The sequence below is a fragment of the Vipera berus genome (assembly GCF_964194415.1).
Source record: "Vipera berus genome assembly, chromosome: 4".
In the NCBI taxonomy this organism is placed as follows: Eukaryota; Metazoa; Chordata; class Lepidosauria; order Squamata; family Viperidae; genus Vipera; species Vipera berus.
Window position 1 is genome coordinate 120,995,352 of NC_138206.1, and position 72,089 is coordinate 121,067,440.

A 72,089-nucleotide genomic window follows, 5' to 3' on the forward strand; every position below is an offset into this window, starting at 1 on the left:
TTCAAATGTAGGTCTTAGCAAAGCCATAAAAAAACCTGCTGCCATATTCAGCTGACTTTAATCCTGTTGCCATTATCGCAAGAGGTGCCTCTGGAGAGCCCTAAATTTTTGAATTCTCCTTGTTTTCAAAAGGGGTAGTTGAAAAATAATAATTCAGAATCGGCCAAGTAGATTCATGACATCATTAGTGGCTTAATAATGAGGTCTGAAGTCTTATCCAAGTGTATTACCGAGAATTATCCAGAGCAGAGATTAAAAATCTTAAAAGTTATGTGGAAAGGCCCGAAGCCCACAGTTCTACGTCTTTGCCTGCAATGCATGTAGTCCCCGACTTACGACTGCAGCTGAGCCCAAATTTCCATTGCCAAGCAAGGCAGTTGTTAAGCAGCTTTTTCGCCTTCTTCTGACCTTCCTTGCCACAGCTGTTAAGTGAATCACTGCAGTTTATTAAGTGAATCATGCTGTCGTTAAGCAAAACTGGCTTCCCCCTTTGCTTGTCAGAAAATGGCTATGATGACTGATCACGTGACCGCGGGGAATGCTGCAACCGTCACAAGTACATGTCAGTTGCCAAGTGTCTGAATTTTGATCCCGTGACCGCGGGGATGCTGCAGGGCTCGTAAGTGTGAAAAACGGTCCTAAGTCGCTTTTTTTTTCAGGGCCCTTACAACTTTGAATGGTCGCTAAATGAACTGATGTAAGTCGAGGTGCGTAAGCACCTGACTGAATTGCAGTAGCGCTATAAAAAAACATGCCTTGATTTACAAGTCCTAATCATCACCTCTAGGGAATCATAACTGAGCAGGAAGGGACCTTGGAGGTCTTCTAGTCCAGCCCCCTGCTCAAGAAGGAGACCCTCTGCCATTTCAGACAGGTGAATGTCCAGTCTCTTCTTAAAAACCTCCAGGGATGGAGCACCCAGGGTTTCTGGTGGCAGGCTGTTCCAAAGTAGAAAGGAATTAGTTCCTTGAGGAGAACAGAAGGACTTGAAGAAGGGAGGTCCTCTTAAAAAGACCTCCAGTGACGGAGTGCCCACAACTGTTGGAGGGTCTTGTTAAAAAAAAAAAAGCAATAACACAAGTTCAGAAGAGACTGCAAAAAGAAAAAAAAAGAAAAACCAAAGGCGGCACATTTTAACTGTTTGAGAATCTATCCATTTTTTGTTGCTTTGTTTTTGGAGTTCTGTTGATTGACTTGACTGCGCCTGCTGCGGTGATGTTGTGCCTGCTGAAACTCAAGTCAAGAGCGAAATTCTTGATGGATAAACAGGCACCCAGTGAGCCTTTCAGAGTGAGAGAGAGAGAAAAAACAATATAGCAGGCCATCTGGTATGAAAGTCCAGTGTCGCGTAAACACCAAGCCGGGAAGAAAAACAACACGCAGTTCCTCCATTTTCTGGGCTCTGAAGTAGCAGCTGCTGATTATATCAATGAGAACAAAGCTGGAAGGGACCATGGAGATCTTCTAGTCCAACCCTCTGCTCAAACAGAAGATCCTAGACCACAGCTCTGCAACCCGCGGCTCTTGGAGCCGCATGTGGCTCTTTCAGCCGTCTCCTGCGGCTCCCAGTCCTCTGCCATGTGCAGTCCAAAAAAGAAAAAAAAGTGGGACTAAAAAAGTTCAACCAATCAATTCAAATATGTAGGTGCATATCTTGCCTTGGCTCCACTCTTCAGTCAAACCCTGTTCTGCGCATGCGCACATGTACGCGCATGCGCACACATTTTTTGCGGCTCCCAGTTTTTCCTTTTGTGAGGGAACTGGTTCCGAGTGGCTCTTTCACTGTTTCAGGTTGCTGACCCCTGTCCTAGACCATTACAGACAAGTCCAGTCTCTCCTTAAAAGTCTCCAGTCATGAAGCATTTAAAACTGCTGGAGAGGAAGCTGTTTCACGGGTTCATTGTTCTTACCGTTTCTCCTTAATTATTGCTCGCTTCGCCCCTTGCTTAGTTTCCAACCATTCCTTCTTGTGCTGCCTTCAGGGGCTTTGGGAAATAAATTGACCCCCTCTTCTTTGTGGCAGCCCCTCAAATACTGCAGTGCTTCTACCATGGCCCTCTAGCCCTTCTTTTCTCTAGACTAGCCAGACCCGGTTCCTGCAACTGTTCTTCATGTTTCAGTCTCCCGACCTAACAGACAGACAGACAGACAGACAGATGATATAGATGGATGATATAGAATAGAAATAGATGATAGATGATAAATGATAGATGACATACTGTAGATCAGACATGTCAAACACAAGGCCCGGGGGCCGGATCCGGCCCACGAAGTGGTTTCATGCGGCCCACGAAGCCATCCTGGAAACAGGGAGGGAACGGCCCCCACTGCCTTGGCCCTGGCCCAGAGACCCTCCTCCTGCCAGAGACCCTCAGATCTGTCCCACTCCTGCCCAGGCCCCCATAGGCGCCCTTGATGCCAACGATGTAAAGCTGGCCACGCCCACCCAGTAGGCCATGTGCACTCTAGCCACGCCCACCCAGTAGGCCACGCCCACCCTGGCCACACCCACCCGGTCCCTTGAGGGCAACCGCAATGCTGATGCGGCCCTCCATGAAATTGAGTCTGACACCCCTGCTGTAGATCAGTAATGGCGAACCTTTTAGAGACCGAGTGCCCAAACCGCAACCCAAAACCCGCTTATGTATCGTCGGGGGCCAGGTGGGCGTGGCCAATTTGGTGGGTGTGGCCAATTGGGTGGGCTCTGCGTGCCACCTGTGGCACGTGTGCCATAGGTTCGCCACCACGGATATAGATGGATGATAGATATAGATGATAGATGAATGAGAGATAATAGATAAATGATGGATGATATAGATGGATGATATGGATGATATAGATGATAGGGTAGACAAGGGGTAGGCAACCTTGGCTCTTTTATGACTGGTGGACTTCAACTCCCAGAATTCCTGAGCAGGAATTCTGGGAGCTGAAGTCCACCAGTCATAAAAGAGCCAAGGTTGCCTACCCCTGGGATAGATAGATGGAAGATGATATAGATGGATGATATAGATGATATAGGGGTGTGTGTGTGAGATGGTTGATAGATAGACAAATAGAGATATCATATTGAAGTCAGTGTTGGCTCTGATTCTGCAGTTGTCTTGGCAAGGTTTTTCTGAAATGTTTCGCCATTGCCTCTTTCCCAGGGCTGAGAGAACAGGACTGGCCCAAGGTCACCCAGTGGGCTTTGTGCCTAAGGCAGGACTAGCACTCACAGACTCCCAGTTTCTCGTCTGGCACCTTAACCACTACACCAACTGGCTCTTTACATACTCTGCACAGTCATGGGCATATCATATTTACGGACCTGTTGCAACAATCAGGAGTGTGCACAAGTTAATGACAGCCCTTATTGGACCGGTGTGTTAAATAATTGGAATATTGTGGGCTCCTTGTGGAGGTGCAGAAGGAAAACCTAATCATGCAATTCTTATTTCACTATTACCTGAGATTAATTTTAGAGCGGCTGTAACGGGATCCAGTTTAAGACATGTATTTTGGATAGGACCCCCCAAAAAAGAGAAGAACTGAGCTTTGTACTAATTTCACAAAACGTTAAATCTGTCATCCCGAGGGGGGAAAAATGGCGAGAATTGTATTTTAAGGGGTGCATGTTACATAATGCTAAATCGCACGACGACACGTTGTAATTGAATTTTCAAGTTTACATAGTATTTCTCTTAGAGGTACTGTAGGTGTTACTCTGCACCCAGGCCTGTTTGCAAATTTATTGTGTTGGTTGCTAAGGGTTTCTCAGAATAGGAGACACAGCTTGTGTGAGTGAAAACAATCTTGGAAATGGACCAACTTTCTTGATAAACTTACTACTGTTACTAATTTTACAGAAGCTTGGATCACCACAAACTTTGCTCTTCTTATCTGATTATAACAACTCATATCTATTGCAGTGCAAATCTAGAAAAGATTCTTAAGTGGTTCAACAAATCTAAACCTCGGTTAGGTTTGCCCCTCTCCAGAAACTAAGTGGTAGGAAAATCAAAGATTGACGCAACTACAGAAATCTCCACCAAGCTTTACACGTGAGTAGTAACACGTTATGTAGTAACAAATGGAAGATCATTCAAGATAGAAGCAACCTAGAACAAAGGACGTGGTGGCTCAGTGGGTTAGGACGCTGAGCTTGTCGATCAGAAGGTTGGCAGTTTGGCGGGTCGAATCCCGAGTGCCGCGTAACAGAGTGAGCGCCTGTTACTCGTCCCAGCTTCTGCCAACCTAGCAGTTCGAAAGCATGTAAAAATGCAAGTAGAAAAATAGGGACCACTCCGGTGGGAAGGTAACAGCGCTCCGTGCGCCTTTGGCGTCCAGTCATGCCGGCCACATGACCACGGAGACGTCCTCGGACAAGCGCTGGCTCTTCGGCTTTGAAACGGAGGTGAGCACCGGCCCCTAGAGTCGGAAACGACTAGCACGCATGTGCGGGGGAACCTTTACCTTTACCTTAGAACAAAGGAGAAATTTGCTGACAGGGAGAACAATTAATCAGTGGAACGGCTTGCCACCAGACATAGTGGGTGCTCCAACATTAGAGATTTTCAAGAAGAGATTGGTCAACCATTTATCCGGAATGGTCTGTAGTGTCTCTTTTTGAGCAGGGGGGTTTGACTAGAAGACCTCCAAGGTCCCTTCCAACTCGGCTATTCGGTTATTGTGCTATTCCTTATGGCTTTCAGGTTTCTGCTTTCCGTCCAGCTTTGTTTCTGAAAGGGACACGGATTCGATGCACGATTTCGAACTTTTATTGATGATCATTTCCCAACCCTTCCCCAATTTTAGGGGAAACACCCCCCCACCCCACCCCCGATCTCCATTAAAATCATCTACTTTACATGAGATGAAAAATATTTTCTGCTTCAGCCACACAATATTAAAACAACAGTGATGGCTTACAGGTTCATGTAGTAAAATAAGTTAACTAGTGTTCAGACAGATGAGGTTCAAACTAAGAAAAGCAAGCAAGGTTCACGGGAGAGACAAAACAGTGCAGGGGGTGGAAGGAAGGACACTAAAATACACACAACATCACTAAGTACTTAAAATACTTAAAAGAGACAATCAGAGGCATGGCCCAGTAAGGAAGTGGACCAAGTCAAGAGGGAGGAAATTTTTTTAAAAAGCTGGACTTCTGATTTTCCTTCGAGAGAAGCTTCTGTGGCTTTGGGATCCTGCAAGACAAAACCAGAATTAGCGTTACGGTAAAAGAGGGAAATCCGCAAAAACAGCATTCAAAGTAGAATAAAAAAGGATTTCCGAATGCTAAAGAAAGCACCAAGCAACCAAAACTTGTGTCTCAAAATGAGATGCCCAGCAGTGAGAGAGGACCAGTTTCAAAAACTTTATGGCCTTTGCAACAGTTAGTAAGCAGTGAGCCATCAGCCAACCTGGGAGCAAATCTAATGTGCGTTGAAGGCAATGTTCTGATTTCACTGGATTTAAGAACGCTGAGAATTTGCTAGCAAAATAATAATAATAATAATTTCTGGCTAATTCATCAGGGCTGAGACACAATGATACTTAAATGTGTACACAAATATATACCACGCACAAGAGATGCCACTCTGCTTTAATCTTGCGACGTCTTCTTGACTTCAAAATAGCTTTTCTATATACAGATCACCACTATCAGTAATATGTTGGCTGAAGAGCATAATAAAGATCAATCTGATTCGATAGTATCAACATATTCAATTTCCTCTTCCCGCCTCCCTCGTCTCCCCTCCTCCCTTCCCCGTTATATTTTGTTCTGTTTCATTCCGTTCTTCCTAACCTGTCCCGTCCCATCCCATCCTGTTCAGTTCAGTTCAGTTCTTGTTGTTCTGTTCTATTCTATATATTCCATTCTATTTCCTATTCTATTCTATTCCATTCCATTCCATTCCATTCCATTCCATTCTATATTCCATTCCATTCCTATTCCTATTCCTATTCTATTCTATTCTATTCTATTCTATTCTGTTCTGTTCTGTTCTGTTCTGTTCTGTTCTGTTCTGTTCTATTCTATTCTATTCTATTCTATTCTATTCTATTCTATTCTATTCTATTCTATTCTATTCTATTCTATATATTCTATTCTATTCTATTCCATTCCATTCCATATTTTCTATTCTATTCTATTCTATTCTATTCTATTCTATTCTATTCTATTCTATTCTATTCTATTCTATTCTATTCTATTCTACTCTATTCTATTCTGTTCTGTTCTGTTCTGTTCTGTTCTGTTCTGTTCTGTTCTGTTCTGTTCTGTTGTTCTGTTCTGTTCTGTTCCATTCTATTCTATTCTATTCTATTCTATTCTATTCTATTCTATTCTATTCTATTCTATTCTATTCTATTCTATTCTATTCTATTCTATTCTATTCCATTCCATTCCATTCCATTCCATTCCATATTTTCTATTCTATTCTATTCCATTCCATTCCATTCCATTCCATTCCATTCCATTCCATTCCATATTTTCTATTCTATTCTATTCTATTCTATTCTATTCTATTCTATTCTATTCTATTCTATTCTATTCTATTCTATTCTATTCTATTCTATTCTATTCTATTCTATTCTGAATGAAACCTCTCATTCTCATATCTGGAAATAAATCTCCATTTATTGTTAGCTATTTCAAATGTTTTTAAATTAACACGGGCACGAGTTTAATGCAAATGCAGCTCCATTTAATGGAAGACATACCTTTGCAGATTCAGTATTATTTTATTTCACTTAAAAATGCCAGGCACCTGTGGAAATAAGTATATTTATTTGTAAAATTTATTGGCCGCCCATTTTTCCACAGGGTAACTATATTCCATGTCAGCACCCTTTAAAATGTTTGCTCTGTAGGAAACAGCCCTTTTCAAGATGGCTTTTAACATTTGAGATCAATACCATTGAAAAACCGACAAACCAATCAGGTGGGGGTGAACCAACAGAAGCAATTAAACAGCACGTACAGGCAGTTCTCAACTTACAACAGTACGGTTAGTGACTGTTTGAAGCTACAGGTCATAAAATGGGGCAAAACTCAGCCACTGCCTTGCTTAACAACAGAAATGTTGGGCTGAGCTGTGGGCGTACGTTGAGGACTATCTGTATATATTTTGGGAAGCAATAAAAGGCTTGTTTCAATAATGTTTTAAAAGAACAATAGGCCTTTGGATCCCCATCAAAGGCTATAGATTTGCTGAATAAAAGTTTTGGTTCTGAAAAAAGCTCTACTTGACAAAATCTCAGCAGTTCCTAGTCATTCCTTCCTTTTATGATGGATACCAATTCGAGGCTACAATTTAGAGTAAACAATTAGAATTTGCTGTGGGTTAACCCTGCTGTTTTTGTATAAAGAGATATCATGGGTCCCTTTTCGAGAATTACCAGCCAAACGGGTGTGTGTGTGTGTGTCTCAAAATGGTACTTCCCCCACCCCAAAAAACATCTGAAGATTGCCCAAAGCGGCCGTCTTCTAAATATTTCATAAATTCATCTGAACAGACTCTGCGTGGCTTGTTGGATTTACATACAAGCCATCCTTTCTGCCTCTGCAGATAAAAAAAACAACTCATTTTTCCAAAATCCTTTTCTGCTCTAGTATAAAGGAAGGAAGATAAAATCCGCGTATTCGAGGCCGTCTAAACTCGGCAGCTGTCATTTGGCATTAAAGATAAAAATTCTGATTTCTTCACCTTCAAATGTGACTGTTGAATATATATATATATATATATGTCAGTCTGGCTAGAGGCCTGTAACAGACACTCAGCATCCCTAAAAAAGCTATTTAGATCGTGCAGCGAGTTTGTATTTCTTTCTTTCTTTCTTTAACAACAACAACAAAACAAAAACCCAAGTTGTTTTATTCTTCGGGATTTTGAGAAATGAGGTGGGTTAAAACTCTCCCAGATGTCAGGATGGGAAGGCAACGTTTTGGAAATCGGATGAGGGTCTGGTTGGCTACGCTTTTCTGAGCTCGTCCAGAAATACGTACATTATTTCCCCCCTTAGAAACAGACAAGGAGGCATCAATGTTAATAAAATCTTGCCAAAGACGGAGACTACAAAACCAGACGTAGGACTGGGGCTTCATTTTCAGAAGCCGAGCCTCAAGGCTAATTCGAAGTTTTAAGTTTTTAGGTAGCTGAATTAAAAAAAAAACAAACAAATCAAGCTTTCTCTGTGTGTGAGTGAGCCAACTTTAAGCCTATGCCAGGTTATCCAGCCGCTGCGCCGATAGCCTAAATGTCCCACCTGGGATGGCTTCCGATTCATGGTTGAGACAATCACGAAAAACAAGATATAAGTCCTTGATTTATAACAGTTCAATTAGTGACGTTAATTTGGACGGTTGACAATTGACTCGGATTAATGACGGTTGCTGGGTCATGTGATCCCAAGCAAAATCAACGGGGGGAGCCAGGTTCACTGATAAAACCGTGTTACTAATTAAATAACTGCAGTGATTCGCTTAACAAATACGGTGGAAAAAAGTCGTAAAGTGGGGTAAAACTCGCTTAACAAATTTCTCATAAATTTTGGGCTCAGTTGTGGTCATAATGTTGAGGACTTACTTGTACATAGCACACTTGGCCGTACGTCAAAAACATTTCAGGAGGAGGAGAACGCAGCTTCCGAGGTCTGCAAGTGGGCATTGTGCGCCGTCCAGAGGCTACCACACGAGGACAAATTATGCATTGCAAAGATCGCTCGGCGGTGGGAGATACTTCCAATGTAATTTACCGGATCCCCTGCATGGATTACCCGTAGGTGGGACAGAATGGGAGGAAGCTAACCGACAGACTTCAAGAACACCAGTGAGAGGCCCAAACTCGTCGGTAGCCTCGCATTGCAATGAACAAGGACGTACATTTAGTTCCACAGCTAATAAGATTGTTGGCCGAGCAGGCACAAAAACAGCCAGGGAAGGGATTGGAGTCTAGGAAGCAGGCCCCCTCCTTAGTCAACAGCAGGGCTGAAAAGCAGTTGGAACAGAACCCCTGAAATAACTTAAAACAATAACATCGTCCAGATACTGGTAGTCCCCCATGCTTTTTATGGCAAGTAAAGGATGCTGGAGATGGTGTCAGCTGTGGCGGTTCGAGCGCAGGCATTTAGTGGCAGGGTGAGCTCTCGTCACTTATCTCAGCTTCAGCAGTTTGAAAGCATGTTTTATGTGAGTAGATAGATAGGTCCCACTTCAGTGGGGAGATGAGCTGGTGCTCTGTGCAGGCAGTCAGGTTCCTGCCAGCTCTGAACCTTCCCAGCTACGGTGCCTGTTTTCGAGGCAGCTCCAAGAAGGGAAGGCCCCCCCTTGGCTGACGCTGCAGGGAGAGACCCTCGTCTTTCTCTCTGGTGCGAAAACAATGCAACACAAGGAATTCCTGGCTAGCAAAAGGCGAGTTATTCCATGTGAATGTGAATTTTTTTTCCTCCCAGATATGAAAACAGCACAGGAATATCAGTTGCCTTTTCATTACCTTTCTTCGCTGATCTTCCTTCACCTCCAGGCATGTCCTGTCTTCTTCTCGTCTTGAGGTCTGCTTGGATGGGGAGCTTCTGACCTATTGCAAAGTGGAAGAAAGCCGGTGTCAGATGTTGAATAAAGACCAGATAAGCCTTTTCAATGGTTTAAACCAAGGGTGGAGAACCTTGGTTCTTTTAAGACTTGTGGACTTCAACTCCCAGAATTCCTGAGCTGGCTCAGGAATTCTGGGAGTTGAAGTCCACAAGTCATAAAAGAGCCAAGGTTCTCCACCTCTGGCTTAAACCATGGTTACCCGCAAACGTTTGCTTAAGTAGCTTCTATCTTTCCTTTCTACGATATGGATAGTCCTCAACTTACGACCGCAATTAAGCTCAGCGCTTCTGTTGCTAAGTGAGAAATTTGTTAAGTGCGTTTTGCCCCATTTTACGACTTTTCTCGCACGCGGTTGTTAAGTGAAACGCCGCATTTGCTAAGTTGGCAACATGGTTCTTAAGTGAGTCCGGCTTCCCCCGTTGACTTTGCTTGTCAGAAGGTCGCAAAAGGGGAATCGTGTGACACACACACACACACACACACACACACACACACACACACACACACACCCTGGGATGCTGCGACCGTCATAAATATGAGTCTGAATTTTGCTCATGGCAGCCTGAGTTCGTTCAGTGAACGTTCCAAGTTACGACGGCACTGGAAAAAAGTGACTTATTGTCACTTATTGTTACGACCCTTGCAGCATCCCCATGGATGCTTAAGAAATGCAGTGATTCGCTTAACGACGGTGGCAAGAAAGGGGTCTAAGATGGGGCGAAACTCAGCTTAATAAATGCCTCGCTTAGCAACACCAACTTTGGGCTCAGCTGTACTCGTAAATTGAGGACTACTTGTGTATGTTTCCTTATTTGTTTAAACCTATTGCTAGCCTTCCTCTTGTCAGCTCAGTTGCTTTCGCTGCAAGAAAATGGGACGAGAATGACGCCTTTTGATGTTTCTGTTCTACAGTCACTCTGGGTACTCCTCAAGAAACGTACCTGGGCTGCAGTAACATGCTTGACAGGCCGTCCCGTCGGATGGACTTAAATCCCATCTGCTTAAGAATTCCGTGGTTTTCCTGCAGGATGAATACAAACAGACTCCAGAGGTGTTCCATCGGAAAAAGTCAAGCCACTTTATTTATTTGAACCAATCATCATCATCATCATCATCATCATCATCATCATCATCATCATCATCATCATGGCTTTTTTTGGTCATAGAAAGCTCAGAACGGAGTTCCGGCACCTTTTTTGGATGGAACCTTGTAGGGTAGGCAAGGCGGGTTGTATGACATGTGTGTGAGTTCCGGCACCTTTTGCTTTTACAAAAAAAAGCAATAATAATAATAATAATAATAATAATAATAATAATAATAATAATAATAATAATAATAATAATAATAATAATAATAATAATTCGCCATTAGTCAATTGCAAAAGGTGGCCTTACTAGGAACTGCTTCCATCCTGCGATGATATCTGTAATACCATCAAACAACATCAGGCTGACTGTGTGAATAATAATAATAATAATAATAATAATAATAATAATAATAATAATAATAATAATAATAATAATAATAATAATAATAATAATAAAGTTGGAAGGGACCTTGGAGGTCATCTAGTCCAAACCCCTGCTCAAGCAGGAAACCCTGATGGCTGTCCAATTCTCTTCTTAAAAACTTCCAGTGCTGGAGCATTCACAACTTCTGGAGGCAGGTCGTTGCACTGGTTAATTGTTCTCACTGTCAGGAAGTTTCTCCTTAGTTCCAGGTTGCTTCTCTCCTTGGTTAGTTTCCATCCGTTGCTTCTTGTCCTGCCTTTGGGCGCTTTGGAGAATAGCTTGACTCCCTCTACTTTGGGGCTGCCCCTGAGATACTGGAAGACTGCTATTATGTCCCCCTTCATCCTTCTCTTCATTAAACTAGACCTACCCAATTCCAGCAACCGTTCCTTATATGTTTTAGCCTCCAGTCCCCTCTTTGTTGCTCTTCTCTGCACTCTTTCTAGAGTCTCCACATCTTATTTACATCCTGGTGACCAAAACCGGATGCCGTATTCCAAGTGTGGCCTTACCCAGGCCTTGTAAAGCGGTGTATTAACTCTTCACATGATCTTGATTCTCTCCCTCTGTTCATGCAGTTAAACCTAGTTGTGCTCCAATCCACACATCATAAACATTTTAAGGAAAATCTTGAAGGAAACCTTTCCCTTGCGGGGAGAAATATTCCCAACCAAGGAGCTGACATTGCAGATAGCCCTCGACTTAACAGCCATAGCTGGGAGAGAATTTCCAATGCTAAGCCAGGCGCTTAAGTGAGACACATCCAATATTATTATGCCTTATTTTCCCCCGCAGTTGTTTTAAATGAATCCCTGCAGTTGATAAGTTGGTAACCTGGATGTTACATGAATCCAGCTTCCCCACTGACTTTGCTTGTCCGAAGGTGGCCAAAGGGGATCACGTGACCTTGGGACACGGCATCGGTCATAAATATGAACCAGTTGCCAAGTGTCTGAATTTTGATCATGTGGCCTCGGGGATGCTACCACAGTCGTAAGTGTGAAAAACAGTCTTAAGCCACTTTTTCAGAGTTGTTGTAACTTTGAACACTCAACGAACTGTTTTATGTCAAGGATGACCTGCATACACAGTGGCTTCTGCCAAAACCTCAACTGGATATATGGAAGTCGTCGTCCTTGCAACCAAATATATGATTTTGCTGCATAGAAGAACATCAGGCCCCTAATATTTTATAAAGTTACCGTACAGCTGGACAGCAGTCTATAAATGCATCTCTAGTATCCCTTTGTCTAGCAAAAAGTCAGACTTTTGCTTGACGTCTTGCGCAGGCTGTCGAAACACAAAACAGATGCTTAACGAGTCTCTAATTCTGGTTTCCAGTCACTCCAGCAGTAATGCTGGCTGCATGACTAATCCTCAATAATTTACAAACATAAGTGTGTTTAATTGTGAACCCAACCACTGCCGTGCCTTAACGTGATTTTCTTAAGGTGATTGTCACAACACCAAATGTTGTACTATATTCTATTCAGCCGAAGTCAGTTCTTGGATTACTATTTTTTTAAAAAAAGTATAGATACCGGTGTTAAAATTATAAATGCTGAACAAACCCAAAATCAATCCATAGGCTAGGAACACATGCAGGTGTTAAAACTCCGGCTTAAGGAATAAACCGCAATCTGCTAAACAAGAGCCAAATAAGCCACACTATGGTTTAAATGTGATTTGTGATTCCCGGTCCTTATGTATCGGTCTCATTATGGGCTGGCGGCATGGAAGCAAGAAAGAAAAGGATCAACGGTTGAAGGAGCTTAATAGATTATCAAGGGCAGAGGAGCAAAATTAAATACTAATTAAGAAGGGCAAAGGGAGAAAAGTCTTGGAGAAAAAGAACTCAAGTTATTATCAACCTCAACAGAGCAATTCAAAGCAGAGACGTTTTGGAGTTCTAACACAACAAGCTAAGACAAGGGCCTTACACATCAGTGCAGGAAGATTAGATGGATGGATGGATGGATGGATGGATGGATGGATATAGATAGATAGATAGATAGATAGATAGATAGATAGATAGATAGATGGATGGATGGATGGATGGATGGATGGATGGATGGATAGATAGATAGATAGATAGATAGATAGATAGATAGATAGATAGATAGATAGATAGATAGATAGATAGATAGATAGATAGATAGATGATGGATGGATGGATGGATAGATGAATAGATGGATAGATAGATAGATAGATAGATAGATAGATAAAGATGGATGGATGGATGGATGGATGGATGGATGGATAGATAGATGGATGGATAGATAGATAGATAGATAGATAGATAGATAGATAGATAGAGATAGATGGATACATAGATAGATGGATGGATGGATGGATGGATAGATAAATAGATAGATAGATAGATAGATAGATAGATAGATGGATGGATGGATGGATGGATGGATGGATGGATGGATGGATGGATGGATGGACGGACGGACGGACGGACAGACAGACAGACAGACAGACAGACAGACAGATAGATAGGTGGGTGGGTGGATGGAGAAGGAGAGGGTGATATATAGTGTCAATTGGGGAGGGACTATTTCTGATATAATAGGGTGCTCCAACACTTTTAAGAAGAGATTGGACAAACCACTGAAATGGTCTAGGGCCGTAGTGGCGAACCTATGGCACGGGTGCCACAGGTGGCACGCCAAGCCCTCTCTGTGGGCACGCACGCTGTCCCCCCAGTCCTAGGCCTTCAGCTGGGCTTTATAAAACCTTTTCGCTTTAGGCCTCTGCCGCCGTGTACAAAAAAAAAAGGTTCAATCAATCAATCAATTTCAACTTCTCGTGGGAGGAAAAAAAAAGCTCGCAAAGTTGGAATTGATTGATTGAACTTTTTAGTCCCACCCAGTCTGCCGTTACCACTGCAGCCACGCCCACCCAATGGGCCACACCCACCCAATGGGCCACGCCCACCCGGCACCCGATGATACATAAGTGGGTTTTGGGTTGCAGTTTGGGCCCTCGGTCTCTAAAAGGTTCGCCATCACTGGTCTAGGGTTTCCTGCTTGATCAGGGGGTTGGACTAGAAGACCTGCAAGGGTGGAAAACAGGGCATAGAAAGAAGGCATCGGGTTGCATAATGGTAGAAAAATGATACCGATAAAGGAGAATACCTGTAGCTCAGGGCTGAACTGTGGGGTCCTTGGTGCTCTCTGAGCTTGGTGGTTTCCTTGCAGATGGTTCATGACCCAAACTAGGTACCATCATCAGCGCTAGAAGGGAGTGGGGTTTGTGGAGAGGAGGAGGAGGAGGACTGTGGGGTCCTTGGTGCTCTTTGAGCTTGGTTGATTTCTTGCAGACGTTTCATGACCCAAACTAGGTAACGTCCTCAGTGCTGGAATGGAGAAGAGCTTGCAGAGAGGAGGAGGAGGAGGAGGAGGAGGAGGAGGAGGAGGAGGAGGAGGAGGAGGAAGGGCTGTGGAGTCCTTGGTGCCCTCTGAGCTTGGTTGTTTCCTTGCAGACGTTTCATGACCCAAACTAGGTACCATCATCAGTGCTAGAAGGGAGTGGGGTTTGTGGAGAGGAGGAGGAGGAGGACTGTGGGGTCCTTGGTGCTCTCTGAGCTGGGTGGTTTTTTTGCAGACACTTCATGACCCAAACTAGGTAACGTCCTCAGTGCTAGATGATCACCTAGCAAGGATGATGTTACCTAGTTTGGGTCATGAAACGTCTGCAAGAAAACCCCCCCAGCTCAGAGAGCACCAAGGCCCCTTCCTCTTTCTACCCTCCGTCTCAAACTCTGCATTTATTCATACCAGGTTCTGAGCTCTGCAGTGCCCGCAACCCTCTATTAAACCCAGAAAGATAAATGCAACCTAAACAGAAACAGGACCCGGTTTTTTTTTTCCCCTACGGCAAACTGGCCGGCTTTTTCAGAAGCAGGGAGGTGGATGATGTGATTGATCCCCTCCGTCTTCTCCCACCGAGCGGTTCCCAGGGTGCCTGATTTTATTAGTCACGAAGCCCAGAACGTGAATCACACAGTTGCTTAAAGAGTCAGCCGAGTTTCTCTTCTTTCCTGAAATTCTCTTTGGGGGCCTCGTAAGATGGCTCAACAAACCCTGGGCGAAATTGCTCCTGTCATGGTGATCTCAGCTTTTTCCCCCTCCCTGGCTCTTGCCGACTGGATCAACGTCAAGTCTTCGGCTAGACAACCGAAGGCTGCAAAGGTTTAAACATCCTGCCCGAGTTCAGCAATTAAGGCCGTTTGGATGCCAGGAAGGGTGCCGTCGAATGGTTTCCATTAATCTGGCTTCCAAACTGGCTGGAAATATCTAAGCAGATTGCCCAGCGCAGATGGGAAGACCCCGGGACGCCTGGGAAAAACGGGGCCTCCGCTCGGATCCTCACAGTTCATAATTTTATTTGGAGCCGGGATTTATGTGAAGCAAGTTCGAAATGAGAAGTGAAATCTCGCAGCCCGAAATGGCCTCCGGCAGGCCAGCACACGGCAGAAGCAGCCGACGTGGAAGAAGACGGCCCCCCAAAACATTCAAGTATCGGCAATAAAAAGGGCTGATTGGAAAAGTTAATGAGAACTGAAATGAAACAAAATTCCCATCGATCTTTTCTCTCCCGGCTGCTGCTGCGGTGCAAAACAGGCTTCGATCACCCTTCTAAGTGTGTGGAGAAAAAAAATACGAAAATAACTTAACTGTATGTGGGATGAAAGTTTTTAACGTCCTACACACTGTGGTCCTCGACGTACGACCTCAAGGGAGCCCACAAATCCCACTCCCTTCTAGCACTGATGATGTTACTTAGTTGGGTCATGAAACGTCAGCAAGAAAACCACGTAGCTGGGACAGCACCAAGGATCTCACAGTCCTCCTCCTCCTCCTCCTCCTCCTCCTCCTCCTCCTCCTCCTCCTCCTCCTTCTCCTCCTCCTCCTCCTCCTCCAACCCCACTGTCTTCTAGCACTGATGTTCCCTATATGGGTCATGAAATCTCTGCAAGAAAACCAACCAAGCACAGAGAGCACCAAGGACCCCACAGTCTTCCTCCTCCTCCTCCTCCTCCTCCTCCTCCTCCTCCTCCTCCTCCTCCTCCCTTTCTCCTCCTCCTCCTCCTCCTCCAACCCCACTGTCTTCTAGCACTGATGTTCCCTATATGGGTCATGAAATCTCTGCAAGAAAACCAACCAAGCACAGAGAGCACCAAGGACCCCACAGTCTTCCTCCTCCTCCTCCTCCTCCTCCTCCTCCTCCTCCTCCTCCTCCTCCTCCTCCTCCTCCTCCCTTTCTCCTCCTCCTCCTCCAACCCCACTGTCTTCTAGCACTGATGATGTTCCCTATATGGGTCATGAAATCTCTGCAAGAAAACCAACCAAGCACAGAGAGCACCAAGGACCCCACAGTCTTCCTCCTCCTCCTCCTCCTCCTCCTCCCTTTCTCCTCCTCCTCCTCCTCCTCCAACCCCACTGTCTTCTAGCACTGATGTTCCCTATATGGGTCATGAAATCTCTGCAAGAAAACCAACCAAGCACAGAGAGCACCAAGGACCCCACAGTCTTCCTCCTCCTCCTCCTCCTCCTCCTCCTCCTCCTCCTCCTCCTCCTCCTCCTCCTCCTCCCTTTCTCCTCCTCCTCCTCCTCCTCCAACCCCACTGTCTTCTAGCACTGATGTTCCCTATATGGGTCATGAAATATCTGCAAGAAAACCAACCAAGCACAGAGAGCACCAAGGACCCCACAGTCTTCCTCCTCCTCCTCCTCCTCCTCCTCCTCCTCCTCCTCCTCCTCCCTTTCTCCTCCTCCTCCTCCAACCCCACTGTCTTCTAGCACTGATGATGTTCCCTATATGGGTCATGAAATCTCTGCAAGAAAACCAACCAAGCACAGAGAGCACCAAGGACCCCACAGTCTTCCTCTTCCTCCTCCTCCTCCTCCCTTTCTCCTCCTCCTCCTCCTCAAACCCCACTGTCTTCTAGCACTGATGATGTTCCCTATATGGGTCATGAAATCTCTGCAAGAAAACCAACCAAGCACAGAGAGCACCAAGGACCCCACAGTCTTCCTCCTCCTCCTCCTCCTCCTCCTCCTCCTCCTCCTCCTCCTCCTCCCTTTCTCCTCCTCCTCCTCCTCCAAACCCACTGTCTTCTAGCACTGATGATGTTCCCTATATGGGTCATGAAATGTCTGCAAGAAAACCAACCAAGCTCAGAGAGCACCAAGGACCCCACAACTGTCATCCTTTTCCTCCTCCTCTGCCTCCTCTTCTTCACAAACCCCACTGCCTTCCAGCACTGATGATGTCACTTAGTTGGGTCATGAAACGTCTGCAAGAAAAGTAGCCAGCTCGGAGAGCACCAAGCGCCCCACAGTTCAACGCTGAGCTACAACTATTCCCTTCTATCGGCTTCCTCTTGGAGGCGAAGGCATCGCTTCCTTTGAAGTCCAACTTACGCGGCGTGGTCTTCCCTCAGCATCTGCTGCCGTTGCCATTCTTGCTGCCTTCTTTTTTCTTCAAGTTTATTAGCCTTAGAAGGGGAAAAATACCAGGTCAGCCAGAAGCTAAACCTAAACAGGCTGGCTAGCAAAATGAAGCCCCTCAAAATGCAATTATATTTTTCATTGGAGCTCTATGAGTTGTGAGCCTCTTTCTCAGAGTGAAATAACAATTTTTTTTAAAAATAGCACGTCACAGACTAAGTAGATCCTGCCCAAAATACCTCTAAACTCTAGTTTAATATTGCATACCCAATCTTGCGATTCTCCCTCTCATTTCTTCCTTGGACAAAGGTGCAAATAAGCAACTTGCTTGGATCATGTATTATTTTTTTCCATCACCAGATTAATGAGAAACCATAGCTATAGTTATTGGGAGGGCGGAGGGGGGGAAGCGAGGACCTTAATATCTTTTTAAAAGTGGCTTGTTTTTCCCAAAGAATAACTTGCTGAAGCTTGGACCTGATTATAAAATAAAAGGTTAAGGTGGAACTTGAGTAGAATCTTTCCTTATTCCAAGCTGGAGAAGATGGAGAGGAATGGGACTTTCAAGGGAAAGCCATGGCTTGTTTTAGCCATGATGGAGTGAATCACTATGGTTTACTAGATGGTTTACACATTGTGTCTTGTGTGTGCTCCCTCTCATCCTTCCAAAAATTGTTGCAAAACTATAATTTTTAGCCTGAGAAGAGACCAACTTCACAACACACCCAGGGGATCTTAATACTGACTGATCTTTTTTCTTTCTTCCTTCCTTCCTTCCTTCCTTCCTTCCTTCCTTCCTTCCTTCCTTCCTCCCTCCCTCCCTCTTTCTTTCTTTCTTTCTTTCTTTCTTTCTTTCTTTCTTTCTTTCTTTCTTTCTTTCTTTCTTTCTTTCTTTCTTTCTTTCTTTCTTTCTTTCTTTCTTTCTTTCTTTCTTTCTTTCTTTCTTTCTTTCTTTCTCTTTCTCTCTTTCTCTTTCTTTCTTCCTCCTTTTCTTTCTCTTTTTCTCTCTTTTTCTTTTTTTTCCTTCCTTCCTTCCTTCCTTCCTTCCTTCCTTCCTTCCTTCCTTCCTTCCTTCCTTCCTTCCTTCCTTCCTTCCAACTAGTCCTTGTATTACAATCACACTTGAATCCAAAATTTCCATTTCTAAGAGAGACAGTATAGGTACATGTATGTGTGTGTGTGTATGTATACGTGAATATGTGTGTTTATGTGTATGTATATGTATATCTGTGTATGTGTCTGTATATGTGTATTTGTATATGCATATGTAGTCCTCAACGTGTCGTCACAAATGAGTCCAGATTTTATGTGGTGAAGTGAGACATTTTAAAGTGAGTTTTGCCCCATCTTATGACATTTCTTGCCACAGCGCTTAAGTGAATCACTACGGTTGTCAAGTTAGCTACACGGTCGTTAAGTGAATCCAGCTTCCCCATTGACTTTGCTGGTCAGGAGGTGGCAAAAGGGGATCCCGTGACCTTGGGACACAGCAACGGTGATCAATATGAGTCAGTGGCCAAGCGTCTGAATGTAGATCACGTGACCCTGGGGAGGCTGCAGTAGTCGTGAGCGTGAGTCACTTTTTCCAGTGCCATCGTAACTTCAGATGGTCACTAACTGGACTGCTGTCAGTCAAGAAGGACCTGTGTGCCTCTGTATTTGCCTTTGAGCACTGTAAAAACATGTGGTAGAAATCAAGATATTAACAGCGCCAAATTCAATCTATTACACTTAAACCTAAATAGACTAAAATGCAGCCTTTGAACTAACTTTATTTACTTCTTTGCTCCGATGCCGGCTAGTTTCTGGAGCGTAGACCCCAAGCCAAAGGGCCGTTCTGGAGCCCAGCCTAAAATATTGCGGACCCTTCTTTTAAGCCCAGCCAAGCCCTTCCTAATTCTGGCTCGGCCTTTCTCTGATATTTCAACCCAGTCGGAGCCTTGAACCTTTCACCCTTAAACATCTGTAAAGTCCTCCCTGGCTCTTGGCAAAACCCGAGAAATCCTAAGAGTCCCATCCTGAAAACTCAAGCAGAGGCTTCTTAAAGAGACAGCCCTTTATTTCCGATCGAAATAAGTCCTGGCTGGGAACACCAAACCTGAACACCGGCAGCAGTTGCGTTCAGGAGTGCCACACCTTAGAGAATCAATGAGAATCAGACAACAGAGATGGAAACCAATCAAGGACAGAAGCAACCTGGAACTAAGGAGAAACTTCCTGACAGTGAGAACAATTAACCAGTGGAACAGCTTTGCCTCCAGAGGTGGTGAATGTTCCAACACTGGAAGTTTTTAAGAAGAGACTGGACAGCCATTTGTCTGAAATGGTATAGGGCTTCCTGCCTGAGTAGAGGGTTGGACTAGATGACCTCCAAGGTCCCTTCCAACTTCTTCTTCTTCTTCTTCTTCTTCTTCTTCTTCTTCTTCTTATTATTATTATTATTATTATTATTATTATTATTATTATTATTATTATTATTATTATTATTCATAAAACATGAAACTCAGTCAACTGAACACTCAAATGGACTGGCGCCAATGGTTGACACGGGTTGCTGCCAGTGTCCTAGGTATCAACCAGGTATCTCCTTAAAATGTAAGATGTTCCGAGTAGCGCAGTTTTTTGTAGCATTATTCTTTTTGGCTAGAGTTATTGCAGGGAGCTGCAGTTTCTTGATGTATTTTGCAAAGTTTTGGGACATCGTTCCCAGTGCTCCTATGACAATGGGTATCACTGTTACCCCTTTCATCCATAATCGCGCAGTTTTGATGGCCAGGTCGCGGTATTTCGTAATTTTTTCCAGTTCTTTTTCTTCGACTCTGGCATCTCCTGGTACAGCGATATCAATCAGCTTTACACTTTGGTTCTCTACGACTGCGATATCTGGCGTGTTGTGTTCCAAATGGCGATCTGTCTGTATTCGGAAGTCCCACAAAATCTTCACCCTCTCATCATCATCATCTATTATTATTATTATTATTATTATTATTATTATTATTATTATTATTATTATTATTATTATTATTATTATTATTATTATTATTATTATTATTACAATCTAAGGAAGACATCAATCATTCCTGCACACTCCCTTATTCCCTCCTTCAGCACACGCTTGCATGGAATTGGTCCCTGATGCAAACGCCGATCATGGAAGCGAGATAGCAAAAGTTAGGCAAGGCTACACAATTTCTTTCTTTTCCTAGTTCCAGTTCCAGAACCCTACACATCCCGTAGGAACGAGGCCAGGGCCACATAATTCCTACTGAGAAGGTGAGCTGTTGTCCACCGTAACACCCACCTCGCTCGGTCCACCTTACCTTGACTCTTTGTATGGCTTTCTTCTTCAAAATCTCGGCTTCTTCAGCCTCTCTCCTCTTTCTCTCATAGTCTTCCTTCTTGAGCTGAAACCAGAAGAAGCGGCGCCCTTAAAAAGATTGTCCTTTAGTTTACCAAGTTCAGTTTTGGAAGGTGCTGCAGGAAAAAAGGGACAAACCATCTCCTCCGCAAGCAGGTAAGCCGTCTAACAAGATGGCAACTCCATTTTTTTTCTCAGAGAATACCAGGGACAGTTGCTCTTAAGCATCGAATTAATAGTAAGAGCGCAAGGAGAAAGTTAAGTCTTGGCTCAAACTCTGAATAGGGGGTCAAGGTAATTTCTCTACCCATCCCTGAATCAGGAAGGCTACAGTGAGGATTTCTGGGAGTTGAAGTCCACAACTCATAAAAGGGCCAAGCGAGAGGCCAATGCGGTGTCCAGGATTGGTAAGACCTTGTGTATTTCAAGAATACAGAATAATGGAGTTGGAAGGGACCTTGGAGGTCTTCTAGTCCAACCCCCTGCTCAAGCAGGAGACCCTATGCTGGCTCAGGAATTCTGGGAGTTGAAGTCCACGAGTCATAAAAGAGCCAAGGTGGCCTACCCCTGAATTAGGGCAATAGACTTCAACTCCCAGAATTCCTGAGCCAGCCACGCTGAGGGGAAAGGGAGAGGTTTCCAAGCTGAGCCATGCTGGCTCAGGAATTCTGGGAGTTGAAGTCCACGAGTCATAAAAGAGCCAAGGTTGCCTTACCCCTGTTCTAGAACAACACAGTTTCGGCTGTATCTTTTTACACCATTCACATGAGGCCCCACAATGCCAAAATATTGAGAAAGTGTTTTTCCTCCATTTCTCAAAACTCTTGCAAAAAGCAGTTGGGGCTGAAAAGTACGTCATGGGAAGAGAGTACACAAAAGGCACAAATGTACATATCCAAAGTTTACACACCGCAGTCAGCTTTGTTTTAACCATGAACCGCAGTTGGTTTAACGAACCGCAGTGGCATGATTCACACATATCTAACACTACTGGGAGGGTGGAACCAAGAAACTAAGCCAAAAATAAACCACAGGTTTTGGTGGTTGTTTTTTTTTGTTGTTGTTGTTTTTTATGAGGGTGTGCAGGAACCAAACCAGGGACTGGTGCCTCATGTGCAGAAAGTCTGTCCTCATTCACCCGCTATAAATGCCACTTTTGAACGCTGCGACATGATGCATCTTATAACACAATGGCCACATTGGCTCTGGGGAAGCAGCCCAAATATTTGGTCTGTTCAGTTTTCATGTTTTTTTTTTTGAACTTAAACTTTCTGAGGCTGGGGCAAACTCATAAAGTTTACCAAGTGAAGTGCAATTTCGTGTGTGCTCTTTGCTCCAATGTGTGTGTGGGGGAATATTCTGCGTATGGAAAGGTTAAGTCAAACAACTTATTTCGCTTCTTGTTCCATGCAACGAATAAGAACTGACATCCACATTTTAACTGACCTTTTGCTGGTATTTTGATTGGATGTACTCAAATTGCTGTCTTTCCCTGACTTCAGCCTCGCTGGCTCTTCCTCCTGTAAATACAACGTGAGATATTAACAGGGCAACGACGCGGAGGTCACCCTGAATAAAGGTTTAAAGCAGCCAGCATTCACAGACGACATTAAATTGCCATCCAAGCTTATTAAAATACAAGAACAGCAACAAAAAAGGATCAAATCTGAGCCACAGATCTGCAAAAAAAATTGCAAGTTACATGTGCATTGCAATGTGGCACCCTAATTCCCCACGTGCAGAGAGAGCTAAGCATTGTTATTTTTATTTTTAAAAAATCCTTTTCTCACCCATTTTGAGTATTAAAATTAGACAAGGGGAAACTGGGAAGTAAGAATGGGAGTCCTCTCTTTCGGCGGCCTAACAGGAAAGGCATAAAATTTCGTCTCTATCCGTGACTTAAAACAGGGGTCTTCAAACTTGGCAACTTTAAGACTTGTGGATTTCAACCGGCTGAGGAATTCTGGGAATTAAAGTCCACAAGTTTTAAAGTTGCCAAGTTTGAAGACCCCTGACTTAAAATAAGGAGCTTGAAGCTTTCTTCCAATCAACGGGACATCGTGATAATCACAATTCAGAAGATATGTGGGCAACTCCCCAAATCGCAGATTTTAGAAAAATGGGCCTTGCAGATGCTTCTCTTATGGATCATGCCCCTCCATGCATCTCAAAGGAAAATCGCGTTAAGCTCTCCGTGAGACAACATTTTAAGACCTTGTGGTGTTGCTCAAGCGGAGAAGATTTATTTTGTCCCACGCTGCCCATTTACAATGAGATCAGATTTAGTTTTTAACGGCCGATGAATTCAAGGGTTCAGCTCTTGAAAAAAATGGAATTATCTTCTTGCCGATGTGTGTGTCCAGCAAGCAAACCAAGTTGCTAGGTTTGTTTTGCTCTCATTTCAACTTATGAGAAAGAAATCCTTATGCTCTTAGCTGTAGCTCTGGCTTTATTCTGTTGTATCCGCTTTATATCTGATACTTCTATTGCTCTGTTTTATAATGTTACTGTTTTATTGTTATTGCATTCTATTTGAGGGCATTCCAGAGTGGTTACAGTTGAAGAATCCACTTTCGTTTACAATCAACCAGTGGAACAGCTTGCCACCAGAAATCGTGGGTGCTCCATCACTGGAGATTTTTAAGAAGAGGCTAGACAGTCACCTGTCTGACATGGTATAAGTTCTCCTGCTTGAGCAGGGGGCTGGACTAGAAGACCTCCAAGGTCCCTTCCAGCTTCTATTCTATTTTCACTTACTTCATAACTTCCTACCATTTCAAAGCAATCTTAATTTTAATAAGTTGACTGATTGATCCAGAATTACTACTGCAATTTGATCAAGAATTTCCGTAACATTTTTTTTAATGATACCATTATTCTTTAGGACATCCTTATTTAAAAAAAAAAGAGTGAGATTTTTAATGTTCCGCTTTCAGCAGATTCCACAGATTGGCTTTCTGCTTCTTAAAAGCAGCTCAATAATTTTTGCAAACCCTTCAAACATTTTTATTCCACGGATACTGTATATCCAAATGCAAAGCTCATTGACCACAGAGTTAAAAGGGAAGAGTGGTGGTGGTGGTGGGGAAAGAAGAGTAAACTTTTTAAGCTTCTTAAAACAACATGGTTTGTCATCAGCTACCAACAATCGATCTTCAAAAAATAGGGACTGAATGTTTCAGGATTCAGTTAAAAAAAATCGACATGGCACACCTCTGTGAAAAAAGTGGAAATTTACTGTATTTTTCGGACCATGAGACGCACTTTTCCCCCCCAAAAGTGGGGGGGAAAACGAGGGTGTGTCTTATGGTCCGAAGGTGATCCGTATGGCCAGCCCCAACCTCCGCAAGTGGAAAGCAAGGGAGATTGCCAGGAGCACGAATTGGCACGTGCTGAGAAACGCCGATCTCACGCTCCTGCGCTCTCCCTTGCTCGGTTTCAGCTTCCCTTTCTACAAGAGAAAGCAGGCTGAAACGGAGCGAGGGAGATTGCCAGGAATGCAAATCGGCTGATCTCACGCTCCTGCGCTCTCCCTCGCTCAGTTTCAGCTTCCCTTGCTACAAGAGAAAGCAGGCTGAAACGGAGTGAGGGAGATTGCCAGGAATGCGAATCGGCCGATCTTGCGCTGCTGCAATCTGCCTCGTTTCAGCCTGCTTTCTCTTGAAGCAAGGGAAGCTGAAACCGAGCGAGGGAGTTTGCAGGAGTGCGAGATCGGCCGATTCGCATTTCTGGCAATCTCCCTCGCTCCGTTTCAGCTTGCTTTCTGCAAGAGAAAGCCGGGCTGCAGGGCCGCCTCCGCGGGTACTGCTCTAATGCAGAGAGGGAAGGACAAAGAGGGAGGGAAGGAAGGAAGGAAGGAAGGAAGGAAGGGACAATGGGAGAGGGAGGGAGAGAAAGAGAGAGAGAGAGAGAAAGAGAGGGAGAGAGAGAGAAGGAGAAAGAATTTTTTTTCTTGTTTTCCTGCTCTAAAAACTGGGTGCGTCTTATGGTCCGGTGCGTCTTATGGTCCAAAAAATACGGTACATCGCTCTTCGTCCTGCTTGCCGACTTACCTAATCTCTGAGGCTTCAAGGCAATTGGGCCCGGTTTTTGCTGGGCCTTCCATTTTGTCCAGTTTTCTAGCTCTTTATTCGCAACTGAAACGCAACAGAAGCAAAACAGAACTCAGGAGGTGTCCAGAAATATATATACAGCTGGTCCACAACTTACAACAATTCATTTAGTGACCGTTCGAAGTTAAGACAACGCTGGGGAAAGTGACTTGGGACAGTTTTTCAGACTTACGACCACTACTGCATTCCTGTGGTCACGTGATCAAAATTCGGACACTTGGCTGCTGGCTCGTATTTATGACCGTTGCAGCGTCCCCGTGGACCTGGGATCAAAATCCAGAGGCTTGGCAACTGGCACGTCCTTACGACGGTTGCAGCGTCCAGGGGTCACGGGATCCCCTTTTGACAAGCAAAGATTCACTTAACAACCTTGTTCTGCAGGGAGTCACTTAACCGCAGCAAGAGCGATCGTAAAACGGGGTAAAACTCACTTAGCTGTCTTGCTTAACCGGGTTACGAACTCAACTGCAGCAATTCACTTAATAACTTTGACAATGTTATGTATGGGGATAAATAAAACACAAGCAGCGGCTCACTGTCACCATCAGGTGGCGCTGTACCGTGACAGGATTGGCGGATAAGCGCCCGGCGGGAAAACTAGATAAAGGGATTGGCTACCTGTGTACCTAGCCAGGTATATAAGGGGGTACAGGTAGCCCCTATTGTCCAGTTCAGAGCTTCCCTAATAAAGAGCGGCCATGCTAAACTATTGTCTGTTGTATCGCCATGCGGTCGAGAACTCACAACACAATAGACAAGAAAGGTGGAAAGCTCACAGACCGGGTTTGAGACCCCAGCGCCGCACAACGGGGTGAGCTCCTGTCCCTTGCTCCACCTCCTGCCTACGTAGCAGTTTGAAAGCATGCGAGTAGATAAACAGGTACCACTTCGATGGGAAGGAAACTTCTTCCTATGCTCAGATGAAAACCTACCACGTCACGTTTGGTTAACAAACCACCCAACCCAGCCCACTTACTTCTTTGCAACTTACTCCTCCGCGCTGGATTTGGAGGGATGACAAAGTACGCGCCCGAACTAGAGACAAAACAAAAGCAACACAGGTTCAGGGATTCATCAGATAAGTTGCATCTACAGTGTTAAGCAGCATTGCAGCTGAATGGCCTTAAATGAAGCCGGAATTGCCAGACGGCAAATTTTCCATCAAGGCTATTAACGTCAGGCACTTTTGTGCATTAATTGACCTCACAGCTATTAGGTGGGAAATTCTGGATTCCCCATAAAAGCCGTTTCTACTACGGATGGTCCTTTGAAATAAAGAGAACATGCTTGGGCAGAGATCAAAATATAATCTTTCATGTATGGTCCGGTCACTGTTCATTCTTTCTTGTCTGCACTCTGTAGTTTGTGCGGAGAAAGAAAAAGCTAAGTTGTAACTTTAAATGCCTTCGCTATAGCGCTGCAAATGCATCCGCTCAAAGAAAGCTCCGGGGCTGTGTGCCAGCAATTGTGTATTCAAAACACAGCTTTTGTAACATGTTCTGTAGCTCAGAGGTCCCCAACCTTTTGGGCACCAGGGACCGGTTCCGTGGACAAAAGTTTTTCCACAGACGGGAGGGTGTGTGCTTTTGTGTGCTGCCTGCATTCCACGGATGGGACTTTGCTTGTTTGTGCAGACCGGTTGCTGGCATGCCGCAGATGTTTCATTATCCAACTAGGAAACATCTTCATTGCCAGAAGACAGTGAAGGAGGAGGAGGAGGAGGACTGTGTGGTCCTTAGTGTGCTCTGAGCTTGGTTGTTTTCTTGCAGACATTTCATTACCGAACTAGGGAACATCTGTGCACCGATGATGTTACCTAGTTGGGTAATAAAACATCTGCAAGAAAACAACCAAGCTCATAAAACACTGCAGACACCTTAATGGTATTGATCCTAGACACCAACACTGCATAGGAAACGCTTACAATGGGTTGTTCTGCTCTACGAATTTCCCAGGCCAACACAAACCACCATCCCTCTCACTCTCGCACCAACCTAACTCTCAACACTACCACACCCAGCTCTCTCTCTGCTCAGTTTTTATAGCCAACAATGGCTGGTCTTAAAAGGACTGGGCACCAACAGGTGAGGAGGAGGTATTGGCCATCTTGCAGGCAACCGGTCCTTCCACAGACTCCTCTTTTTGCTCCCCAAAAGTGTCTATGGAGGTTCTCAGTCATCCAGGTCGTAGTTGTCTCAAGACCTCTTGGATGAGAGGCAAAGGTTTTCTTGGTCCTCAAGAAAACAACAACAACAACAAGAGTCCGGCTGCATTTTGAAGAAATGCGTTTGAGACATCTCCCCAGACGGTACCACTTACTGCTCTTGTGGGCTCTCCACATCTGGATCTCCGTAGCCTTCTCGGGGTGAGCACCCTAGTCCTGCTCTCCTGCAGCAGCCCATCTCTCCACAGCTCATGGTTCTTGGGTGGGGAGACACGCCTGCTTTCCGATGAGCCTTGCCTGCTGCTTCCTTCTGCCTTCCTTCTCCCCTATGTTGGTGTCTGCAGGGAAAAAGCCCTCCTTTTTCTAGGATTGGTTCTCCTTTGAACTCCCGGCAGGAGCTGGTCTTAAAGAGGAAGAGGGCTCAGTAAAAGCCCGGGGTTGAAATGAAGGGTCCTTGGTGCTTTTGCAGTCAGAATGGAGCTGGAAGGGGCCTTGGAGGTCTTCTAGTCCAACCCGCTGCTCAAGCAGGAGACCCCTAGATCCTCTTTTTTTTTTTTCTTTCTTTCTTTCTTTCTTTCTTTCTTTCTTTCTTTCTTTCTTTCTTTCTTTCTTTCTTTCTTTCTTCCTCCCTCCCTCCCTCCCTCCCTCCTTCCTTCCTTCCCTGTTCTTTTTCTTTCTTCTTTCTTTCTTTCTTTCTTTCTTTCTTTCTTTCTTTCTTTCTTTCTTTCTTTCTTTCTTTCTTTCTTTATCTATCTTCCTCCCTCCTCCCTCCCTCCTTCCTTCCTTCCCTGTTCTTTTTCTTTTTCTATCTTTCTTTCTTTCTTTCTTTCTTTCTTTCTTTCTTTCTTTCTTTCTTTCTTTCTTTCTTTCTTTCTTTCTTTCTTTCTTTCTTTCTTTCTTTCTTTCTTTCTTTCTTTCTTTCTTTCTTTCTTTCTTTCTTTCTTTCTTTCTTTCTTTCTTTCTTTCTTTCTTTCTTTCTTTCTTTCTTTCTTTCTTTCTTTCTTTCTTTCTTTCTTTCTTTCCTTCTTTCTTTCTTTCTTTCTTCCTCCCTCCTCCCTCCCTCCCTCCTTTCTTCCTTCCCTGTTCTTTTTCTTTTTTCTTTCTTTCTTTCTTTCTTTCTTTCTTTCTTTCTTTCTTTCTTTCTTTCTTTCTTTCTTTCTTTCTTTCTTTCTTTCTCTCTTTCTTTCTCTTTCTTTCCATATATCTTCCTCCCTCCTCCCTCCCTCCTTCCTTCCCTGTTTTTTTCTTTCTTTCTTTCTTTCTTTCTTTCTTTCTTTCTTTCTTTCTTTCTTTCTTTCTTTCTTTCTTTCTTTCTTTCTTTTTCTTTCCATATATCTTCCTCCCTCCCTCCCTCCCTCCCTCCTCCCTCCTTCCTTCCCTGTTCTCCTTCCTTCCTTCCTTCCTTCCTTCCTTCCTTCCTTCCTTCCTTCCTTCCTTCCTTCCTTCCTTCCTTCCTTTCCCAGTCCTAATTTCAAGCAGGGGGAAAAAAAGCTTCAGTTGATATATGGCTGAGGAGTTGTGTCAAGGGTCTGAATATTGCCTGTGATGTAACAGTTGAACCTCCTGTCAAAACAACCCCTAGATCCTTTCAGACAAATCTCTTCTTGGAAATCTCCAGTGTTGGAGCACCCACAATGTCTGAAGGCCACACATTCCCCTGGTTCGTTGTTCTCACTATTAGGAAGTTTCTCCTTAACTCCAAGTTGCTTCGCTCCTTGATTAATTTCCATCCGTTGTTTCTTGGCCTGCCTTCACGTGCTTTGGAAAATAGGTTGCCCCCCCCACCTCTTCTTTGGGGCAACCCCTCAAATATTGGAAGACTGCTATTGTGTCACCCCAGTCCTTCTTTTCTCCAGACTAGTCAGACCCAGTTCCTGCAACCCTTCTTCATGTGTTTTAGTCTCCAGGCCTTTCAAAAGGGGATACTGTGACCGTCGTAAATACGAGTCAGTTGCCAAGCATCCCAATTTTGATCACGTGACCATGGGGAGGCTGCAACGGTCGTTAAGTGTGAAAAATGGTCATAAGGTACTTTTTACAGGAGTGTTGTAATTTTGAATGGTCACTAAACAAACCGTTGTAAGTCAGGGACTAGTTATTAATTAAATTAAATTCCTAATTACAAACATGCACACTTCAGGATCTGTGTCTTCTTTTTCTGAGGAGGCTGCTTTGCTGGTGAATATACCGAACAGGTACACCAAAATATTTTCATTTTGTTGAGGGATATTAATATGCACCCTCGCTCTCAACCACAAACTGCATTGACAAAGCACTCAAAAAAATATCTGGTTATTTTCCCATTTGGGAGTCAGTGAATTCTTTGGATTTTATGTCATGCCCTATAGCAGGGGTTCTTCCAACTTGGCCCTTTGATGACTTGTGGACTTCAACTCCCAGAATTCCTCAGCCAGCCTCCTTTTTGTTTGTTAGATTTAAGACAAGGGTCTTCCAACTTGGCCCTTTTATGACTTGTGGACTTCAACGCCCAGAATTCCTCAGCCAGCCTCCATTTTGTTTGTTAGATTTAAGACAGGGGTCTTCCAACTTGGCCCTTTTATGACTTGTGGACTTCAACTCCCAGAATTCCTCAGCCAGCCTCCATTTTGTTTGTTAGGTTTAAGACAGGGGTCTTCCAACTTGGCCCTTTGATGACTTGTGGACTTCAACGCCCAGAATTCCTCAGCCAGCCTCCATTTTCTTTGTTAGATTTAAGACAGGGGTCTTCCAACTTGGCCCTTTTATGACTTGTGGACTTCAACTCCCAGAATTCCTGAGAGTTGAAGTCCACAAGTCATAAAAGGACCAAGTTAGAAGACTCCTGTCCTATATAGCTTTTGGTCGGCCTCCCTTTAAATTGCCCCCCCCCCCGCCCTCTTATTTGTGTATTTGTGAACACTTGAGCCTTCCAGCCAATTGTGAATAGGAGGAATCAAAAAAGTATTTGTGAACACTTGAGCCTTCCAGCCAATTGTGAATAGGAGGAATCAAAAAATAAAGTCATATTTTTAGAGAGGAGATTCATTGTTATGTTTTGATACAGCCTCAGTGATACGACATGCTAACTTATTTAAAAAAAAGACTATTTGGTATCATGTTAAGTTCCGCTGAGAGTGGTGAATTTGTTTTTTATTATTATCGAAATCCGCACATTTCTTTTTCAAATTCCTTCAGTATGCTGCTGTGAGCCAGGAAAGGAAAACTCACCCAGTCCTCTGAATTTTCGTAGAGTTTTTACTATGCTTCGCCTCTTGAATCAACGGCAGTAGCAAATTTGGGGCCTTTTGAATGGACATCTGTTTGCCCCTAAATTCCACTATTCAAAACCCAACGGGCTGGTGCAGGAACCAGGGCAGGTCCCCCTTCAAACTGCCACCTGCTGAATTTCTGGGTGCCAATATTCTGATTAGAACAGCATGGCTGGCTGGGGAATTAACCTCAAAAGTGCCCAGCTTGAGAAACACTGGAGTAGAAGTTGCAAGAGATGGGAACTTTTCTACATGGACCATATTTGCAGACTGGCACTGTTTAGGGGTTCATCCTTGTTTTAATTCCCAATTTTTTTTAAAAAAAGCCATTTTACCCTATTAAAATGTGCACTGTTCCAAATGCGGCAAATTCCATTTTATACCTTTTACTGTATTTGAATAACCCCTTTTATATATATATATATAAAATTGTCCAATTATGCTTGGAAGCACCCATCCTGAGCAAATGCGTTAGAATGATTAAAAATGTGTCTTAAAACCCATTAATGTACCTTTAATGGGAGTTCAAAAAAAATCTATTACAGAAATGAACAGGAATTTTTTAAAAAATAGATTGTTAATGTGATGATTTAATTATTGTTAAAATAACACATTCTAAAGTTAACAAATCAATTTCTGCCACCAGACGTCATAAGGAAAGTCACGTCGAGCTTCACTTGCTACTACTGCGCATGAGCAATAGCGTCGGGCAAAATCGCGTTCCGAGGGAGAGGACGCCCGAAATCGCAGCGAGTCGTAGGGTCATTAAGTTTGTCCTTTCTGACCTGCCGTAGGTCTCTCCTTTTTGTTTTTTTCCTTTCCTTCCTTTGGGGTAAGTATGGTGGAGCGGGCTGGAAGTTCCGCGGAGTCTCTTCGCTACGCGGAGTACGTAGCCCGGAGCGCAGGCGGCAGCGGCAGCAGCGGCAGCGGCGGCGGCCGAGGGCCGGACATCAACTACGGCCTGGTCAGTGTCGGGGTTGCGGGACTGCCGTAGAGAGCACCGGCCTATCATTTAAAGCGTGATTGTTACCGGTCTCTTTTGAGCATGCGCAGTCGTGTCTCTGAAGCGGCTTGGAGAAGGCGTGTGGGCGCCTGGCAACGCGTTCGCAGTTCGCTTTCCCTAGCGCATGCGCAGAGGGCTTCATTTCTGTGTCAGTTTTATGAACTCTGGCTGCTGAAGCCATAAAGCAGAATTCTTCTATTAATAAATAAGAGTTAACTTATTATGAGGATCCATAGGAGATAATAGTATGATTTAAGTATTTCAGATATAGTGTGTTGTGGGGTTTTTTTATTTTTAAGAAAGCAAATACAGGATCGGGTCTGGTTGAAAGGTGGATGGGAGACCACCAGGCAATGCTTAGATTAGGAAATGGGAAAACATTCCTGAAGAAGGAGGTGGTGACCATTCCTGCATTTTTGCATAAAAACTATTCTGCTTAGGAGTTACCTGTGCTTGCATAGATCAAACATAATCCATTATAATGCAGTGTGGTCATTGAAGTGTTGTATTAAACTTCACATGTACAAGAACCCATTGGATGTGTATAATGGCTGTTGGTTTCCTTTTGCTTTCCTGGTACCATTATATAATTTTATTAAAGAAGTCATAACAATTGGCAAGTTTGACTGGTCTCGGAGAGCAAAGCATGGTCAGATATACTTCCCCTGCGTGTGGAGGTTTGACTGGGATATTGAAAAATCATCTCAGAAAAAGATATGGCAAAACTGTACTTTTGCCAAGAGCATTGAATTGTATCCAGGTCGTTTCTGCGACTAAAGGTCAGCTCTGAGATGCTTTGACCCTTCCTTCCTTCCTCTTCCCTCCTTTCTTTCTTTCTTTCTTTCTTTCTTTCTTTCTTTCTTTCTTTCTTTCTTTCTTTCTTTCTTTCTTTCTTTCTTTCCATACACCTCCCTCCTTCCTTCCTTCCTTCCCTCCCTCCGTCCCTCCTTTCTTTCTTTCCATACATCTCCTTCCTTCCTTCCTTCCTTCCTTCCTTCCTTCCTTCCTTCCTTCCTTCCTTCCTTCCTTCCTTCCTTCCTTCCTTCCTTCCTTCCTTCCTTCCTTCCTTCCTTCCTTCCTTTCCCAGTCCTAATTTCAAGCAGGGGAAAAAAAAGCTTCAGTTGATATATGCCTGAGGAGTTGTGTCAAGGGCTTGAATATTGCCTGTGATGTAACAGTTGAACCTCTTGTTAAAACAAGCATGACTTGAAATAGTGCAATAGAAACAGCCTGATTAATTTCATTTCTCCTTCTTTGCTCTGCCATTCCTTCTCTAATCATTGACAACTTGCCACTGATTTCACTGGAAATGTTGCATTGTTTCCTAGGGACGTGGCGAGGTGAATTCCAATCCACAGCAAAATTAATGATTAAAAATGGGTTAATCCTTCAGATGCCTCTCTAAACTCTTCTTAAGCCACTTTGTTGGATTAGCAGGGGCTGCCTATCCCTATCCCAGGATTTCTCAACCTTGGCAAGTTTTATGACTTGTGGACTTCAACTCCCAGAATTCCTCAGCCAGGCACGGGATGGTGGGGAATGGAAGGATTTCTATTCCTGAGGACACAGGAAAAACCTCCAAGTGGCCTCAACGACTCTCTAAAAGGATGCAAATGACCAGCTGTCTTGAAGGAACATAAATCCGTTCGTTCTCTACCTGCCAGTCAGAACTGAAGAAGCTCCTTGGATAAGAAGCGAAACGTCTTCAAAGAAAAACAGTGAGGACAATCAACCAGTGGAACAGCTTTGCCTCCAGAAATCATGAGTGCTCCATCACCGGAGGTTTTTAAGAAGAGACTAGACACTCACCTGTCTGAGATGGTGTACGTTCTCCTGCTTGAGCAGGGGGCTGGACTAGAAGACCTCCAAGGTCCCTTCCAGCTCTATTCTATTCTAAAAACAAGAAAGTCCAGTTGCCTCCTGAAAAAGCATCTTTGAGACCTCTGCCTAAAACATTTACTGCTCCAGCATTCGTACCACATCCAGTAACAATTCAGCCAGGCCCTAGTATTTTCAGATCAATTCCTCCCGGGCCAGTGTGGACGGACCCTAGCCAAATAAATTTATTGATTGATTGATTTATTAATTTAATTTGTATACCGCCCTTCTCCCGAAGGACTCAGGGCGGTGAACAGGGCCTGTTTGCAAACCCAGAAAATCAGCATGGAAGCAGAGCTTGGGCTGAGAATTATTTCCAGACAGGGCAGTTGCAGAGAGCCATTCCATGTCCTTGGTTTTTATTTATCTGTCTCTCTCTCTCTTTTTTTTAAAGTTTGTGCTATCAGCTCTTCGTAGAAGCAGAGAGAGTCCACTGATGTCCAAAAGGATTCATTTATGTGCCCAGTGCTGAGTTTCATGCTGCCTGTGGTTCCATTTCTTTTTCCCTTTAAATCTTAGAAATTGGATGTCCTCTCTTTGTCCTGAAAAGCTTCTAATTGAGGTTGTTTATGGAGACTTACAGGCAATTTAGCATACGGTGTTTATTTCATAGAGGACACACATTATTTATGTCTCCGGCAAGCCAATTTTACAAGTGTAGTCAAGTGTTTGAAGAAAAAAAAAATGGCTTTGGAAAAATTTAAAGGGATCCCGGAGCTGTCGGCATCGCTGCCATAATAGCTGTATGTGTTCCATGTAAATTTCCCATGCACATTTTAGGATAATTGTCACCACATTTAATGTATATCTTCTGGCAGTAATATAAACATTACGCTGAAGGCTTCAGCTTTTATATTTCTGCAAATATGTAAATAAATTCTCACGTCACCACTTTTAGACAGCAACAGCAAAAATCCATTGCAGTTTCCATCGGCCTACTTAATTTCTTTTCTTTTCTTTCTTTTTTTTTAATGTTAGGAAAACAGCTTCAGTCGAAGTAATGGAATAAAGTGCTTGTTTGTTTTTAACCTGTAGCGAAGTTTCTTCGTTACGATGATAGTAAGGCTTTTTGTGATAATCTGCTGCCGTGCCAGAATAATTTGTAAGGAACCGGTTAATGAAACGCCTGTCCCCAATTAAAATATTTTATGAATGCATGATGGGAATGCGTACAAAGTTTTGGAAATGATTAACCGTGCACAAATGCATTAATCCACATTTTTTTATTTTATTAGTAAGGGGCTTCTTATGGCTACTGTATAAAGCAACTGGGTGCACCTCTGTTGAGAATACCTAGTCCTTTTCAGCTGATGGGCACAGTTACAATTTGAGTGGGAGTTGTCAGTACTTCCTAAAATTTATCCCAGACAGCTATATCCCAAATGTACTTTTTCAAAAGGCATCAGGACTTTGTTTTCCTTGAAGACGTTTCGCTTCTCAACCAAGCAGCTTCTTCAGTTCTGGAGAACTGTCCTCCAGAGCCAAAAGAAGCTGCTCAGATGAGAAGCGAAAGGCTTTCAAGGAAAAAAAACAAAGAAAGTCTAGTTGCCTTTTGAAAAAGCACCTTTGGGATAACCGTGACCTGGATAACTTGAGAATGAGCTAGTTTGGTGTAGTGGTTAAAGCATCAGACCATGAATTCTAGTCCCACCTTGGGCACAAAGCCAGCCGAGCGGCCTTGGGCCAGTCGCTTTCTCTCAGCCCTAGAAAGCAGGCAGTGGCAAACGTTTCTGTGGAAAAACCTTTGCCAAGTAAATTTCAGGGAATGATCAAGTGCAGTTAATACCAGTTGAAAAGGGGGGGGGGAAAGGAGGAGTATTTTTTCTCCAGCACTGAAAAAACGTCCCAACAATAATCTTTTAGGATGCCTAAAATCATCCAGTGGTAGCCATCTATCCATAGCTGAGAGTGGAACTCTGCTCTCTTGAATCCTACTGGAAGATCATTAAAGAGAGAAACAACCTAGAACTAAGGAGAATTTTTCTGACAGCGTGAACAATTAAATCGGGAACAGTCTCAATGCTGCTAACATCTTGGATTTTTTTTTTGCATTGACCACAGATGGAAATGTAGCCATCTTTCTTCCTTTCGCTTTTAGAATTAGATGACGCTGGGAGGGGGGGAGATCTGACTGAGAGTCCAGCTCGACATAGCAACACTAAACGTAGCGTGAGAATCAAGGTTACTGAGCCCAGAGCTGATAAAGAATTGGCGGGCTGGAGAGCTGGAGAGGAAACCTGCGCTTCAAGCTAATTGGGGGATGAGATTTGTGACTGTTAATTGGGGGAGGGAATTGTGCTTTGGTACCAGGTGCCCAGGCGAGGAGGAATTCGGTTTTCGGCTTCAATTATGTAAGTGCCAGTATTATGCTACTCGAATAAAAGATCTTTAAGGTAAACAATGCCTTGAGGTTCTTTTGAAGGGTTTCATCTGTCGGAATCATGACGAATGGCTTGCCTCCTGGACTTGTGCATGCTCCATCACTGGAGGTTTTCAAAAATAGACTGGACCACCATTTAACCAGGATGGTATAACGTGTCCTGCCTTGAGCAGGGGGTTGGACTAGAAGATCTTCCAGGTCCCTTGCAGCCCTAGGATTCTATGTTCTGTGTTATAATTTATTGAGGCTTTTTTTTAATCTGCCTGGCTGAGGAATTCTGGGAGTTGAAGTCCACAAGTCATCAAAGGTCCAGGTTTGAAGACTCCCCTGACCTAGACCATTTCGGACAAGTTTGCAAATCTCATGTGTGAGTCGGCAGCATTTCTCAAACAGCGGGCCTTGCATGTGGGCCCTTGTACAAGGCCTGAAAAAGGCGGACAAGTGTAATGTTTTCCCAGGACTGATTTTTAAAAAGTCCTGTTCTTCTTTCTTGGACTGTGCCTGCCTCAGCTGTGATTGCCGTAGCCGGCATTTTGTACGTTTTAACCAGACCGGGAAAAAAAAAGGCCTCTTCAATAACCCATAAAAACTCAAACCAGGCAACGTTGTGTATCTATACGTTCCTCAGGCCACTTTCGGTTGATAAAAGCCAAATCCTGGCATCCATAAATTAATCCTGTCTGGATTCCAGAACCAGGGCCGAGTTTCCCATCTTACACACCTCTGATTTATCTGGATGAAGGATCGGCTTGTTTGCTTTTATACAGCTCCAAATTGGAACACTTAATCAATACTTCCACGCTTTCCCTTGAATTCATGGTTAAAAAACTGGAGATAAGACAGAGTGATGAATCGTTAACATAGGGATAACATCTTAGCCCAGATCTTACATTGGTTCTTGGTGCTGTCTTGTCAATGTTAAAAGCAGAGGTGACAAAATGTGATCCCACATGGAATTAAGGAGGAATTTCCTGACAACGAGGACCATTAATCAGCGGAACAACCTGCCTCCAGACGTTGTGAGTGCTCCATAAGAAGAGGTTGAGCAACGATTTGTCTGAAATTTTATGAATTTAGAATAACAGAGTTGGAAGGGACCTTGGAGGTCTTCTAGTCCAACCCCCTGCTCAGGCAGGAAAATCCTGTTCCATTTCAGACAAGTGGTTGTCCAGTCTCTTCTTAAAAAACGTCCAGTGTTGGAGCATTCACCGCTTCTGGAGATTCGCAACTTCAGGAAATTTCTCCTTAGTTCTAGGTGGTTTCTCTCCTTGATTAGTTTCCATCCATTGCTTCTTGTCCAGGATAAATAATAACAGAGTTGGAAGGCACCTTGGAGGTCATCTAGTCCAACCCCATGCTCAGGCAGGAAACCCTATAGCATTTCAGACAAATGGTTGTCTAATCTTTTCTTTGAAAACTCCAGTGTTGGAGCATTCACAACTTCTGGAGGCAGGTTGTTCCACTGATTAATTGTTCTAACAGGAAGTTTCTCCTTAGTTCTAGGTTGCTTCTCTCCTTGATTAGTTTCCATCCTTTGCTTCTTATTCTGGTGGAAAAGAATGGTATACATTTAGGGTGGTATAAGTATAGGGTTTCCTGCCTGAGCAGGGGGTTGGACTAGAAGACCTTCAGGGTCCCTTCCAACTTTGTTATTCTAAATTTGTAAAATGTCAGACAAATTGTTGCTGAATCTCTTCTTTTGGAGCACCCACAATTTCTGGCTGGTTTTTATTTTGGCTGGGGAATTCTGGAGGTTGAAGTCCATCCTGGAAGTCAAAGAATATGAATATAGAATAGAGTTCCTAAATAATTTTTCTTTCCGGAAGAATCTACCATGTTCTTGACCTTTGCCCTCTAAGCACCCTAAAAAAATACGCCGTGGTATTTAAGGCGCTGAAGATCTAAGAAGTGTTTGTTTTTTCCCCAAACCTGGCCATTTTAAGACCTGTGGACTTCAACTCCCAGAATTCCTCAGCTAGCCACTGTAAAGTTGCCCAGTTTGAACTATTGACCAAGGAAAAAAAGGGCTATAAGTTTTTCCAAGCACTGTTTGGGATGATCAAGACTATAATATTTCTATTGCTAACCAGATAGGAAGCCCCCCCGTCTGAAGCCAATCCCTTAATGTGAGACCTAACCCTAATGTAACGTTTCTGGGGAAAGTTGTCATTTTAGAATTGCCATTGTTTTTAGGATTATTGGTAAGGAAAGAGGGAAGAGTGTCTATTTTGTGTGTATTAAAATGTGCAAAACCTTCGTGCGTTTTAATTTAGGCAAGCAAAGATCTGCACGTTCGATTTTTAAGATGTGATTTTGGGGGGGAGTTTGAGAAAAATATGCATGTAGTTTGTTGCCATCACTCTTATTTCCGATGCATTTTTGGGAAAACGTGTTTACTGCTTTGAGTGAGTTAAAGACCATCTGGTTAGTTGCCTGCCATCAGAGCTGGTCATAACATGCCACTTTCTTCCTGATGAATATAGTCAGTCCCTTTACTTTGTGTATTAAGTACTCTGAAACTCTTTGATCACACAATATAAAATCACACACATCTCTCTCTCTCTTTCTCTCTCTCTCTCTCATGTTTTTTTTCTTGGTGTGTGTCCTACATGGGCAAGAACAGCAAACATCACCTTTTCCCATTAACTAAATGAGCAGTCTAATTACTGTGTGTCTTGTATTGTAAGAATTAATGTTTGTAAACTATTTCAAGAGGCTTAGATTAAAGATGCTGTACAAGTGGAAAGAATTATTCTTGAAAATGAGGAGTTGGGTCTCTTGTAAGAAGGCAAAACATGACAAGAATTCCAACAGTGAACTGTAATCACTTGAAGTGCATCAGCTGGGCTGTTAGGAATATTAATGGGATTCCTTACAGAATGAAAGCAAGCTCTGAATAATTAGCCTTGTGGAATAAACAGAAGTTGCCTTCAGGACCACGTCTTCCCAGAGTTCATGGCTCTCCGTGCATCCATATGCGGGTATTCAGGGTTGTCTCTGTCAAGATAGATAGAGAGATAGATAGAGAGATAGATAGATAGATAGATAGATAGATAGATAGATAGATAGATAGATAGATAGATAGATAGATAGATAGATAGATAATAGAGAGAGAGAGATAATAGATAGAGATAATAGATAGATAGATAAAGAGATAATAGAGAGAGAGATAATAGAGATAATAGATATAGAGAGATAATAGATAATAGAGATAAAGAGATAATAGATAATAGAGAGATAGAGAGATAATAGAGATAATAGAGATAATAGATATAGAGAGATAATACAGAAAGAGATAATAGATAATAGAGAGATAATAGATAATAGAGAGAGATAATAGAGAGAGAGATAATAGAGATAATAGATAGAGATAATAGAGATAAAGAGATAATAGAGAGAGATAATAGAGATAGATAATAGAGATAAAGAGAGATAATAGATAATAGAGAGATAATAGAGATAGAGAATAGAGATAATAGAGATAGAGAGATTATAGAGATAATAGATAGAGAGATAATAGAGATCATAAATAGAATAAATAGAGATAATAGAGGTAATAGAGAGATAGATAATAGAGAGATAATAGAGATAATAGAGACAGAATAGATAAGAGATAATAGAGATGATAGATAGATAGAATAGAGAGATAATAGAGGTAATAGAGATAGAAATAGAGAAATAATAGAGATAAAGAGAGATAATACATAGAGATGATAGATAGAATAGAGAGATAATAGATAATAGAGGTAATAGATCGATAATATATATATATGTATAGAGAAAGAGAGAGAGGGAAAGATAATAGAGATAATAGATAAAGAGAGATAATAGAGGTAATAGAGAGATAAAGAGAGATAATGGATAAAGAGATGATAGACATAGAGTAGGTAGAATAGATGATAGATAATAGATGATAGATAGATAGATGATAGATATAGGTAGATAAAATTAATGATACAGATTAGAAGTCCACATTTTTCTTGTCGGTATCTGAAGTTTTTTAATTTAAAAAATTGAGTCTGATCATTTTGCAAGTGACGTTTCTATTTTTCTCCAGGATATTAGTGTCAGATTTCTAAATTTCTTCCTCCTTCTTCTCCTCCTCCTTCCATTTTTTAATAGGCCCGATCTGTCATCGGAGTCGGTCTGGGCATAGCAGCGGTTGCCTTTGGAGGTTAGTATGAAGAAAGTGCTGCACGTTCACGTAATGCAATTTATTAAGGGAAAAAAAAATTCAGGAAGATCACCAGTCCACCAATGTATAGAAAAGCAAAGCTGCCTTTCGGATGACTTTGGCCCCTGGTGGCTGCGGCTCTGAGGCAATTGGGGACACGTCATTTTGAATAACTTGTTGATTGACGGGGGAGTTTTTAGTTACCCCGAGTCACAACTAATGTCTTGTTCATGGATGGGAGGGATTTGGGGCAGGATCAGCCTCCTGTACAATATTGTTTTGGAACAAATGGCAGGAAAAAAAACCAAAGGCCTTCCTGAATGACACCATAAACTGGGCCTTGACCTAAATTTAGGTAGTACCTCGACTTGCAACCATAACCGAGCCCAAATTTTCTGTGGCAAGGCCTTTCTTGTCCCGGTTGTTAAGTGAATCACTGCAGTTCTTAAGTGAGTAACCTGGTTGTCAAGTGGATCTGGCTTCCCCATTGGCTTTGCTCGTCAGAAGGTCACAAAAGGGGATCACGTGACCCGGGGGACGCTGCATCCGCCATAAGTACATGTCAGTTGCCAAGCACGGAGATGGCATTGGTCGCACTGGTGAATGATCTCTGGAGGGCTCGGGACAGGGGACATTCCTCTGTTCTAGTCCTATTAGACCTCTCAGCGGCTTTCGATACCATCGACCATGGTATCTTGCTGCGGCGTCTCAGGGGGTTGGGAGTGGGAGGCACGGTTTTACAGTGGTTCTCCTCCTATCTCCAGGGACGTTCGCAGTCGGTGTTGACAGGAGGGCAGAGGTCGACCGTGAGGTCTCTCGTTTGTGGAGTTCCTCAGGGGTCGGTCCTCTCGCCTCTCCTGTTCAACATCTACATGAAACCGCTGGGTGAGATCATTCGTGGTTTTGGAGTTGGGTATCATCAGTATGCTGATGATACCCAGCTTTTCCTTTCGACCCCAAACCACCCCAGTGATGCCCTCAACGTGATGTCCCGGTGCCTGGAGGCAGTTCGGGTCTGGATGGGGAGGAACAGACTTCAACTCAACCCCGACAAGACTGAGTGGCTTTGCATACCTTCATCCTGGATCAATTCGGACATTCCATCTCTCTCTATGGGGGGTGAACTACTACCCCCCGTAGATAGGGCTCGCAACTTGGGAGTCCTCCTAGATTCACGGCTCACCTTGGAAGATCACATAGTGGCTGTGACTAGGGGGGCTTTCGCCCAGGTTCGCCTGGTGCGCCAGTTGCGGCCCTATCTAGGCCGGGATGATTTATGCACGGTCACTCACGCGCTCGTGACCTCTCGTCTAGACTACTGCAACGCTCTCTACATGGGGCTGCCCTTGAGGACCACCCGGAGGCTCCAACTGGTACAGAATGCAGCCGCGAGAGTTGTGTTGGGAGTCTCCCGATACTCCCATGTTACACCTCTGCTCCGTGAGCTGCATTGGTTGCCAGTTGTCTTCCGGGTGAGATTCAAGGTACTAGTAATGGTGTTTAAAGCCCTACATGGCAGGGGTCCGGAGTACCTTAGGGAACACCTGCTGCCGGCATCAACCTCCCTTCCCACAGAGAGGGCCTCCTCAGGGTGCCACCGATCAGAGAATGTCGATTGGTGGCCCCCAGGGGGAGGGCCTTCTCTGTGGGCGCCCCGGAGCTGTGGAATCGGTTACCGGTTGAGCTCCGGATGGCGCCCGATCTTCGCTCCTTTCGCCGCGATCTAAAAACATTCTTATTCGAACAAGCCGGCCTGGCCTGATGGGGGATTGGTGGGGTTTTTTTTACTGTTGTTTTATTGGGGTTTTAATATTGTATTGATTGTTTTAGTGGGCATGTATTTAATCATTTTTTAAATTTTGTAATTCTGTATTTTTTTATTCTTGCCCTGTTCACCGCCCTGAGTCCTTCGGGAGAAGGGCGGTATAGAAATATTATTAAATTAAATTAAATTAAATTAAAAGCCTCTGGATTTTGATCAGGTGATCACGGGGTTGAGTAAAAAACGGTCGTAAGTCACTTTTTTCAGTGCCGTTGTAACTTCTAACGGACACTCAAGTGAAGTTTTGTAAGTGGAGGACTAACCTACACATGTTTAAAAACCTGAGATTACTGCCCAGTACAAAATAAGTTAATACACAACGTTGCTCTGTGAAATTTCAGGAGAGGAATTTGGTCGAAATAGAGTCAGACGATAAAAAATTTAATATCAGCATAGGATTTTTGAAATGATAGACAGACAGACAGGATAGATATGAAAGAAAGAAAAAAGAAAGGTAAAGAAAAAAAGAGGAAAAAAAGAAAAAGAAAGGTAAGTAGAGCTAGATGGACAGATAGATAGATAGATAGATAGATAGATAGATAGATAGATGGATGGATGGATGGATGGATGGATGGATGGATGGATGGATGGATGGATGGATAGATAGATAGACAGACAGATGGTAGATAGATAGATAGATAGATAGATAGATAGATAGATAGATAGATGATAGATAGATGATAGGTTATAGATAAATGATAGCTAGATCAGTGTTTTTCAACCAATGTTCCGCGGCACACTAGTGTGCCGCGAGATGTTGCCTGGTGTGCCGTGGGAAAAATTGAAAAATTCGAAAGATTTTAAAAAAAATGTCAAATTTTCGCCCACTAGGCGGGCGCCGGACTGTGTCCTGGGTATGGGGGGGTGGGGTTTTGACTCCGCCCTCGGCCAGCAGGGGCACCGATTGGCGCTCCTCAGGGGGACACCCTCCACTTTTCTGATGTCCGGGCTGTGATTGGTCCAGACTCCAGCCTGGACCTATCACAGTAGGACATCATCTTCCGACTTCCTTCCCGCCCGAGCACAGTGTGCGCAGCAGCGGAGAGAAGAAGACGTCGCGACTCGAGTCGCCAGGAGGACCGGAGCAGGAGGAGATGGACGGAGACTGAGAGCTTTGTGTTCAGCCAAACAGGCCCAGGTTGCGCACTGAATAAAGTATTTTATAATTTTTCATATTTCTGTTTACTTACTATTTCATAATAAAGTAATTATAAAATACTTTCTTTGTGTTTATTTGATTCCTATTCAAGAGAATTACTTTATATATAGTCAATATAGGTACAGAGTTAAATTTTTTAACATTTTCTAATGGTGGAGTGCCTCGTGATTTTTTTCATGAAACAAGTGTGCCTTTGCCCAAAAAAGGTTGAAAAACACTGATATAGATGATAGATATATGATAGATAGACAAGATAGACATGAAAGAAAGAAAAAGAAAGATAAGTAGAGATAGATAAAAGGATAGATAAGATAGATGAAAGAGAAAGATAGATAGATACATAGATAGATAGATAACCTTTATTGTCATTTTTTTTACTGTGGGCCCTATGGCACCCATTAAAAATGAAATTTAGTTGCTTGCTCTCAAAGTGTATACATAACACAAATTTAAACATACTATATACAACATATGTGTAAACCTACACCCTTACATATAAGTAACATATAAATATTAGTCACTGTCCATCTTGAATACATAACGGAAAGAACAAATATTTTCCTGAAAGAGATATTTCCCCTGTAACGCTGTAAAAATGAAGCCTATTTTCACCTGCCAATTTTTCATTCCCGCCGGATTGAACCTGTCTCCAACACCAGTCACCGGGGCAAACTTGTCTGAATAGAAAAAAGGGCACCACCATCTGCTTAAATAAATAAATAAATAAAAAATAGATACTGCTAATGTTGTATCCTTCTTTAGCAGATACACAGATGTTAAGTTGCCTTTGGTTTCAATACTTTCTAGGTCGTTTTGCATTCCAGCTGAGGAAACCGCTAGAAGACATTTTATCCGAGGTAGCGAGAAAAATTTCAGCTACTGTAAGTTGAAAGCTTCGATTATCTTTCATATCATTAGAAGAACAAGCAAACCCCACCCCACTTTTTTTTTAAGGCAACTTGGTAGAGTTGTGCAGAGCTTCCGTGATTCGGTTTGACGGGGCTTTGATTAAATTGGAGCAGATCTGAGAACTGAAGTCCTGGCCTGGATTCATTGATTGATTGATTAAATTTTTATGCCATCCTTTTTCCCTCTAAGATAACCTGGTGGATGAACATCTATCTATCTCTGCCTCTGCCTGTCTGTCTATTTGTATCTTTATCTCTATCTCTCTGTCTTTATATCTCTAATCTATCTATCTATCTATCTATCTATCTATCTATCTATCTATCTATCTATCTATCTATCATCTACCTACCTACCTACCTACCTATCTGCCTCCACCTCCGCCTATCTATCTGTATCTTTATGTCATATATATTTTATTTAATTTTTAATTCCATTTATATCCCGCCCTTCTCCGAAGACTCAGGGCGGCTTACAAGCTTAGCAGTAGCCTTCATTCTATGTATATGCCTGCTTGTTAGGGCTTTCACACACACACCCAAGCGGCATTATTACAAAGTAATATATACAAACACTGTCTTTTTCTAGCTATTATTTGTCTTTCTCTCTCTCTCTGATATGTCTTTCTGTTTCTATCTATCCATCCATCCACCTATCCTCTCTCTCTCTCTCTCTCTCTCTCTCTCTCTCTCTCTCTCTCTCTCTCTCTCTCTGCCTCTGCTTATCTGTCTATTCGTATCTTTATCTCTACATTTAGGCAGGAAAAATCAAATGCACAGGTATAGTATAGGTGGTACCTTGCTCGATAGTAGTAACTGTGAGGGGGATCTCGGAGTCCTAGTAGACAATCACTTCAATATGAGCCAGCCGTGTGCTGCAGCTGCCAAAATAGCCAACACAGTGCTAGGCTGCATTAACAGAGGGATAGAATCAAGATCACGTGAAGTACTAATACCACTTTACAATGCCTTGGTAAGTCCACACCTGGAATACTGCATCCAGTTTTGGTCACCACGATGTAAAAAAGGTGTTGAGACTCTAGAAAGAGTACAGAGAAGAGCAACAAAAATCATGAGGGGAACTGGAGGCTAAAACATATCAGGAATGGCTGCTGGAATTGGGTATGTCTATTTAATGAAGAGAAGGATTGTGGGTGACATGATAGCAGTGTTCCAATATCTCAGGGGCTACCACAAAGAAGAGGAAGTCAAGCTATTCTCCAAAGCGCCTGAAGGCAGGACAAGAAGCAATGGATGGAAACTAGTCAAGGAGAGAAGCAACCTAGAACTAAGGAGAAACTTCCTGACAGTTTGAACAATTAACCAGTGGAACAACCTGCCTCCAGAAGGTGGTGAATGCTCCAACACTGGAGGTTTTTAAGAAGAGACTGGACAGCCATTTGTCTGAAATGGTATAGGGTTTCCTGCCTTAGCAGGGGGTTGGACTAGATGACCTCCAAGTTCCCTTCTAACTACTACTACTACTACTACTACTTCTTCTTCTTCTTCTTCTTCTTCTTCTTCTTCTTCTTCTTCTTCTTCTTCTTCTTCTTCTTATTATTATTATTATTATTATTATTATTATTATTATTATTATTATTATTATTATTATTATTATTATTATTATTATTATTATTATTATTTGTCTATATCTCCTGTCTGTCTGTCTGTCTGTCTGTCTATCTATCTATCTATCTATCTATCTATCAGTCATCTATTTGGCTTTCTGTTTCTGTGCCTCTTTTCTCACTCCAGCTGGTAGGATCTGCTTGCTGTGCAACTACTCCGTTTGGAGAGCTGGGGAGGGCATGAAAAGCTGGGCCCTTCTCTTCTGCTCGCTCCTGGGTGAGGCAGAAGCTCTGCCCAGCTCCATCTATTATTAAAAATCCTATTTGTCTCTGACCTCAATCCCCCGTTCGTCTCTTTGCGTCTGCCTAATCTCCCTCCGCCCGGCTGGCTTGCTCCTTCCCTTTCAACTCCTCTCCTCTTCAATTCGCTCCACTCCCACTCCCCAGCTTTTATACATACACGTATTTCTTTTTTCTTTCTTTTTTTTTAAAAAAGCACCCTTCTATTACCTATCCCTTGTCTGTTTCTCTTTCGAAGGAGTAGCTCTGACCGAACCCCGAGCGTGCATTCGATAAAACGCGGCCTGTTCTTACATCCCAGTCAATTCTGTAGGCAGTAGTCATAGCTCTCAGAATGTTTTAACTAAATTAGTTTCTCCTACTCATCAATGTGGATGCGGTCTAAGGGACCGTCGAGAAGCAGCGAGCCGTTGGCCGTGGGACCCGGATTGGGAAGACGAATGTCTATGGGCCATTCTGCTAGTCAGAGGAGGACATTCTTGCTAGCCCTCACTGGCTCTCCAATAACTACAGAGGCTACTAAGAGGCTACTCGTAAGAGCTGGTGCTGTTCTCCTCAGCCTTGTCATATCTGGTTGTTGGTGAGTGGGGAGCATCCTTAATGCTTCATTTTCTGCAGCTTTGAAAGAAGACACCGCCCTCAGCTGTGGTGAGAAGACATCGTGAAGGAGTCAGAGAGGGTTGCAACCACCATTCAAGCAGAGGTCACTTGCGTTGACAGGAGTGTAGTGAGCCTCGCCTAAAGAGTAGGGTGTGTTAAGGGAAAAAACATCTCTACCAGCTGTGGAAGAAATGAGTTGGGAGGGCCACAAGTTACTCCACAACTGACAGCAGCTCATTTAGGGACCGTCCAAAGTCACAACGGCACTGAAGAACGTGACTTGCGGCTGATTTTCACCGTTGCGAACTTGGCGGCGTTTCCCCATGATCCCGCGATGAAAATTCGGCCCCTTGGCAGCTGGTTCATATTTATGACGGTCACTGTGTCCCAAGGTCATGGGAACCGTGGTGGTGCAGTTGTTAGAATTTTATTTTTATTTTATTTTAATTCCATTTATATCCCGCCCTTCTCCGAAGACTCAGGGCGGCTTACAAGCTTAGCAGTAGCCTTCATTCTATGTATATGCCTGCTTGTTAGGGCTTTCACACACACCCCAAGCGGCATTATTACAAAGTCAGCTTATTGCCCCCAACAATCTGGGTCCTCATGCAGTATTGCAGGCTGTTTCTGCTGACTGCCGGCTGCTTGCAGTTCAGCAGTTCGATCCTGACCGGCTCAAGGTTGACTCAGCCTTCCATCCTTCCCAGGTCAGTAAAATGAGGACCTAGATTGTTGGGGGGCAAAAGGCTGACTCTGTAAACCGCTTAGAGGAGGCTGTAAAGCACTGTGAAGCGGTATATAAGTCTAAGGGCTGTTGCTATCCTTCCTTCCTTCCTTCCTTCCTTCCTTCCTTCCTTCCTTCCTTCCTTCCTTCCTTCCTTCCTTCCTTCCTTCCTTCCTTCCTTCCTTCCTTTCCACTGGTTAGAATGCAGCATGGCAGGTTGACTCTGGCCACAGCCAGGAGTTCAATCCTGATCAGCTCAAGGTTGACTCAGCTTTCCGAGGTGGGTAAAATGAAAACGGCCCCCTCTAAGCGGTTTACAGAGTCAGCCTGTTGCCCCCAACAATCCGGGTCCTCATTTTACCGACCTCGGAAGGATGGAAGGCTGAGTCAATGTTGAGCCGGTCAGGATCGAACTCCTGGCAGTGAGCATAGTCAACCTGCAATATTGTATTCTTAGCTACTGCGCCACCCCGGCTCAAGCAAGAGGCCCTATACCATTTCGGACAAATGGGTGACCAGTCTCTTCATAAAAACTCCAGTGTTGGAGCACCCACTTCTGGTGGCAAGCCGTTCCACCGGTTAATGGTCCTCACTGTCAAGAAATTCCTCCTTCGTTCCAGGTTGCTTCTCTCCTTGATTAGTTTCCATCCGTTGCTTCTTGTCCTGCCTTCAGGGGCTTTGGAGAATAGCTTGACCCCCAATTCTTCTTTGTGGCAGCCCCTTAGCTTCCTTATTTAGCTTGTTTTATTATTTTGCTTGCTTTGCAGCTTCTCATTATTAGTCCTCCACCCCAAAGGCAGCTTGGGGAGATGTCGTTCTTGCAGCTCTCGCTGTTATTAATTCTAGGCCACAAAAGGCAATTTTATCCAACTGGCTTCCAGTTCTTAAATTTATGAATGGCCAGAAGCCGGCCGGTCAACCTTGAAAGTTCACTCCTTCTGGATATGGAGCAAAAAAACAACAAAACACAACCCAGAGAAAGTAACTTGAAATTCGTGGAATTAGCATTTTCCTTGATGGACACTAATTTGGAGACAGCCTTATCCGAGCAGCTTAGATTTTCTGCTTTGGAAGGAGGTTCAATGCGCCAGCTGCAAGCTTGTTAAAAATTAAAGAGAGATTTCTCTTTGCTTTTTGCCCCAGGCAGATATAACATCCTCAAAACGGATGGGTATTCTGGGTGTCAGCAGGAAACAAAACCCAGTGAACAAGCCCTTATTTTTTTAATGCTAATTCTTTCCTTTTAAGCAAGTCTTTCCTTCCCTTCTTCCCTTGACAACATGCCTTTCAGCACACATTGATGAAAACGAGGCCAAGGTGACTGGTTCATTTAGTTGTTCGCCTAAGCGTCCGAATTTTGACCACGTAACCGTGGAGGATGCTGCAACGGTCGTAAGTGTGAAAAACGGGTCGTAAGTCACTTTCGAACGGCCACTAAACAAACTCTTGTAAGTGGAGGACTGCCTGCACAGCGAAACTCAGTTTTATGGTCCGTCCACCGGAGGGTTTTGGGTGCGAAGGACAACATTCTTGCATGGACCTTCAGGTATTTCCAAAGCAGTCCTTACAATTGACACTCCCCCCCCCCTCCCTTTGCCATCGTTTCCGTAATTCCCTAATTGTGGCCATTAACTTCATTTGTGGCCATTTACCCTACTCCCGCATTGTTGTAATTTCACAAATGAATAGACGGGACGCCGGCGACTAAATTACATCAGTTACCGCACGATGTAAATTAAGTTAATTATGTAAAAAATAAAAAATAAAAGTCACATTTCGTGTGTATTAATGAACACCTGTTTCTCCTAATTGCTCGGTTAAAAAAAATGGGGTTTTACCCTACAGGAGACTCCATCGTCTTTCCCCACAATGCCAAGAAGGGGAGGGGAGGGGGGAAATAAAGAGGGGAGGGGGAAAAAGAAAGCAGGCTTCTCTCTTCCCCTTTGATTCCTTAATGGGGTTTCCCCAAATTTGAACGGGCCCAGCAAGAACTTTGAAGTCACCCATGGAAGGAATAAAAAAGGCTTTCGCTCTTCCACTTGGATATATGCCCGTTAGTACTAATTGTTTCATAAACCAATCAGTTTGTTCTCTTGGTGTTTCTCCTGCTTGAGCAGGGGGTTGGACTAGAAGACCTCCAAGGTCCCTTCCAACACAGTTTTCTATTCTATTCTGTTCTGTTCTGTTCTGTTCCATTTTATTCTATTTTATTTCTCCAATATCTATTCTATTCTATTCTATTCTATTCTATTCTATTCTATTCTATTCTATTCTATTCTATTCTATTCTATTCTATTCTATTCTATTCTATTCTATTCTATTCTATTCTATTCTATTCTATTCTTCTTCATTCTATTCTATTATTCTTCATTCTATTCTATTCTATTCTATTCTATTCTATTCTATTCTATTCTATTCTATTCTATTCTATTCTATTCTATTCTATATTTTCTATTCTATTCTATTCTATTCTATTCTATTCTATTCTATTCTATTCTATTCTATTCTATTCTATTCTATTCTATTCTATTCTATTCTATTCTATTCTATTCTATTCTATTCTATTCTATTCTATTCTATTCTATTCTATTCTATTCTATTCTATTCTATTCTATTCTATTCTATTCTATTCCATTCCATTCCATTTCATTCTATTCTTTCCATATTTTCTATTCTATTCTATTCTATTCTATTCTATTCTATTCTATTCTATTCTATTCTATTCTATTCTATTCTATTCTATTCTATTCTATTCTATTCTATTCTATTCTATTCTATTCTATTCTATTCTATTCCATTCCATTCCATTCCATTCCATTCCATTCCATTCCATCTATTCTATTCTATTCTATTCTATTCTATTCTATTCTATTCTATTCTATTCTATTCTATTCTATTCTATTCTATTCTATTCTATTCTATTCTATTCTATTCTATTCTATTCTATTCATATAAAAATGTACGATGAGACCAACATCTGCAAAACCTCCTGTGGCCGGCATCCCATATTTATTTCTCTTTTGTCTGTTCCCGGTGGATGTCTTCCCTTTTTCTGATTTTCCTTTCTACCATCCCTTTTCAGCTCCTCAATCGGAATAGAGCTGGAAGGGATCTTTGAGGTCTTCTAGTCTAGCCCCCTGCTCAGGCAGGAAACCCTATACCAATTCAGACAAGCGACTGTTCAGCCCCTTCTTAAAAACCTCCAGTTTTGGAGCGCCCACGATTTCTGGAGGCAATTTCTGTTCCACTGGTTAGTTGTCCTCACTGTCAGGAACTTTCTCCTTAATTCCAGGTTGCTTCTCTCCTTGATCAGTTTCCATCCATTGTTTCAATCAGTCCTAGTTACAGTCGTAAGTCAAAAACTACCGGTAGATATTTTAAATAGGATCTTCCCTAATTTCTAATACCTGATTCCATGAGACAAATAAAATATTCTTTTGTGTTCATTCCTGTGTTTCTTCCTCTCTTTGACAAAGGCAGAGACGGCAGGATGCAAACTTTAGTTTGTCTATGCTGCGTTTGTGTTTTCTTTTTTAAAACTAATTAGCAGCCCCAGATGCCAACTTGGAGATTGAGGACACAGCGCTCCAGGTAAAGTTATTTAATTGTTAACTTGGCTGCTTTTTTCCCCCAAATATAAATCCCCCCCCCCATCTAGGCTTCCTGCAGACCGTGGTGGTTCTGATTATCCTGGAACCATATTATTTTGTGGCTTTGAAAGAAAACCCTGTCTTTGTGATGGTTCGGAGGCTCCTCTAAATTTCCCTCTTTTATTTTGTTCCCAGGCCGTTTCTTCGTATTACAAAGGCGGATTCGAAGCGAAAATGAACGTTCGGGAGGCTAGCCTGATTTTAGGCATAAGGTAAGCCCTTTGCCTTGAAACCAAGATTGACCCGGAAGAAAGGACAGCGTGAAATTCGCCGGCAGAACGTCCCACTCAACTGCTATGGACAATTCGAAAATAAATGCCATTTTATGGCTGCCCTTCTGTAGCGCCCTTAAGTTGGCGTCTTTTCATATAGGGTCTTTTATTCAAGGTCAGGGGTAGGCAACCTTGGTTCTTTTATGACTTGTGGACTTCAACTCCCAGAATTCCTGAGCCAGCATGGGGGAACTATGGCCCCTTTATGACTGGTGGACTTCAACTCCCAGAATTCCTGAGCCAGCATGGGGGAACTTTGGCACCTTTATGACTGGTGGACTTCAACTCCCAGAATTCCTGAGCCAGCATGGGGGAACTTTGGCACCTTTATGACTGGTGGACTTCAACTCCCAGAATTCCTGAGCCAGCATGGCTCAGCTTGGAAACTTCTCCCTTTCCCCTCAGCACAGCTGGCTCAGGAATTCTGGGAGTTGAAGTCCACGAGTCCTACAAGAGCCAAGGTTGCCTGCCCCTGTTCAAAGTGTATGCTACAAAATAAAATAATAGCATTTAAATGGGATAACGAGGAATTGAGAAGGATGCAAAGGGAACGCGGGGAGTCGACGACTTTAGTGACGGCCACAACGCTGCCATGGCACTGGAAAAGTGGCTCGTGACCATCTTTCATGGTTAACACCTTTGCTGCATGACCAAAATCCAGATGCTTGGCAACTGGCATGTACTTTTGATGGTTGCAGCATCCCGGGGTCATGTGATCAAAATCTGGACGTTTAGCCACTGGTTCATGTTTATGACGGTTGCAGCGTTCTGGGGTGACGTGATCCCCTTTTGCGACGGTCCGGCAAGCAAAGTCGAAGGGGAAGTCAGATTCATTTAACAACCTCGTTACTAAATGATCAACCGCAGCGAGTCACGTAACAGCGGTGGCAAGAAAGGTTGTAAAGCGGGGCGGAACTCACTTAACGGATGTCTCAGTTACCCACAGAAATCTTGGGCTCAATTGTCATAAGTTGAGGACCACCCGCATAGTTAAATTTGGGTCTTTTTATACAATGGCTTTTGAATCTGTTATGAAAGGTATGTTACAAAATAAAACCATGGCTTTTAAACATAAGAGGAATGTGGAAGGAAAGGAAATATGAAATGGTTAACACAGGTTTCACACCTTAATATTTAAAATATTAACCCTGATGTCATTTAAAACTGTGTCAGCTTTAAACATGACACAGAAATTACAAATCTATTTCACTCAAGAGGAAAGAAACCAACCAACCCCAGAGCAGATGGAAGTTTCCTTGTTTCTGGCATTGGGATATTAAAAATATCCCAAAATCATTTCCAGTTGTTTTTTTTTTTTTAAAAAAATTCTTAAAATGTGTACTACTGCCTTTCACCACCAGATGGCAAAGATCTCTGGAATTTTATTTCCTGAAGGGATGCAATTGGCTAGTTTTTCCCCCCTGCAAGGCTCCTGATTTACGATAAGCACACTAAATATATATTTTACAGCCCATCTGCTGGCAAGGCCAAGATTAGAAGCGCTCACCGGAAAATCATGATTCTGAACCACCCGGACAAAGGTATGTTTTGCGTTGGATAAATATTTGTTGGATAAGTACCATCATCCCATTGCTCTCTCTTAGTCATTATTACCCTGTAAATAATCTCCGGCCAGATTTTATGCAGCCCATTTCAAAGCAAACCATAAAAAAATCGTTTCCATAAAATGCTCAAATAAAACAGATCTAGCAAAAAACGCTTCATTGACGAAATCTCAGCCCTAACTAGCTGTCAAGTATCTATGGAGATGCTCAAGAACGGAATTGCTGGAACTGGATATCTCCAACTTAGGTTTTGAAGGGAGAAAAATATTAGCCATGACATTGATAAATAATTTTCTTGAGCAGAGTCTTTACATTCATAAATAAGGAAGAGGGATACATACAGGTGAAACTCAAAAAATTAGAATATCGTGCAAAAGTTCATTTATTTCAGTAATGCAACTTAAAAGGGAAAACTAATATATGAGATAGACTCATTACATGCAAAGCAAGATAGTTCAAGCCGTGATTTGCCATAATTGTGATGATTATGGCTTACAGCTCATGAAAACCCCAAATCCACAATCTCAGAAAATTAGAATATTGTGAAAAGGTACAATATTCTAGGCTCAAAGTGTCCCACTCTAATCAGCTAATTAAGCCATAACACCTGCAAAGGGTTCCTGAGCCTTTAAATGGTCTCTCAGTCTGGTTCAGTAGGAATCACAATCATGGGGAAGTCTGCTGACCTGACAGTTGTGCAGAAAACCATCATTGACACCCTCCATAAGGAGGGAAAGCCTCAAAAGGTAATTGCAAAAGAAGTTGGATGTTCCCAAAGTGCTGAATCAAAGCACATTAATAGAAAGTTATGTGGAAGGGAAAAGTGTGGAAGAAAAAGGTGCACAAGCAGCAGGGATGACCGCAGCCTGGAGAGGATTGTCAGGAAAAGGCCATTCAAAAGTGTTGGGGACTTTCACAAGGAGTGGACTGAGGTTGGAGTCAGTGCATCAAGAGCCACCACACACAGACAGATCCTGGACATGGGCTTCAAATGTCGTATTCCTCTTGTCAAGCCGCTCCTGAACAACAAACAGCGTCAGAAGCGTCTTACCTGGACTAAAGAAAAACAGACCTGGTCTGTTGCTCCGTGGTCCAAAGTCCTCTTTTCTGATGAGAGCAACTTTTGCATCTCATTTGGAAACCAAGGACCCAGAGTCTGGAGGAAGAATGGAGAGGCACACACTGCAAGATGCTTGAAGTCCAGTGTGAAGTTTCCACAGACTGTGTTGATTTGGGGAGCCATGTCATCTGCTGGTGTTGGTCCACTGTGCTTCATTAAGTCCAGGGTCAACGCAGCCGTCTACCAGGAGATTTTGGAGCACTTCATGCTACCTTCTGCAGACGAGCTTTATGGGGATGCTGACTTCATTTTCCAGCAGGACTTGGCACCTGCCCACACTGCCAAAAGCACCAAAACCTGGTTCAGTGACCGTGGGATTACTGTGCTTGATTGGCCAGCAAACTCGCCAAGCATTGCCAAGAGAAAGATGACATGAGACCGAACAATGCAGGAGAGCTGAAGGCCGCTATTGAAGCATCCTGGTCTTCCATAACCCCTCAGCAGTGCCACAGGCTTCCATGCCACGCCGCATTGAGGCAGTAATTGCTGCAAAAGGGGCCCAAACCAAGTACTGAGTACATATGCATGCTTATACTTTTCAGAGCTCCGATATTGTTCTATGTACACTCCTTGTTTTATTGATTGCATGTAATCTAATTTTCTGAGATTGTGGATTTGGGGTTTTCATGAGCTGTACGCCATAATCATCACAATTATGACAAATCACGGCTTGAACTACCTTGCTTTGCATGTAATGAGTCTATCTCATATATTAGTTTCCCCTTTTAAGTTGCATTACTGAAATAAATGAACTTTTGCATGATATTCTAATTTTTCGAGTTTCACCTGTACATAGATACATACACACACACACGCACATACACGCACACATACATACATATACACATATATACACACACACACATATATATATATATATATTGAGACCAATGTTATAAAATGACAAATCTGTATTAGTTTTACATGCTGCCAAAGACTATATCGCTTGTCACAGATGCTTTAATGAGCCAAGTTTTTTTTTAATGAAAACAGATCTCCCCGAAAAAGCTCTTATTATAACTTTAACTACACTACAGCTGGTTGAGGAGGAAGCCCATATGTTCATTGATGTACTCTGTACTTGGAAACAACAGATGGTTGACAGTTGCACAGTATTTAAAAGGCCCAAAACGGGGTGGGGAGTGAAGATTTTTGTACATATATATATATGTATGTATGTATATATCCGGCTGACAGATTTATTGTCTGTTCCTTTTCATTGCAGGAATATAAAATTAATTCTGACCTCATTAGGGTGAAAGGTGTAGATGGCTGTTGATTTCGCTGATGGTGCTGATTTAATAAATGACATTATCGGGAGCTTTGTATGCGTCAGGCTTGGCGCAGGGACAGGCAAAAATAAATCTGGATGTAAACAAGGATGATTTGGGATGAAACAAGGATCTAACACTGCCACTCTGGCTTAATGTGGCAAGCTTGGTTACTGGATACTTGGATACTTAATTGTTTGAAAGAGGCTGTTTCCCAGCTAGTGCAGTAAAATGTAGGAAGAAGAGAGCGGGTTTTGCCGATTAGATTGAATACCTCTGGAGCCCTGTCTTTTTATTTTTATACATTTGTAGAATTATACCTGTGGGGTCCTTAATGCTGTCTGAGCTTGGTTGTTTTCTGAGCTTGGGGATTCTCGAATCATTCAGGTCCTGGTTGTCCCAAAGGTGCTTTTTCAACAGGCAGCTGGACTGCCTTAGTTTTTTTTCCTTGAAGATGTTTCGCTTCTCATCCGAGAAGCTTCTTCGGTTCTGACTAAATGGTGGTGAATGGAAGACTTACGTTCCTCACCGTCATCTGGTCGTTTGCGCTTCCTCTGAGTATCGTTGAGGCCACTTGGACAGATGAATGGATCGACCTCCAAGTGGCCTCAGCGACTCTCGAGAGGGAGAGCAAAGGGCCAGACGACTGCGAGGAATATAAATCCTTCCGTCCTCCGCCCTTCGGTCAGAACCGAGGAAGCTTCTTGGATGAGAAGGGAAACGTCTTCAAGGAAAAACAAAGAGAGTCCAGTCCGTGCCTCTCGAAAAGGCACCGTTGCAGATGGTTCCTTACCTGGCCAAGTAGCATCCTTGGTGTTAGCAGACTTGGAATTAAAAGTCTGCAATCAAACAAACAAGTTCAGAGAGCACCAAGGACCCCACAGTTCAACACCGTCCTAAATATATTCTCTTTCAGATTTATATCTGATTCCATAACAAGTTTTTCTTTTGCAAGTCTGGGTTTCTCCGCTCCAAGATTTTTTACCAAGCGGAACTCATTAGCTGGCGCAATCTAATCCACCCAGATAGAAAGTGCTTATGTGGATCGTGAATGCTACGGGTTTGCGCCTAGTAGAGTAAAAACCTCTAAGCCGTTTCAGGTAGTCCTCGGCTTACAACAGTTCATTTAGTGACCATCGGAAGTTACAGCGGAAATTGGAAAAAAGGGACCTAGGACCCTTTTTCACACTGACGACATTTGGATGTTTGGCAACTGACTCCTATTTCTGACGGCTGCAGTGTCCCCTTTTGCGAGCTTCTGACAAGCACGGTCAAATGGGGAGGTCAGATCCACTTAACAACTGAATGACTGCAGCAATCCGCTTAACAACCGGGTTACTAACTGAAAGACTGCAGCGATCCGCTTAACAACTGGGTTACTTCTGAATGACTGCAGTGATCCACTTAACAACTGGGTTACTTCTGAATGACTCGAGTGATCCGCTTAACAACCGGGTTACTAACTGAAAGACTGCAGCGATCCGCTTAACAACCGGGTTACTGACTGAAAGACTGCAGCGATCCGCTTAACAACCGGGTTACTGACTGAATGACTGCAGCAATCCGCTTAACAACCGGGTTACTAACTGACTGCAGCGATCCACTTAACAAATGAGGCAAGGAAGATCATAAAATAGGGCAAATCTGACTGAACAAGTCTCGCTTAGCAACATAAATTCTGGGCTCCATTGTGTTCTCAAGTCAAGGACTACTTGTATAAAAAAAAAATCTCTTTCCCATAACTATCCGACTGTATTTTTAGGTTAGGTCCGGCATTGTGTATTATTCACTTCTCTCTCTCTCTTTTTTTCCTTTGAAGGAGGATCACCGTACTTGGCAACCAAAATCAACGAAGCCAAAGACCTGCTGGAATCAATCAGGAAAAATTAGAGATTTTTCACTGCCCATCCGAAAATTTTAAGAAGCCACACTAGAACTTCTTTTGCTTTCTCGTTTGTGTAGGAACCACAGTACAGAAACCAAACTTTGGGGCTGGTTAATAAAGTTTCAACAGACTTGAAGGTGCCATTTCGGGAAATTCGTAATCAAATCCGTTTCCAACTCTTCCGATCTCATTCATGGCCTCAGGTGGATATTATTCTGGAAGCATAAGACCACGAGGCAGAAAAGTTAGGGTTGATGTTATCTTAATAATGTGTCATATCCAGGTTTTCAGTTTTTCATCAGCAAAAAAAAAAAAATTACCTTTCGTTTCCTTGGGAAAATCCGAAGCATTGTACTTTATAATGATTATACAGTAACTGTCCAAATTCGAACTCTTGGTCCACCATGAAAGTTAGGGAAATGGGTACTTTGGACGTGTGAATCCCCCCCTCACTCTTAGAGAAGTGGGTAGCTCCTCTTTTACCTAGGTTACCCATCTCATTTTTAATTTTAATTTTAGAAATTTTGAAACCCAAACTCTCAAGTCCCAGCGAAGCATCGTTTCCTCCATTTGTGAATGTTGAAAAGACCTAAAAACTTGCACGACTTTTTTAAAACATTTTTTTAACATTCCTTATGAATTCAAGGATTGGGTTACTAAATGTACTCATTAAATACACTTTCCAGTTGGGACTTTTTAAGGCGGGCACCACAAATGTGCCTTTTCTCGATCTTGAGTTGCCCAGGCTTGATCTAGATAGTCCTTGACTTACGACCTCAGTGGAGTAAAAAAATTTCTGTTGATAAGCGAGACAGTTGTTAAGTCAGTTTTGCCCTGTTATACAACCTTTCTTTGCTTAAGTGAATTACTGTAGTTGTTAAATTAATGACACGGTCGTTAAATGAATCCAGCTTCCCCATTGAAGGTCACAAAAGGGAATCACGTGACCCCAGGACACTGAAACCGTCGTAAGTCCCTGCCAGTTGCCAAGCCTCTGAACTTTGATCACGTGACCATAGAGATACAGCAGCGGTCGTAAGTGTGAAAAACGGCATAAGTCACTTTTTCAGTGCCATTGTAACTTCAAATGTTCACCAAGTGATCTGTTGTAAGTCAAGGACTATCTGGAAACAAATATGAGTCGGTTGCCACGCGTCTGAATTTTGATCCTGTGCCACGGTCGTAAGTGTGAAAACCGGCCACTCTTTTTGATGCCATCAAACGGTCACTAAAGAGGCGGCCGTAAATCAAGGACCACCCGTATTCATGATAATCTGAACTGATGTATTTTTTCCCCCTACCTTTGACACTCGGTTACTTCATTTAAAAATAAGATATTCATATTTGTGAGGTTTTTCGACAACATGCAAACTCTCCAGTGATGTTTTTTTGTTTTTTTCCATATTTTTGTCTCGGATGGAAAGATGTCCTCGGTTCAGTGATGGGTACAGATTTGCCATGCTCAACGGAAAGGTCTTGATTTACTTTCACTAATGAGGCAGGTGTCAGTGGGGAAAACAACAACTTGAAGACACACACACACACACACACACACACACACCTCGTTTCATAACCTCCATGCAATCTGCCTTCTTTCCCCCAAAGCAAAATTGCTCCATTAAGCCATGAAAATATTATTTTCGGCGGATTTTTGTGAGATGATGCCGGCTGCAAATTCCCAGGGGAATCCTTGCTTGTGTGGCGGAGGGGAAACTCTTTGTCAGAAGCTGAGGTAAAAATGAAAACCCACGTCTACAAAATGGTTGCCGTCCCTTCTGTGCTTTAACATTCCCCCCTTTTGTGATAATAAATGAGCTGCTGTTACGGGTGAATTATACGTTTGCCTCTTGGTTTCCAACTTCATTTTTTTTATCTGCCTATTTTTCATTCTTCCGCTTCCAAGGTTGAAAAAGGTTGGGTTTTTGTTTTGTTTTTTGCAGTCCTGCTCAGTTTATAAATAAGATCCCCGTTTAAATTAGGATAAGCTTGAAAGGATCTCCAGTTGCTCTCCAAAGGTGATTTAATTCCATCGGTTGAGCCCAAAGTTTCTGTCGCCAAGTGAGTCATTTGTTAAGCGAGTCTGGCCCACTTTCCTTGCCACAGTTGTTAAGTGAATCACTGCAGCTGTTGATAACGCAGTTGTTAAGTGAATCTGGCTTCCCCGTTGCTCGTCAGAAGATCACAAAAGGGGATCATGTGACCCCGGGACATTGCAACCGTCATAAATGTGAGTCGATTGTCAAGTATCTGAATTCTGATCACGTGACTATGGGATGCTCCAGCGGTTGTAAGTGAAAAAAACGGTCGTAAGACACTTTTTCAGTGCCGTTGTAACAATAATAATAATGATAAGAGGAAAAAGAGAAGGAGAAAGAGAAGAAGAAAAGAAGGAAGAAGAAGAAAATGGAAGGGACCTTGGAGGTCTTCTAGTCCAACTCCCTGCTCAGAAGGGTCACTAAATGAAGTGTTGTAAGTCGAGGACTTACCTGTAGCTTTAACCTCTTGCAACATAAGTTGTGAAAAGGAGTCACAAATCTAAAAGCAAAGGTCCTTTTTTGCTTGAGACTTTGAAAAAAAGAAATGAGAATGGTGGCGTTAGAGTGTTAATGTTGTTTTATTGTAGCAAGGTGCCTTCTTTACTAAATATTTCCGCTTTTCCAGCGCAATTAATGAACAAGGTTGTTTGCTAACAAGTCAGGTAAAAGAAAAGTAAAATTAAATAAATGTTTACAGGTTGTTCTGGACTTACAACCATTCATTTACTGGTCGAAGTTACAACGGCACTAAAACAAGTGACTTATGAATGTTTTTTACACTTATGACCAGCATGAAGCGTCCTCGTGGTCACGTGATCAAAATTCAGACACTTGGCATCTGGCATGTACTTAGGACGGTTGCCATGTCACGTGATCCCCTTTTGCGACCTTTGGACAAGTAAAGCCAATGGGGAAGCCAGATTCACTTAACGACCGTGTGACTCACTTAAGAACTGTGGCAAGAAAAGTCGTAAATTGGGGGCAAAATTCACTTACTAAACGTCTTGCTTAGTGACAGAAGTTGTGGGCTGCATTACGGTCGTAAGTCAAGGACTACCTGTAATTTCTACGGAAATAAAAACAGGTCAATGGAAACTGAACCGTTTTCCAATTCATCTGCACAGCCATAAAGGCGAGTCAGAATTGCTTTGATGCAGAAGAAACTGAAATAATGGAGCCGGCGCACCTTGGCTTAGAGTAGTAATGTTTGGGAGTCCTCAGTTATGTAACAAAGCGGCGTTGCCTGGTTTCACTTCACCCTGACCAGGTGACAAGGAGCGACACCACGAGCTACGTCTGGAAAGTGGTCTTGTTGCTAAATGAAGGGGTGGCAGAGCCCCATATTTCTAATAGCGGGGCTACTCTGAAGACACCGCATTTTGACAGGTGGCGCTTATTGGCGTTGTGATTGTGGCCGCGTTGTCATATCCGGCCCTGCAGTTGATGAACTGCAAAAGTACTCTTGGTTGCAGCTTAGATATGCCAGTAAACACACCGCGGATCCCAAGGTGTCTTGACTCGGCAAATAATATCAAAAGATGCACTAAAATAGGGGGTTTTTTTCCCCCATCAAGGCAACGAAACAGTTTGCCTTGATTAAAAAAAACAACAACCTTTCAGCTTCATCCAGAAATACTTGGCATTAAAATGTCCTTTTATGCAATGCAATCCCACAGTTTATGCAGATGAATTCTGGGCCTTTATAATATTGGGAGTGAAGTTCTTTTACCAGCCATTAGTGCATGAACACTGGCAAAATATATGCGTGAGCCAGGAGACACAGCAGATAGATGGATACTTAACAGATGCGGCTAGATGGTAGATATAGATAGAGGATAAATAGACAGAGATAGATAGATAGATAGATAGATAGATAGATAGATAGATAGATAGATAGATAGATAGATAGATAGATAGATAGATGATAGATAGATAGATAATAGATAGATAGATAAAGGGACGCGGTGGCTCAGTGGGTTAGGACGCTGAGCTTGTCGATCAGAAGGTCGGCAGTTCGGCGGGTCGAATCCCGAGTGCCACGTAACAGAGTGAGCGCCTGTTACGCGTCCCAGCTTCTGCCAACCTAGCAGTTCGAAAGCACGTAAAAATGCAAGTAGAAAAATAGGGACCACTATGGTGGGAAGGTAACAGCGTTCCGTGCGCCTTTGGCGTCTAGTCATGCCGGCCACATGACCACGGAGACGTCCTCGGACAAGCGCTGGCTCTTCGGCTTTGAAACGGAGATGAGCACCGGCCGCTAGAGTCGGAAACGACTAGCACGCATGTGCGGGGGAACCTTTACCTTTACCTTTAGATAGATAGATAGATGATAGATAGATAGATAGATTAGATAGATAGATAGATAGATAGATAGATAGATAGATAGATAGATAGATAGATAGATAGATAGATAGATAGATAGATAGATAGATAGATAGATGATAGATAGATAGATAGGGTACAGATAGATATGGAGATATAGATAAATAGATGATAAATATAGATAGATACCTTGACTCACTGGAGAAGAGCCTCATGCTGGGAAAGGTTGAGGGCAATAGAAGAAGGGGACGACAGAGAATGAGGTGGCTGGATGGAGTCACTGAAGCAGGAGGCGTGAGCTTAAATGGACTCCAGAAGATGGTAGAGGACAGGAAGGCCTGGAGGAACGTTGTCCATGGGGTCGCGATGGGTCGGACACGACTTCACAGATAACAACAACATAAATAGATGATGGATGATAGAAGACAGAAATATAGAGATGGTAGAAATGGAGATAAAGATAAATAGATTACAGATAGATGGGTAGATAAAGAGATGATAGATAACAGATAGATAGATAATAGATAAATGATAGATAAATGAGATACAGATAGACGTTATGTATATAATCTGATTTTATACACACACACACACACACAACATACTTAAAAGTATAAAATTTTGAACACCTGGGTGGATAAAAAAACAGTTGTTTATTGCTAAAAGGTCATAATAAGCAATAAAAAGTAACCATTTAAAGCGTATCTTTTATTTATTTTTTATCCATCCCGGTGTTCGAAGATTTTATACTTTAAGTAAATATGCCTGGGATTTGTATTTTTAAAATTATTAAGAATACATACAACATACATACATACATACACACATACATACATACATACATACATACATAATATACATCAAAGTACAACATGTATACATTGAGATTGGCTGAGCTCTCCCCCGCCACAACTCACAGTGACAAGAAACCCACCATCTTGTTACACCATGTGAGCTAATTGCTCGCAATGATTTCGGGATCATTGTGACCCCTGAGTCCCCTCACCACATCAAAATACTTAACAGGGTTGCTTAGAATCCAGAATCCTGATTATCTTTCAGACATGTTCCCTCTTATCCAACCTGAATATTGCCCTCAAGCAGTACCCAGTGGAAATGGAAATAACCGGATGAGTGCTCTCTTCACCTTTGCAATTAAATTCTTTAAAATCTTAGAGCAGAGGTCTCCAAACGTGGCAACCTTAAGACCTGTGGACTTCAACTCCCAGAATTCCCCAGCCAGCTGAGTTGAACAGCGTGGATCGTGGAAGCCCATTTGCCCTGAGAGAACAGTCAAGCTATAGTTATTTGTCAATAATTTTGCGAAGGGAAGAAAAAACTCAACCCATTTGTCTGGGAGTGAGATACACAGCTAGCAGAACACTGCTGGTTGATCAGTAAATTGCTGCTTGGTGTAACTTGCTTTGGGGGACAAATTGATCCAATAAGTGAGATGTGAAAATTTGAGTTTTAAGGTTATAGACCATGGTTCACATTCCTTCAGTTAAATGATGGAATACAGTGTTTTTCCTTCAGGCACAAATCAAAATGTATTTGTTCTGGACACGTTTCTTACAAAAAAAAAGGCTTAATTAGTGAACATGTTTCTATCGATTTCTTTATTTCCCTGCTTACAAATTGGGACGCATCCCAGAACGAGCCAATGTGTTAAAATCCTAAGCCACCTTTGGAGGGGATACCCAAGCGTGCTAGATTGCGTTAAATTTAATTTCTGCCTTTGGACCATATACGGTTCCAGATAACGCTGTTGATAACTTCCTCAAGATGGCAATATTCCAAACCACACATTTTATACGTGGTTTTTGACTAGCCAGGATTTTCTGGGTTGCTGCCAGGAGCGAAAACAAGGAACCATTTTCCCAGAGGTTTTGAAATCTGTTATCCTCTTTAATTTCCTGAGCAGCAAAGCGACCAATCTTGATTTCCCAGGTCACCTGGAAAAGAGATGGTAGAATCTTCTAAGCCCTGGCAAATGAGCTTCATAAGCCAATGAAGCAGACACTTTTCAAGTTTTCTGACGTCCAGATTTAGGCTGCTTTTTTTTATATCAAGCGATTCACTGGTTGCCAAACATTTTTGAGGTATCCTTAGAGCCACAGGGACGCGGTGGCTCAGTGGGTTAAGACGCTGAGCTTGTCGATCAGAAGGTCGGCAGTTTGGCGGGTCGAATCCCGAGTGCCGCGTAACAGAGTGAGCGCCTGTTACTCGTCCCAGCTTCTGCCAACCTAGCAGTTCGAAAGCACATAAAAATGCAAGTAGAAAAATAGGGACCACTACGGTGGGAAGGTAACAGCGTTCCGTGCGCCTTTGGCGTCTAGTCATGCCGGCCACATGACCACGGAGACGTCCTCGGACAAGCGCTGGCTCTTCGGCTATGAAACGGAGATGAGCACCGGCCCCTAGAGTCGGAAATGACTAGCACGCGTGTGCGGGGGAACCTTTACCTTTACCTTTTTAAGAGCCACACAGCTTTCACAGAGAACACGGTCCAGAGTGCAAAGATTCAAACACACTCGCCACAATTTCCACTGTGCGGAAAAGGAAAAGCCGCAGGAGGTGTGACTAAGTGGTACCCTTCCCACCTAACTGAAGAAGCTTCTTCCATGAGAAGCGAAAGGCCTAATATCGGCCACATTATTTCTGAGTGAGGAAAAAAGACTTGGAAAACTTTGGCAAAGTTCCAAGCTTGGATGACTCTCGAATTAGCAAAAGCGACAACACAGCAGGGCAATAGGCAAAGTGTCCATTTTTTTTCCTACCCCCCCCCTCACTTTTTTTTGTGCTGTTTATTTTTTAAGGGATGCTTTGTTCAGCTACAAATCCCCCATGGGTATCCAGAGAGTTCACTCGAAGCCCGTTGCGCAAATCTTAACAACTTTGTCTTCTCCGTGGCTTAATTCATCTTATCTGGTGGAAGAATGAAGCGAAGTGGAGAATTGGAGATTTGATTGATGAGTAAAGGGAAGAGAAGGAAGTAAGTGAACTAATGTAAACAGGGTCTACAGAAGACCCTCCACTCCTTCACAAACACTTGGAGTACCGCATCCAGTTTTGGTCATCACAATATAGAAAAGATTTTGAGGGTCTGGACAGAGTGGAGAGAAGAGCCACACGGGACTCTAGCCTGAAACATACAAAGAACAATTGCAAGAATTGGGTGTCTAGTCTAGTGAAAAGAAGGAGTAGGGAAGACATGATAGCGGTGGTCCAATATCTCAGGGGCTGCCCCAAAGGAGAGGGAGTCAAGCTCTTCTCCAAAGCGCCCAAAGGCAGGACAAGAAGTAATGGATGGAAACTAATCAACCTAGAACTAAGGAGAAATTTCCTGATAGTTAGAACAATTAACCAGTGGAACAGCTTGCCACCAGACGTTGTGGGTGCTCCATCACTGAAGGTTTTTAAGAAGAGACTGGACAGCCACTTGTCTGAGATGGTGTAGGGTCTCCTGTAGGGTTGGACTAGAAGACCTCCAAGGTCCCTCCCAGCTCTGTTCTTTCGGATTCTGATTTTGGATGGAATGGATGGAAACTAATCAAGGAGAGAAGCAACCTAGAACTGAGGAGAAATTTCCTGACAGCGAGAACAATCAACCAGGGGAACAGTTGGCCTCCAGAAGTTGTAGGTGCTTCATCCCTGGAGCTTTTTAAGTGAAGACTGGAGAACCACCTGTCTGAAATGGTATAGGTTCTCCTGCTTGAGCTGGGGGTTGGACTAGAGGACCTTCAATGTCCCTTCCAACTCTGTTATTCTGTTACTGCTGTTTAAGATGTCCAATCTGAGTCCAATTTTAAACCTGAGGCAACAGGAGGAACAGTGGGGCTTTAAACCTGCCCAGTGCACACTTCCCACCGCAGCGAAAGGTATCTCTGTTGAAACAACCGTTCCTATCTCCACATCTGCTTCTTGCTCTGTGTAAATAGGAAGTAAATCCCCATCGCATCGTGCCTTGGGAAGCCTAAACAGCCACTTACATATGGTACGTGAGACCCCCATTGGATAATAATAATAATAATAATAATAATAATAATAATAATAATAATAATAATAATAATAATAATAATAACAACAACAACAACAACAACAACAACAATAATAATAATAATTCTGCTGATGCCAGCTTTAATACAAAAGGTGAGTTTTGCTCCAAAACAACTCGGCTGGGAGGTTAACCCCGATTTCAGTTCAGCCTCCCCTTAGGAACGATGGAGTACGTCAAGGCATGAGAGGGCCCTGGGAATTACAGGCTGCACATCAGCTGCAGAACAGAACAGCTGGAAGTTGTTTTCATGCTCAATTGCAAGCTGCCAGTGCTGAAGATGTGCAGCTAAGTTTCTTGTCTCTGTATCCTGTCTGTTCAGGCCACGTTACCCACCCTTCCTGACAAGGCGTAGGAGGCTACAGATGTTTCCACAGCTCCCGTCTTGTCTTAACGGCTGAGTTGGGTTGCAGAACAAAACATTCAGAAACCCGTAAGCGCCATTCCCATCTGGGTAGAAAGTGTAGGGTATAGATGTTGGTATATTTAATACACCAAGTAAAGAACTTAACTATGTTCATCAGGAGGAAACTGGCAGTATTATCATTAATATTTATGTGTATCTATATGTAAGGGTGTAGGTATATACATATGTTGTATATAGCATGTTTATGTCATGTTATGTATGCGTACACCTTTGAGAGCAAGCCACAGAATTTCATTTTTAATGTGTGCCAGTGTGCTCACAGTAAAAAATGAAAATAAAGGCTATCTATCTATCTATCTATCTATCTATCTATCTATCTATCTATCCATCCATCCATCCATCCATCCATAATCTATCTATCTGTCTACTTGTCTATTTCTTTCTTTCTTTCTGTCTGTCTATCTATCTCTGTGCATCCATTATCTATCTATCTATCTGTCTGTCTATCTACTTATCTCTCTCTTTCTTTCTTTCTTTCTTTCTTTCTTTCTTTCTTTCTTTCTTTCTTTCTTTCTTTCTTTCTTTCTTTCTTTCTTTCTTTCTTTCTTTCTCTCTCTCTCTCTCTCTCTCTCTCTCTCTCTCTCTTCTTTCTTTCTTTCTTTCTTTCTTTCTTTCTTTCTTTCTTTCTTTCTTTCTTTCTTTCTCCATCCATCCATATCCATCCATCTATATCCATCCATCACTCTATCCATGCAATTAAGCAGATGGTCTTCAAGTCATTCAAACCAGTAAATACATTTTCCAAAAACTGCATCGGAAATAGAGTGATGGCAACAAACTACATGCATATTTTTATTTAATATACACATTTTAATACACCCTTCCTACTTTCCTTACCAATAATCCTAAAACCTGCTTAAAACAATTGCAATTCTAAAATGTCAACTTTCCCCTTGAGTAGGGGGTTGGACTAGAAGACCTCCAAGGTCCCTTCCAACTTCTTTCTTTCTTTCTTTCTTTCTTTCTTTCTTTCTTTCTTTCTTTCTTTCTTTCTTTCTTTCTTTCTTTCTTTCTTTCTTTCTTTCTTTCTTTCTTTCTTTCTTCCTTCCTTCCTTCCTTCCTTCCTTCCTTCCTTCCTTCCTTCCTTCCTTCCTTCCTTCCCTCCTCCTCCTCCTTCTTGTTCTCCTCCTCCTCCTCCTCCTCCTCCTCCTCCTCCTCCTCCTCCTCCTCCTCCTCCTCCTCATCATCATCATCATCATCATCATCATCATCATTATTATTATTATTATTATTATTATTATTATTATTATTATTATTATTATTATTATTATTATTATTAAAATTCTGACGTCCTAAGGCAAATTTTAAAGGTTTTAAAGAGAAAAAAAAATGGCTCAACTGACTGTAAGTATTGGGAAAGATTGTTCCAGGTTAATGTTTAAAGTCAAGTAACACTCAACACATCGTCATTGTGTTGGGCTGTTTCCCCCTGGCACAATGAGAATCTGGCAACCCCAGAAGCTGTGATTAAAACAATTTTGCTGGCATCCAGGCAGGCTCAGGAAAGTTAATGCAAATTAGGGGCTTGCAATGATTTGCTCAAATGGCCGTGAAGAATGGGGCTTCCTGTGCCGTCTGGGGCCAACAGATTTCCCTGGTTTGAGATCCCTTGATGGCAGCGATGAAATATTGTGCATCTGGCATGCCAATCACAACTTTGGGTACGGTATGCATGTCAGAGCGTGCACAGTCTTATTGCGCTGAGATAACCCAAGAGTAAATACAGTAAACAGTGGTCTATATTAAATGGTGGTTTATCTTACACTATCTACTATCATACACCAGGAATAATATGCATACACGTGCTAATACAGCAGGCTCCAAGAAACCACAATTACGGCAGGAAACAGAAGAGAGAACACAGCAGCAGAGTCTTCCCTTTATACAAAGGGTCTTCAACGGATACAGACCCTTCCTTCCTTCCTTCCTTCCTTCCTTCCTTCCTTCCTTCCTTCCTTCCTTCCTTCCTTCCTTCCTTCCTTCCTTCCTTCCTTCCTTCCTTCCTTCCTCTTTCTTTTTACCAATAAGGCCATAATAAAGAATAAAGAATAGTTAAGAAGTACGTAAATGATTATTGTAAGTGTGCTTGGCTATAAAGATGAAAAATCTTTAACCCGTATTCTCAGTATGAATATTTCTAACTTGCTCCGTTCATTAGATTTAAACCCTTTCCCTCCAGGGCCTAAAAAACAGCATATTTAGCCTGTCTTCCTCTACAAAATTCCTGCACATCCGTCTCACGAGGTAGGCTGGACTGACAGTGACGGGTTCAAGTTCAGACCATGAGCTTCCCGAACTGAGGGTTGACAGGTTTTAGCCTAAGAACTTGACCACAAAAGGCCATAGCTCTAACAAATCTGCATCTGGCCATTTGTATTCCTCAGAAAGTGTTTAATGATGATACAAACTGGGGCCTGTAATTTGCAGCGACGGTAAACCGCTCAGAATTGGCTGGGCACAAAGCAAACAACTGTTCAGTCCTGTGTTAAATTATAAGGTGCCAGCTGGGAGAATCCACAGAGTTCTTGTGGTTGACTGAACTGAATCAGTTCCACCACCAAAAATGGTAAAAAACAACAACAAAAAAAAACACATCCAGAAACGAAACCTGCTGACTTTTAAAACATTTCGATAAAACCGGCACCCTCCAGCCTCTGAGACGGAATGGGGCGACTTGGTGCACAACAATTCAACCATTCCATTTAAGTATTTAATTTTTTTTTTATTTTTTTTAAATGTGTCATTCACACTTCATTTTGTCCCACCTTCGCATTCTTTCTTTAATGTTTTTATTTTTTCAATATTAGTGCAACTCTTGTCCTGTAGCAAGTTGTCCCATGGTGAGTTGACCATGGCAAATTGACCATGGTGAGTTGACCATAGCAAGTTGGCCATGGTGAGTTGACCATAGCAGGTTGACCATGGTGAGTTGACCATAGCAAGTTGACCATGGCGAGTTGACCATAGCAACTTGACCATGGCCAACCAAGTTGACCACAGCAAGTTGGCCATGTTGAGTTGACCATAGCAAGTTGGCCATGTTGAGTTGACCATAGCAAGTTGGCCATATTGAGTTGACCATAGCAAGTTGACCATGGCCAACCAAGTTGACCACAGCAAGTTGGTCATGTTGACTTGACCATAGCAAGTTGGCCATGTTGACTTGACCATAGCAAGTTGGCCATGTTGAGTTGACCATAGCAAGTTGGCTATGGTGAGTTGACCATGTCCATCCAAGTTGACCACAGCAAGTTGGCTGCGGCAAGTTGACTGTGGCAAATTGGCTGGACAAAGCTGTCCTAGACCTCCTCTAACAAGCCAAGTGATGAATAAAGTTCTCTCCTGTGGTGGTCAAAAAAGTCAAGATGGCAGCCCTGCACCTCTTTATAAATATGTTGCATGTAGATACACGTAGTCCTCAAATTACGACCGGTCGCTTAGTGACTGTTTGAAGTCACAACAGATCCAAAGAAAGGAAAACCCAAATCCAATGGCTAACTCCCTGGTCACATGATCACATTTTTGGCAATTGGCAACTGGCTCACATTTACCGTGGTTTGCAGTGTCTCAAGGTTTATGACTTTTTTCGCTGGCAACTGGGGTTTATTTCTGGTTTTCAGTGAGAAAGGCCTATTTGCAGACAAAGGGTTTGCTTAACACCCACGGCGACTTGTTTAACAACCACTGCACAAAGCAGGTTGTAAAATCAACTCAGAGACATAATGGCCTGCTTAGTAACCGACATGAATTTCCCTCTGAGGTTCTTGGCTGCATCCCGGTAATAGGTTAAGGACTATACTTATAGAATCCATACGCTAAATAAAAAAAATAAAACCAGGGCAAAATTCTGCAAAATTCTTTTGCTGCTGGGATTTGTTGGGGATTTTTTTTTTTGCCTCCCTTTCTCCTTTTCCGACTCAGAAGCTGTTTTAGCAGCCTTTTAAAGGTTATTTCTAGGAGAACGAGAGCTCTTCCTTGCTGCTTCTTGTGGCCAAAGGAATGAATCATTATTTTGCTTCGACTTTTCACGAGAAACGGCGATGGAGGAAAAAGGCCGCAAACGCGCCTTGCGAAAATGAAAACATCTAATGAAGCCAAAATGTCACCCAACTGCCTTTTATTCTTAAGGATATGAAATTGCTAATGGAGGCATTGATGTTTGCTTTCGACGGATCGCCACCGTTGCTATGGAGAGGCAGTTTTCTGCCACCGGCTATCCAGAAAACGGAGACTCATGGTCCCTCCGATCCTTTTGAAGATAACTTATGCGAATGGAATGAAACCTGCTGATTCTCAAACGGCAGGATTTTATTCCAGCTGGAAAAACATGGAAATAAGACACCTCCCCTATTTACAGGATCCGGCTGGCAGTTTTCCAGAGGGTTAAATTTGTCCACCTTTTTAAAGTGGAAGAATAAAGAAGTAGATTTTGCTTTGCGAGTTTAGATAAATGGGTTTTAGACAAATCGGATCTCAGACACACACACACACACACACACCCCGAAGTTTTTAAAACCTAGCTGATTACCAGAGCGTCTCCGGGGTGAATATGTGTGTGTATCTTGCGTGTCACGAAAAATCAAGATCCTCTGTTGCAATCCAGCTTTTGAGCAATAAACACAAAGGGAGGTTGCAGAGAGCTATGGGGATAAAACTCAGTGTTTCTGTATAAAAAGCCAGCATTTATTTGTCTCCCACCTTTATTATTTCTACAAGCAACTTAAGGCAATAAATATATCCAATACACCTTTCCCTTTCCATTCTCTCCATACTGACAACTCTGGGAGAGAGACTGGTCCAAGATAATCCAGTTGGCTTTCATGCCCAAGGTGGAACTAGAATTCCCAGTCTCCTGGTGATTGGCCCAAAGTCACCCAGCTGGCTTTCATGCCCAAGGTGGGACTAGAACTCACCGTCTCCTGGTGATTTGCCCAAAGTCACCCAGCTGGCTTTCATGCCTAAGGCAGGACTAGAACTCACATTCTCCTGGTGATTGGCCCAAAGTCACCCAGCTGGCTTTGATGTCTAAGGAGGGACTAGAACTCACATCCTCGTGGTAATTTGCCCAAAGTCACCCAGCTGGCTTTCATGCCTAAGGCAGGACTAGAACTCACATTCTCCTGGTGATTGGCCCAAAGTCTTTTATGTCTAAGGTGGGACTAGAACTCTCCGTCTCCTGGTGATTGGCCCAAAGTCACCCAGCTGGCTTTCATGTCTAAGGAGGGACTAGAACTCACATTCTCCTGGTGATTGGCCCAAAGTCACCCAGCTGGCTTTCATGCCCAAGGTGGGACTAGAACTCACCATCTCCTGGTGATTGGCCCAAAGTCACCCAGCTGGCTTTGATGTCTAAGGAGGGACTAGAACTCACATCCTCCTGGTGATTGGCCAAAAGTCACCCAGCTGGCTTTGATGTCTAAGGAGGGACTAGAACTCACATCCTTGTGGTGATTGGCCAAAAGTCACCCAGCTGGCTTTCATGCCTAAGGCGGGACTAGCACTCACAGTCTCCTGGTGATTGGCCCAAAGTCACCCAGCTGGCTTTGATGTCTAAGGAGGGACTAGAACTCACATCCTCCTGGTGATTGGCCAAAAGTCACCCAGCTGGCTTTCATGCCTAAGGCGGGACTAGCACTCACAGTCTCCTGGTGATTGGCCCAAAGTCACCCAGCTGGCTTTGATGTCTAAGGAGGGACTAGAACTCACATCCTCCTGGTGATTGGCCAAAAGTCACCCAGCTGGCTTTCATGCCTAAGGCGGGACTAGCACTCACAGTCTCCTGGTGATTGGCCCAAAGTCACCCAGCTGGCTTTGATGTCTAAGGAGGGACTAGAACTCACATCCTCCTGGTGATTGGCCAAAAGTCACCCAGCTGGCTTTCATGCCTAAGGCGGGACTAGCACTCACAGTCTCCTGGTGATTGGCCCAAAGTCACCCAGCCATTTTGTTTGGGACAAGAAGTCAGCAGCTCGAATGGTTTCCAGCCTTTTCTCTGTTTTTGATTCATAGAAGTCATACTAGCCAAACCAGAAAAACTTCCAAACTTTCTCTATCCTTCTGTCTCCTTTAGGGATCTTCTCCATATCAAGCAGAAATGTTGTTTGCACATGGCTGCCCATTGTAAATAGTTCTTGCCAATTTGCACTGTGGCAGGATTCTGTAGCATCTCAGTCTGAAAAGGTCTTTCATTCTCCTTCGATCAAGCCAAAGTGACTTTTTTTCTCCTTAAACTGGATCAGCACTAGATCCAACTTTGTGCACTTTGCAATACGCAAAGAATTCAAACCGAGCTGGAGGAATTTATGGCTCTAGGTTCTTTTGCATCTGCAAACACCCTAATTGACTACAGTACTTCCAGTACTGTATGGCCTAACTAACTATTCAGAACTACAGAGAGAAAAGCTGGAGAAGATTGTAAAAAGAATTTTTTTGAGAGTAACTTGGGGAAAATTTTAAAGACTTTTTGGGGGGATGCAAGTAAACCTGTCACAAAAGGTCACTTTATTCAATATAATCTGTGGGTTAAAAAAAAGAAAGA

At 43.0% G+C, this 72,089-nt stretch overlaps 1 protein-coding gene across 1 annotated transcript; it reads left to right on the top strand.

Moving 5' to 3' along the window:
- Nucleotides 1–31,160: 31,160 nt before the first annotated feature.
- DNAJC15 (DnaJ heat shock protein family (Hsp40) member C15) lies at nucleotides 31,161–57,240 on the top strand. The gene is made up of 6 exons (XM_081328104.1): nucleotides 31,161–31,397; nucleotides 39,817–39,868; nucleotides 43,657–43,730; nucleotides 50,732–50,808; nucleotides 52,339–52,409; nucleotides 56,644–57,240. Exons 1-6 carry the CDS (start codon nucleotides 31,272–31,274, stop codon nucleotides 56,712–56,714), a joined length of 471 nt encoding a protein of 156 aa, XP_081184230.1. The 5' UTR covers nucleotides 31,161–31,271; the 3' UTR covers nucleotides 56,715–57,240.
- The last annotated feature ends 14,849 nt before the right edge of the window (nucleotides 57,241–72,089 follow it).

Coding starts and splice junctions, on each gene's coding strand:
- DNAJC15 (XM_081328104.1), top strand. CDS start 31,272: ATGGTGGAGCGGGCTGGAAGTTCCGCGGAGTCTCTTCGCTACGCGGAG. Junction 31,398..39,816: donor CGGACATCAACTACGGCCTG/GTCAGTGTCGGG, acceptor ATTTTTTAATAG/GCCCGATCTGTCATCGGAGT. Junction 39,869..43,656: donor AGCAGCGGTTGCCTTTGGAG/GTTAGTATGAAG, acceptor AATACTTTCTAG/GTCGTTTTGCATTCCAGCTG.